This window comes from Xyrauchen texanus, chromosome 8, assembly GCF_025860055.1.
Source record: "Xyrauchen texanus isolate HMW12.3.18 chromosome 8, RBS_HiC_50CHRs, whole genome shotgun sequence".
Classification (NCBI taxonomy): domain Eukaryota; kingdom Metazoa; phylum Chordata; class Actinopteri; order Cypriniformes; family Catostomidae; genus Xyrauchen; species Xyrauchen texanus.
The window spans coordinates 556,820-628,908 of NC_068283.1; the positions used below are offsets into that span (position 1 = coordinate 556,820).

At 41.6% G+C, this 72,089-nt stretch overlaps 1 protein-coding gene across 1 annotated transcript; it reads right to left on the reverse strand.

The window, feature by feature from the left end:
• Positions 1-21,183: 21,183 nt before the first annotated feature.
• LOC127647472 (5-hydroxytryptamine receptor 3A-like) lies at positions 21,184-53,754 on the reverse strand. The gene is made up of 10 exons (XM_052131737.1): positions 53,693-53,754; positions 53,350-53,412; positions 51,020-51,192; positions 50,879-50,923; positions 50,203-50,306; positions 49,147-49,316; positions 48,654-48,778; positions 46,133-46,343; positions 32,486-32,650; positions 21,184-24,758 (listed from the first exon to the last, which is right to left on the reverse strand). The coding sequence occupies exons 2-10, from the start codon at positions 53,402-53,404 to the stop codon at positions 24,490-24,492; spliced, it is 1,317 nt and encodes a 438-aa protein (XP_051987697.1). The 5' UTR covers positions 53,405-53,412; positions 53,693-53,754; the 3' UTR covers positions 21,184-24,489.
• Between the last annotated feature and the right edge of the window lie 18,335 nt (positions 53,755-72,089).

Below are 72,089 nucleotides of genomic sequence, written 5' to 3' on the forward strand. Positions count from 1 at the left end.
GGCTGCTGCTAATTCTAACTACTTATACTGAGATCCACTTATCTCTTAAAAAGTCAACGATATATAGGAAAAAATGTGATCTACAAATTAATTTAATAATCGAATTAAATAACTAATGGATATCGCCCATTTGCTTGAAATGATGCTTGAATTATGCTGCATGTCACAACATTTTGGCGTATGGACAAAATCTATAGCTGAATAACATATCACAATTTACATGTCTAAAGCACATTTCTTACCTCTATTATTTCAAGACATGTGAACTGTATTAGACTTTTGTCTAGGAAGTCACCGGAGAAGTCGTCAGAATCTTTTAGATCTTGAAATAGATTGATCCAGAACTGTGCATGCTGCTTCCTCAAAAATCCCCACCAATGCTCTATCCGTTGGTTATGATTGCTTGAGCCATACAAATAGCAATTTCTCGAAAAGTCGTCCGTATGATCATGTCTCATGAACATCTGCATCTGTTCAATGTAACAGTTCTCTGTCCCTAAGTCTGAGCGAATTCGGGTGGCTGTCCCATTCCTTGATAACACCGCATCAATAAAGTATCCAGCGATGACCTTGGGATCACTACTTGTAGAGTATGCATGTAGCCATATCACCATTCGTGAAAACCCGTCGATTGCACCATTGATGCAGATCCCATATGGTTTGAGTTTATCATATGAATCAACATGCCATAAAAAGTTCGGGCCTGGATTATGATACAAACGTCGCCGAAGACGATTCCGGTGCCTCAGTTGCACTCCATGGGGATCCAGTATTTTCAACAATTGCCTGATTGTCTCTTGTGTCACCACGTAGCCAGCCTGAATGCATTTCAGATGCATCATCTTATATCCGTGAAGCATACCATATCGGTTCAACTGATCCTGGAGAAACACAGCAATGTCAAGCAGATCAGAATGTTCTTTTCGTCTGAACAGGCGCAAAGTCTTGAAGTGTCTGCGCAAAGTTGACGCACTAATAAAAATACCATTTATATTACTTAAAGACAGCAGTATCTCCCAATGTCTCAGACCCAAAGTAAAATAAAACCGGATTAAACTTGAAAGGCGGGACATGTTTACTTCCATGCAATCCTGCTAAAATAGAGCTCCTGGCAGGATTTTGAGGGATCTCATTAATTCAGAAAAACAGAACAAAATATTTTTTTTAATGAAAAATTATCTCATAATTCTGAGATAATTAACTCGTTAATTCAGAAAAACAAAGCAAAAACTTTTTTCCATGAAAAATTATCTCGTAATTCTGAGATAATTAACTCGTTAATTCAGAAAAACAGAGCAAAAACTTTTTTTTCCATGAAAAATTATCTCGTAATTCTGAGATAATTAAGTCGTTAATTCAGAAAAACAGAACAAAAACTTTTTTTCCATGAAAAATTATCTCGTAATTCTGAGATAAACAGAGTAGATTTTGTTTTCTCAAGTAAATGCAATACGCTTCCATAGACTGAGCTGTCATTATTATGAGAAAGTTTCTCATTATTACGAGATAGTAAGTCATTATTATGAGATATTAAGTCATTTTTACGAGATACTAAGTCATTATTATGAGATACTAAGCCATTATTATGAGAAAGTTTCTCATTATTATGAGATAGTAAGTCATTATTATGAGATATTAAGTCATTATTACGAGATACTAAGTCATTATTATGAGAAAGTTTCAAATTATTATGAGATAGTAAGTCATTATTATGAGAAAGTTTCTCATTATTATGAGATAGTAAGTCATTATTACGAGATACTAAGTCATTATTATGAGATACTAAGTCATTATTATGAGAAAGTTTCTCATTATTATGAGATAGTAAGTCATTATTACGAGATACTAAGTCATTATTATGAGAAAGTTTCTCATTATTACGAGATACTAAGTCATTATTACGAGATATTAAGTCATTATTATGAGATACTAAGTCATTATTATGAGAAACTAAGTCATTATTATGAGATACTAAGTCATTATTATGAGAAACTAAGTCATTATTATGAGAATGTTTCTCATTATTATGAGATAGTAAGTCATTATTACGAGATACTAAGTCATTATTATGAGATACTAAGTCATTATTATGAGAAACTAAGTCATTATTATGAGATACTAAGTCATTATTATGAGAAAGTAAGTCATTATTATGAGATATTAAGTCATTATTATGAGATATTAAGTCATTATTATGAGATAGTAAGTCATTATTATGAGAAAGTTTCTCATTATTACGAGATACTAAGTCATTATTATGAGATACAAAGTCATTATTATGAGAAAGTTTCTCATTATTATGAGATACTAAGTCATTATTATGAGATACTAAGTCATTATTATGAGATACTAAGTCATTATTATGAGAAAGTTTCTCATTATTATGAGATAGTAAGTCATTATTATGAGATACTAAGTCATTATTATGAGAAAGTTTCTCATTATTATGAGATAGTAAGTCATTATTACGAGATACTAAGTCATTATTATGAGATACTAAGTCATTATTATGAGAAAGTTTCTCATTATTACGAGATACTAAGTCATTATTACGAGATACTAAGTCATTATTACGAGAAACTAAGTCATTATTACGAGAAACTAAGTCATTATTATGAGATACTAAGTCATTATTCTGAGAAATTAAGTCATTATTATGAGATATTAAGTAATTATTATGAGAAATTTTCTCATTATTACGAGATACTAAGTCATTATTATGAGATACGAAGTCATTATTATGAGAAAGTTTCTCATTATTATGAGATACTAAGTCATTATTACGAGATACTAAGTCATTATTATGAGAAAGTTTCTCATTATTATGAGATACTAAGTCATTATTATGAGAAAGTTTCTCATTATTATGAGATAGTAAGTCATTACTACAAGATACTAAGTCATTATTATGAGAAAGTTTCTCATTATTATGAGATAGTAAGTCATTATTACGAGATACTAAGTCATTATTATGAGATACTAAGTCATTATTATGAGAAAGTTTCTCATTATTACGAGATACTAAGTCATTATTACGAGATACTAAGTCATTATTACGAGAAACTAAGTCATTATTACGAGAAACTAAGTCATTATTATGAGATACTAAGTCATTATTATGAGAAAGTAAGTCATTATTATGAGATTTTAAGTAATTATTATGGGAAAGTTTCTCATTATTACGAGATACTAAGTCATTATTATGAGATACGAAGTCATTATTATGAGAAAGTTTCTCATTATTATGAGATACTAAGTCATTATTACGAGATACTAAGTCATTATTATGAGAAAGTTTCTCATTATTATGAGATACTAAGTCATTATTATGAGAAAGTTTCTCATTATTATGAGATAGTAAGTCATTACTACGAGATACTAAGTCATTATTATGAGATACTAAGTCATTATTATGAGATACAAAGTCATTATTATGAGATATTAAGTCATTATTATGAGAAAGTTTCTCATTATTACGAGATACTAAGTCATTATTATGAGATACGAAGTCATTATTATGAGAAAGTTTCTCATTATTATGAGATACTAAGTCATTATTACGAGATACTAAGTCATTATTATGAGAAAGTTTCTCATTATTATGAGATACTAAGTCATTATTATGAGAAAGTTTCTCATTATTATGAGATAGTAAGTCATTACTACGAGATACTAAGTCATTACTACGAGATACTAAGTCGTTATTACGAGATACTAAGTCATTATTATGAGATACTAAGTCATTATTATGAGAAAGTTTCTCAGTATTACGAGATACTAAGTCATTATTACGAGATACAAAGTCATTATTATGAGATACAAAGTCATTATTATGAGAAACTAAGTCATTATTATGAGAAAGTTTCTCATTATTACGAGATAGTAAGTCATTATTACGAGATACAAAGTCATTATTATGAGATACAAAGTCATTATCATGAGATACAAAGTCATTATTATGAGAAACTAAGTCATTATTATGAGATACTAAGTCATTATTATGAGAAACTAAGTCATTATTATGAGAAAGTTTCTCATTATTACGATATACTGTCATTATTATCAGAAAGTTTCTCATTATTACGAGATACTAAGTCATTATTATGAGATACTAAGTCATTATTATGAGAAAGTTTCTCATTATTACGATATACTAAGTCATTATGAGATACTAAGTCATTATTATGAGAAACTAAGTCATTATTATGAGAAACTAAGTCATTATTATGAGTTATTAAGTCATTATTATGAGAAAGTTTCTCATTATTATGAGTTACTAAGTCATTATTATGAGATATTAAGTCATTATTACGAGATACTTAGTCATTATTATGAGAAACTAAGTCATTATTATGAGATACTAAGTCATTACACTGCAAAAAATGATTTTCTAGACAAGTATTTTTGTCTTGTATTCCTGTCAAATTATCTAAACTTTCTTAAAACACGATTTATTTACTTGTCAAGCAAAATGGGATAAGATATTAAGTCTTGTTTTAAGATAAATCTAACTAAATTTAGTGAACTTTAGACTCAAAACAAGAAAAAAAATCTGCCAATGGGATAAGCAAAATAAACTTGTTTTCCTTTTAAATTAAGTTTATTTTGCTTACCACATTGGCAGATTTTTTTTCTTGTTTTGAGTCTAAAGTTCACTAAATTTAGTCAGATTTATCTTACAACAAGACTTAATATCTTATCCCATTTTGCTTGACAAGTACATAAATCGTGTTTTAAGAAAGTTTAGATAATTTAACAGGAATACAAGACAAAAATACTTGTCAAGAAAATCATTTTTTGCAGTGTATTATGAGAAACTAAGTCATTATTATGAGAAAGTGTCTCATTATTACGATATACTAAGTCATTATTATGAGAAAGTTTCGCATTATTACGAGATACTAAGTCATTATTATGAGATACTAAGTCATTATTATGAGAACGTTTCTCATTATTATGAGTTACTAAGTCATTATTATGAGATATTAAGTCATTATTATGAGATACTAAGTCATTATTATGAGATACTAAGTCATTATTATGAGAAAGTTTCTCATTATTATGAGTTACTAAGTCATTATTATGAGATACTAAGTCATTATTATGAGATACTAAGTCATTATTATGAGAAACTAAGTCATTATTATGAGATACTAAATAATTATTATGAGATATTAAGTCATTATTATGAGATACTAAGTCATCATTATGAGGAACTAAGTCATTATTATGAGATACTAAGTCATTATTATGAGATATTAAGTCATTATTATGAGATACTAAGTCATTATTATGAGAAAGTTTCTCATTATTATGAGTTACTAAGTCATTATTATGAGATACTAAGTCATTATTATGAGATACTAAGTCATTATTACGAGATACTAAGTCATTATTATGAGAAACTAAGTCATTATTATGAGATACTGTCATTATTATGAGAAAGTTTCTCATTATGAGTTACTAAGTCATTATTATGAGAAAGTTTCTCATTATGAGTTACTAAGTCATTATTATGAGATATTAAGTCATTATTACAAGATACTAAGTCATTATTATGAGAAACTAAGTCATTATTATGAGATACTAAGTCATTATTATGAGAAACTAAGTCATTATTATGAGAAACTAAGTCATTATTATGAGATACTAAGTCATTATTATGAGTTACTAAGTCATTATTATGAGATATTAAGTCATTATTATGAGAAAGTTTCTCATTATTACGATATACTAAGTCATTATTATGAGAAAGTTTCTCATTATTACGAGATACTAAGTCATTATTATCAGATACTAAGTCATTATTATGAGATACTAAGTCATTATTATGAGATACTATGTCATTATTATGAGATATTAAGTCATTATTATGAGATACTAAGTCATTATTATGAGAAACTAAGTCATTATTATGAGATACTACGTCATTATTATGAGATATTAAGTCATTATTATGAGATACTAAGTCATTATTATGAGAAAGTTTCTCATTATTACGAGATACTAAGTCATTATTATGAGATACTAAGTCATTATTATGAGAAAGTTTCTCATTATTACGATATACTATGTCATTATTATCAGATACTAAGTCATTATTATGAGAACGTTTCTCATTATTATGAGATAGTAAGTCATTATTACGAGATACTAAGTCATTATTATGAGAAACTAAGTCATTATTATGAGTTACTATGTCATTATTATGAGATACTAAGTCATTATTATGAGTTACTATGTCATTATTATGAGATATTAAGTCATTATTACGAGATACTAAGTCATTATTATGAGAAACTAAGTCATTATTATGAGATACTAAGTCATTATTATGAGATACTAAGTCATTATTACGAGATACTAAGTCATTATTATGAGAAACTAAGTCATTATTATGAGATACTGTCATTATTATGAGAAAGTTTCTCATTATGAGTTACTAAGTCATTATTATGAGATATTAAGTCATTATTACAAGATACTAAGTCATTATTATGAGAAACTAAGTCATTATTATGAGATACTAAGTCATTATTATGAGAAACTAAGTCATTATTACGAGATACTAAGTCATTATTATGAGAAACTAAGTCATTATTATGAGATACTAAGTCATTATTATGAGTTACTAAGTCATTATTATGAGATATTAAGTCATTATTATGAGAAAGTTTCTCATTATTACGAGATACTAAGTCATTATTATCAGATACTAAGTCATTATTATGAGATACTAAGTCACTATTATGAGATATTAAGTCATTATTATGAGATACTATGTCATTATTATGAGATATTAAGTCATTATTATGAGATACTAAGTCATTATTATGAGAAACTAAGTCATTATTATGAGATACTACGTCATTATTATGAGATATTAAGTCATTATTATGAGATACTAAGTCATTATTATGAGAAAGTTTCTCATTATTACGAGATACTAAGTCATTATTATGAGATACTAAGTCATTATTATGAGAAAGTTTCTCATTATTACGATATACTATGTCATTATTATCAGATACTAAGTCATTATTATGAGAAAGTTTCTCATTATTATGAGATAGTAAGTCATTATTACGAGATACTAAGTCATTATTATGAGAAACTAAGTCATTATTATGAGTTACTATGTCATTATTATGAGATACTAAGTCATTATTATGAGTTACTATGTCATTATTATGAGATATTAAGTCATTATTACGAGATACTAAGTCATTATTATGAGAAACTAAGTCATTATTATGAGATACTAAGTCATTATTATGAGAAAGTTTCTCATTATTACGATATACTAAGTCATTATTATGAGAAAGTTTCTCATTATTACGAGATACTAAGTCATTATCAGATACTAAGTCATTATTATGAGATACTAAGTCATTATTATGAGAAACTAAGTCATTATTACGAGATACTAAGTCATTATTATGAGATACTAAGTCATTATTATGAGAAACTAAGTCATTATTATGAGTTATTAAGGCATTATTATGAGATACTAAGTCATTATTATGAGAAAGTTTCTCATTATTATGAGTTACTAAGTCATTATTATGAGATATTAAGTCATTATTACGAGATACTAAGTCATTATTATGAGAAACTAAGTCATTATTATGAGATACTAAGTCATTATTATGAGAAACTAAGTCATTATTATGAGAAAGGTTCTCATTATTACGATATACTAAGTCATTATTATGAGAAAGTTTCTCATTATTACGAGATACTAAGTCATTATTATGAGATACTAAGTCATTATTATGAGAAAGTTTCTCATTATTACAAGATACTAAGTCATTATTATGAGAAAGTTTCTCATTATTATGAGTTACTAAGTCATTATTATGAGATACTAAGTCATTATTATGAGATACTAAGTCATTATTATGAGAAACTAAGTCATTATTATGAGATACTAAGTCATTATTATGAGAAAGTTTCTCATTATTACGAGATACTAAGTCATTATTATGAGATACTAAGTCATTATTATGAGATACTAAGTCATTATTATGAGAAACTAAGTCATTATTACGAGATACTAAGTCATTATTATGAGATACTAAGTCATTATTATGAGAAACTAAGTCATTATTATGAGAAACTAAGTCATTATTATGAGTTATTAAGGCATTATTATGAGATACTAAGTCATTATTATGAGAAAGTTTCTCATTATTATGAGTTACTAAGTCATTATTATGAGATATTAAGTCATTATTACGAGATACTAAGTCATTATTATGAGAAACTAAGTCATTATTATGAGATACTAAGTCATTATTATGAGAAACTAAGTCATTATTATGAGAAAGTTTCTCATTATTACGATATACTAAGTCATTATTATGAGAAAGTTTCTCATTATTACGAGATACTAAGTCATTATTATGAGATACTAAGTCATTATTATGAGAAAGTTTCTCATTATTACAAGATACTAAGTCATTATTATGAGAAAGTTTCTCATTATTATGAGTTACTAAGTCATTATTATGAGATACTAAGTCATTATTATGAGAAACTAAGTCATTATTATGAGAAACTAAGTCATTATTATGAGATACTAAGTCATTATTATGAGATACTAATTCATCATTATGAGATACTAAGTCATTATTATGAGTTACTAAGTCATTATTATGAGTTACTAAGTCATTATTATGAGATACTAAGTCATTATTACGAGATACTAAGTCATTATTATGAGAAACGTCTCGGTTTATGACTATAACCCTTGTTCCCTGAGAAGGGAACGAGACACTGCGTCGTTTAAAACGACTCTTTGGGGAACGCTCCTTAGCGTGCGCCTCTTAAGTATGAATGAAACTATTCCAATCTTGATTGGTGTTGCGTCATGACGTAACATGTGACGGCATAACCGGATGCATAAAAGTGACGCCGGCACACACACACATTAGCCTAGCGATGAAGCAAGCCGCTCTCAGGCCTTGAGGGGCGTCGCAGTGTCTCGTTCCCTTCTCACGGAACAAGGGTTATAGTCATAACCCGAGACGTTCCCTTCCGAGGGAACTCGCACTCCGTCGTTGAAAACGACTCTTTGGGAACGAATGCCCACTAGGCCACGCACCGAAAAAAGGCCTGCCCTAGGGTGAAACTGAACTCAGGCACTCAGCTAGGACGAGAGCACACGTGCACCAGGCGTACTAGGGAGGTGCAGACTATAAAACCTGATGAAAGTGTGCGGGGTAGCCCAACCGGCTGCCTCACAGATCTCCTGGAGGGGTACTCCCGATAAGAGAGCCCTAGAGGACGCCATGCCTCTAGTTGAATGAGCCCTTACGTCCAAAGGTGAAGGCAAATTGCGCACCTTGTAGGCCGAGATAATAGCCTGAACAATCCAATTACTAATGGTTTGTTTCGAGGCAGGGAGCCCCTTCCTAGGTGACTCAAAACACACTAACAGTTGGTCCGACCTCCTCCAGGAAGAGGACCTCTCGAGGTAAATGCTCAAAGCTCTGACAGGGCAGAGCAAATGGAGCCTCTCTTCAAGTCAAGTCAAGTCAAGTGGTTTTTATTGTCGTTTCAACCATATACAGTTAGTACAGTACACAGCAAAACGAGACAACGTTCCTCCAGGTCCATGGTGCTACATAAAAACAACAAAGGACCAACATAGGACCACATGAGACTACACAACGAAATAAAATACCTATATAAACTACCTATATATACCTATATAAAGTGCACGTGCAAACATGTGCAAAAAGTACAGGACAGTACACCAAATTACTGACAATGAACAGGACAATAGACAGTGCAGCACTGACCAGTACTCAGTAGTGCAAAAAGATGACAGTTTCTAAAAATTTAAACATAACATACTATGAGATAGTGTTCTATGCACATAGCAGTTATTGAGGTAGCAGACAGTTATAAAGTGACAGTAATTAAAGTGCAACTCAGGACACGTGTGTGTCAAACCAGTCTCTGAGTATTGAGGAGTCTGATGGCTTGGGGAAGAAGCTGTTACACAGTCTGGCCGCGAGGGCCGAATGCTTCGGTACCTCTTGCCAGGCGGGAGGAGGGTAAAGAGTTTGTGTGAGGGGTGTGTGGGGTCGACCACAATGCTGGTTGCTTCTATGGATACAGTGTTTTTGTAAATGTCTTTGATGGAGGGAAGAGAGACCCCAATGATCTTCTCAGCTGTCCTCACTATCCTCTGCAGGGCTTTGCAGTCCGAAGCGGTGCAAGTCCCAAACCAGGCAGTGATGCAGCTGCTCAGGATGCTCTCAATAGTCCCTCTATAGAATGTAGTGAGGATGGGGGTTGGGAGATGTGCTTTCCTCAGCCTTCGAAGAAAGTAGAGGCGCTGCTGGGCTTTCTTGGTGATAGAGCTGGTGTTGAGGGACCAGGTGAGGTTCTCCGCCAAGTGAACACCAAGGAATTTGGTGCTTTTGACGATCTCCACAGAGGAGCCGTCGATATTCAGCGGAGTGTGTTCACTCTGTGCTCTCCTAAAGTCAACAACCATCTCCTTTGTTTTGTCGACATTCAGGGACAGGTTGTTGGCTCTACACCAGTTCGTCAGCCGCTGCACCTCCTCTCTGTATGCTGACTCGTTGTTCTTGCTGATGAGACCCACCACGGTCGTGTCATCGGCGAACTTGATGATGTGATTCGAGCTGTGCATTGCTGCACAGTCGTGAGTCAGCAGAGTGAACAGCAGTGGACTGAGCACACAGCCCTGGGGGGCCCCAGTGCTCAGTGTGGTGGTGGTGGAGATGCTGTTCCCGATCCGGACTGACTGAGGTCTCCCAGTCAGGCAGTCCAGGATCCAGTTGCAGAGGGAGGTGTCCAGGCCCAGCAGGTTCAGCTTTCCAATCAGGTGCTGGGGAATGATTGTGTTGAATGCTGAGCTGAAATCTATGAACAGCATTCGAACGTATGAGTCCTTATTGTCTAGGTGGGTGAGGGCCAGATGGAGGGTTGTGGTGATGGCATCGTCCGTTGAGCGGTTTGAGCGATCACGCAAACTGCAGTGGGTCTAGTGAGGGGGCAGCTGGGTCTTAATCTGCCTCATGACGAGCCTCTCGAAGCACTTCATGATGATGGGTGTAAGTGCGACGGGACGGTAGTCGTTGAGGCAGGACACTGAAGACTTCTTTGGCATGGGGATGATGGTGGTGGCCTTGAAGCACGTTGGAACAATGGGCTGCTCAGAGAGATGTTGAAGATGTCGGTAAGAACATCTGCTAGCTGGTCTGCACATCCTCTGAGCACTCTGCCAGGAATGTTGTCTGGTCCAGCAGCCTTCCGTGGGTTGACTCTACGTAGAGTTTTCCTCACATCTGCCGTGGTAAGACAGAGCACCTGGTCGTTGGGAGGAGGGGTGGACTTCCTCGCCATCATGTCGTTCTGCACTTCAAACCGAGCGTAGAATTCGTTCAGCGCATCTGGAAGGGAGGCATCTTTGTCACAGGCAACTGATGTTGTCCTGTAGTTGGTGATGGCCTGGATGCCCTGCCACATGCGCCGCGTGTCACCGCTGTCCTGGAAGTGACTGTGGATTCTCTGGGCGTGTGCGCGCTTTGCCTCTCTGATTGCCCGTGAGAGTTTGGCCCTAGGCTGCCTTATCGCCTGCTCTGAAGGCGGAGTCTCGGGACTCTTCTTCTGCCGACACATGAGGTGGAGGATGAAATGCCTGCAGGACCGTAGACCGTGCCGTGTTAGACGGCACCTTAGGCACATAGCCAGGTCTCGGGTGCAAAATGGCTTTAACTCCGCCAGGGGCAAACTCCAAGCAAGCTGGCGTCACTGCCAGGGCTTGAAGATCACCCACCCTCTTTAGAGAGGTAATAGCTAAGAGAAAAGCCATCTTGAATGTCAGGTCCTTGGGTGAAGCCGACTGAAGGGGTTCGAAGGGGGCCAGGGATAACCCTTCGAGAACCACCGCCAGGTCCCAGGCAGGAACCCTGGACCTGGTTGCCGGTCTCATCCTCCATGTACCACGGAGAAAACGAATGCCCAGCTGGTGCCTCCCCAGAGGCCCATCACTCAGTGGTGCATGGAACGCCGAAATGGCAGCCACGTACACCTTAAGTGTGGAAGGGAGAGACCACGAGAGAAACGATCTTGAAGAAACTCCAGAACTGAAGCCACCGGGCAGTTAACTGGATCTAATTCATGTTCTCTACACCAAGTGGAGAACACATTCCACTTGAGGCCATATAATCTCCTAGTAGACGGAGCCCTAGAGTTAAGTATGGTTTCAACCACCCCCGCTGATAGACCAGCATTTAGGTACTGAACCCCCTCAGGGGCCAGACCCACAGTTTCCACAGCTCTGGACAAGGGTGGAAGACTGTGCCCCCTGCCTGAGACAACAGATCCCTCCTTAGAGGAATCTGCCATGGCGGAGCTATCAGGAGTGAAATTATGTCTGAGAACCATACTCGGGCCAGCCACATCGGGGCAACCAGAAGAAGACTGATGCCCTCTTGGCGGACCCTTTCCAGGACTCCGGGAGCAGAGCGATCGGGGAAATGCGTACAGGCTGAAGCCTCGGCCAAGCCTGTACCATGGCGTCCAACCCCAGTGGGGCTGGATGTGAGAGGGAGAACCAAAGTGGACAGTGGGACGTCTCTCGAGACGCGAATAGATCCACTTCCGATGGTCCAAATTTTTCCCACATCAACTTCACCACCTCTGGATGAAGTCTCCATTCCCGGGCCTCAGCCCCTGCCTCGACAGGATGTCTGCTCCCTGATTCTGAACCCCGGAATATATATTGCTCTGATAGACAGTATTTTCCCTTGGGACCAAAGAATTATCTGATGCGCCAGTCTGCACAGAGGGCTGATCTGAGTCCTCCTTGTCGGTTCAGATAAGCTACCACTGATGTATTGTCCGAGCGTACTAGGACATGGTAACCTTTGATGTCTGGAAGGAAGCTCCTCAGAGCCCTGAACACAGCCAACATCTCTAGACAGTTTATGTGCCAAGAATGATGATGGTCCTGCCACAGACCCCTGGCAAAGCGGCCGTCCATGACCGCGCCCCAGCCAGTGAGGGAGGCGTCTGTCGAAGCGGTTTTCGGCGACATGACGCTCCCAACACTGGCCCTTGGGACAGGAACCAAGGTTTCTTCCATATTAGCAGAGAACGAAGGCACCTGCGCGTTACACTGATTATACGAAATGGATTCCCCTTGGGGGAAAACCCCTTGGTTTTCAGCCACCACTGGAGGGGCCTCATGTGTAGAAGGCCCAAAGGTACAATGTTGGATGCCGCTGCCATGAGGCCCAGCAGTCTTTGAAATTGCTTTACAGTGATGGCCTGGCCTAGCTTTAACCTGGCCACCATCACCATAAGGGACTCGATACGTGCAGGAGACATGCGTGCCTGCATCGTAACCGAGTTCCACACAACGCCCAGAAACGTTGTGCACTGGGATGGTTGTAACACTCTTTTTTGTGTTGAGTCTCAACCCCAAACTTCGAATGTGGCCAAGAATGACATCTCGATGCCGAACCGCCATTTCTCGAGACTGGGCCAGAATGAGCCAGTCGTCGATATAATTCAGTATACGGATGCCCTGAAGTCTCAGTGGAGCAAGAGCTGCATCCATACATTTGGTGAATGTGCGGGGAGATAGTGCTAGGCCGAGCGGAAGAACCCGATATTGGTAAGCTTCACCCCGAGCGAACCTCAGGAACCTCCTGTGACATGGAAGGATGGATACATGAAAATAGGCGTCTTTTAGATCTATACGTGACAAACCAGTCCTCGGATCTGATCTGACTCACGATGACAGGAATAGTAAGCATTTTGAACCTGAACCTCCTCAGAGACCGGTTCAAAACTCTGAGATGTAAAATCGGCCTCAACCCCCATCCTTTTTGGAACTATAAAGTACCGGCTGTAAAACCGGACTCCCTGTCTGAATGAGGAACACGTTCTATGGCCTCCTTCAGCAGCAGAGATTGCACTTCTTGTTCCATCACCTGAGCCTGCCCCGGAACCACTGTAGTCTGCACCACCCCAGAGAATTTGGGGGGGCGGTGCCCGAACTGCAGTCTGTACCCTGATTTTATTATATGCAGGACCCATGCAGATATGTTGGGAAGATGATTCCATGCCTCTACAAAATCTACTAAGGGAACCAGCCTCTCAAGGCTGGTCTCGGGTGTTTTTCGCGCACTGTTTTCGACCTCCTGAATCGGGATACCGGCAGGATTTGGTCGATACAGTTCTTGTGACCACAATTGATGTGTGTTTTTAATCTTTTGACGCGAACGGCACGGTGTGCGTTCGCTGGAAATTGGTGTGGCCCGAAGCGTCAGAGACGGCGGGAAACCGACACCGATTTCCTGAGGGCTCCTGCTCGAGAACAACCTCGGTTGCTCTGCAGCGGGGGCAGCCCTCCGAGGTTCTACCACCCGGTTAGGACCTCTTCCCGAAGCCCTCCTAGCCTTAAGGACGTCCCTCAGGTCGGCCCCTGGCTGGAGGGCTTCGCTGGGAGCGCTTCCTCTGTTGCCAAGCTCCTGGAGGAGGGGCTCTAGAGGAAACGCTCTCCTTTTGCTCTGCTGCGGTGCGAGGAGCTGACTGAAGGCTGGGGCTGATCTGTTTGCCCCACCCTACTTGATTTAGACTTGGATTTACGGGGAGAAACTGCTTGAACGCCGCAGATTGTTTCCTCGCCTCCTGAAACCTGTCGACGACCGATGTAACGGCGTCGCCGAACAGGCCAGAGGGCGAGAGCGGGGCATCAAGCAAAAAAGCTCTGTCTTTTTCTTTTATTCCCGACAAATTTAGCCACAGATGCCTCTCCATGGTCACCAGCTGCCATAGAGCGGCCAATAGCGCGGCCCGTCTCTTTAGTTTCCCAGAGAGACAGATCTGCGGCTCTCGCCAACTCAGCGATATCTTCGGAGTTGGCCCCTCCCCTCGTCTAAATCTTTAAGGAGATCGGCCTGGTACGCCTGCAAAATCGCCATTGAGTGCAGGCATGAACCAGCCCGACCTGCCACCATGTAAGCCCTGCTTATTAATGCAGATGTATCTCTGCAGGGCTTACTAGGCAGCGCCGGGGTTTTAAGGGAAGATGCCGACTCAGGAGAGAGGTAACCGGCTAAAGCCTCCTCCACACCAGGCATCTTCCCATAGCCCATATCCCGTGCCCCTAAAACATAGCTGTAATCGACCACACTGGGGGTGGAGACACGGGACGAATGTGGTTTATCCCACATTCTCGAGATCTCTTTGTGGAGATCGGGAAAAAACGGCAAACCCCGGCGCTGGGGTTGTGATGTGTGCTGCAGGAAACGCTCGTCTAATTTGCTTCCGACGTGCGTTCCCTGCTCATTTTGTGGCCAGCTAATGTTAAGTCTGGCCACAGCACGCGTCACAACCTGAACCAGCTCCTCATAAGCCTGGCCGAAACCCAGCGTGCTTGGCTCACGGTCGTCCACATCAATGCTGAGCATTTCCACTTCCTCGGAAGCAGAGAGCTCGAGCATTGGGACCTGATCATGGGCAGAAGAAGCGCGACGCGGCTTCTGCACCACTCACAGTAGGCTCGGGATCCTCAAACGAAGAATGAGAAAGTGCCGGAGCAGTCTCATTCTCATCTGCAAGATCCGCTGCGAACCCCACGATCTCAATCGCCGGCTGCCTCAACAGACGCGGGACCAGAACCGTGGGGAACGCGAGCCTGACCGTGCTCATCAAAGCACGCCAACCGGAGCGCAGCACTCTCAGGGGTAGTGCTTCACAGCTTTCACAGGCAGATCCCTCGAGAGCTGCCTGTGCGTGCTAGCGCTCCCAAACAGTTCACACACAAATCGTGCATGTCCCTACCCGTAATAAAACGAGGGCAGGGGTGCACGCACTTCTTGAACTGTTTGGTGGCCATAATTCTTTTAAATAGGACAAACAACACCAAATAAGACAAACAATATACATAGAGCGCTTGCTGAAGAGCGAAAGCTAATGTGTGTGTGTGCCGGCGTCACTTTTATGCATCCGGTTATGCCGTCACATGTTACGTCATGAAGCAACACCAATCAAGATTGGAATAGTTTCATTCATACTTCAGAGGCGCACGCTAAGGAGCGTTCCCCAAAGAGTCGTTTTCAACGACGCAGTGCGAGTTCCCTCGGAAGGGAACTAAGTCATTATTATGAGTTATTAAGTCATTATTATGAGATACTAAGTCATTATTATGAGAAAGTTTCTCATTATTATGAGTTACTAAGTCATTATTATGAGATACTAAGTCATTATTATGAGAAAGTAAGTCATTATTATGAGATACTAAGTCATTATTATGATAAACTAAGTCATTATTATGAGAAACTAAGTCATTATTATGAGATCCTAAGTCATTATTATGAGAAACTAAGTCATTATTATGAGAAACTAAGTCATTATTATGAGATATTAAGTCATTATTACGAGATACTAAGTCATTATTATGAGAAAGTAAGTCATTATTATGAGAAACTAAGTCATTATTACGAGATCCTAAGTCATTATTATGAGAAAGTTTCTCATTAAATTGAGATACTATCTCATAATAATGGCTTAATATCTCATTATATTGACTTACAAATAAAAAAAAATATTTAACTGTGGCGGAAACCGGCTTCCATAATAAATAGCTGTATTCAGAAAATGTTTTTTTGTTTTGCTATTCTCCAAAATCCTTTCAATTGTTTAATTGCGGATTTATGTGGATGCTGTTCTGTGCTATTTATACCCAATGCCGGAATAACCTTTTGTGTAATCAAATGAGGGGGTAGCTTTTCCAGAACCTAGGTCAAATTTATAAAATTTGCCCCTGGAAAACTATCTACTTGAACATTATCATGTGACAAGGGTGGAGTTATAGGATCCACAATCATCGGTAAGGATTGCTTTCCTTACTGTTAATACCCAGTCAACATATTTTGTATTTGTATTGCAATTAATAGCAGGGGCTTGAAGTGATTATAACCTTCCCTACTTTCTACAGGATTCTACTTGTATCTGTGCATCATCCTGTTGTTTATGAAATTTAGCCAACTTATATGTCTTTCCATCTTGAAAGGCTATCCTCTTTTACAACAGGTGAGATCAAAGGTTGGACCTGTCAAAAGTGAGGAACATCTGATCTATAGGATCTGTATTTCTTTGATGGGGGAAATGGTTCTAAGTCTCTCTTTTTATATGTAGAATTTTAATGAAATTGTCAGCAACGTGTTATCCTACTTGAATAAACTTTCAAACTGTACCATGACAAATTGTTCTGTATGGTCTTGAAATTTATTTTTAAACCTGTTTCTGGCCCATTTTAGTGCTCTTTCCCATTCTTACTGTTCTAGCTTATCCATTTTGTTTTTCAGTTCTGTATTTACCTCTATGTTGTGTGATTTACTGTATATTAATGGCACAAACTACATGATATAAACCAGAAATTCATAAAGTTCAAGATGGCAGTGCTGTTAACGTATCTGTCTAATGACAATGTCAATGTATTCATATCTGTTGGCCAAATTATGAGTACATGAGCACTTTATAGGGCTGTGTCCTCTGTCTCCAGGAGCTGAGCACCATTCTAAGCAGGTTCATTGATGTCATTCATGCAGAACATTCAACATTCAATTGTGCATGTGCAAACTTTGTGCCACTCAGGTTTCAGTTGTGTGTGATGTTAATAAAGGGAACAATAGTGCAATTAATCCTGTTATAATAGCTGAATGGATGTTTCTCTGTAATAAAATACTCATTGGAAGGTTATGTTAATAAGCTTTCACCAGAAACATGTTCTATGTCAGCTTATAAGGATTAAAATGAATGTTTACATATTACAATATGGCTCTGCACTTGCCTTTTAAAAGGATAGATCACCCAAGAATGAAAATTCTCTAATTTACTGACCCTCATGTTGTTCCAAAAGCTCACTTTTCAAGCATTAACTTAATAAATTGTGCTCAGAACACATTCTTTAATTCACAAACTTTAACTATATACATCATTTTCTTTGTAGGGAAAATCTAGACTATTTAAGAAACATTAAGAACTGTAGACTGGCAGTTTTATTGTTTTAAAATGTCAAATGCTAAAAATATGATCCATATTTGTCCAGTGTGATCAGCAGTAAATTAATAAGATTAATAAATAAGTTAATTAATAAGGCTCATTAATTAAAAATAAAAATAAAAAATGAATCCAAATTTAAGTAGCACCTCAATCAAGAGGGCTTTTTCCTTTATAACATTACATTCATGAGTCATAACATTGCAAAGTATGGTTTGAAGTGAAAAAGTATATGAAAATTGGATGCTGTGGGCATGAACTTTCACAAGGACATGAACTACAATCCCATGAAGCATTGCGAATGATATAATTGAATTAAAAACGATGGAGAAATATAAAACTATTGATTTAAAGTTGTTGTTATAGGTTTAGAATCAATATAGTTCATGTTTATTATTTAAACTTGGAGCTCACAGTATGCCTGGCTTTAAATGTTTATAAGTTATTGATAAAAATGTATTAGACTATAGAAAAAAAAAATTATGGGATTGTTAATTCTGTAACCCAACTGTTGCGCTCTAAATCTCTTTAGTTTATTTCACTGCCATGTTCCATGATTTGCTATAACTAATCAAGCAGGTGGTATTAGTGGAAGGGACATTCTCATTTCATATCCAACAGACATGGACTGACAGTATCAAAACTTATAATTTCCATTTTATGGGTTTGTGAATGGTGCACTCAGTGGAGTGGAATAGAAAAAATCCATACTCCATGAACTGCTGGGCTCTGCTGCCTGATACAGAAGTATAAGAAAGGGAGTGAAGAAGGAAAACCTGCACTTACGGAACTCTAGAATATCCTCAGAAAGAGGCTAACACCCTTGTGCAGAGCAGAATGGCACAGGAGGCGTGGTTGGGAGAGAGCCAGGAAGAGAGCTACCTTTATAGCAAACCCCTTTGGATTTACCAAACAGCTGCTATGACAGAAGCATAGTGGTCACCTGACATGTCCCAAAGAGGGGATCGAACACTTTCTCCACAACACCTTCAGTGACCCAGCAAGGGAGGAAGAGCTGGGTCAGCACAGGGCACTTACTGAAACACCACCTCGCAAAGTACAATTTGATCAACAGGAACCCAGCTGGAAGGAGATCCAAGACGTTGTTAGAGCAGCACGAGATGACTCAGCTCCAGAGGCTTGTAGATTACCATACAAATTATTCAAGGGCTGTCCTGAGCCTCTTTAAAAGGCTTGTAGGCCTCTGCTAACCTGCTAGCTAATGTTATTGGGTTGAAATAGTTGTGCTGTTCAGCTGCGGGCCCACTTTTACCTACAATTGTGTAGAATTATGCAGATTGTTTGTAATTCTTACCATCATGAAAAGTGTTCAAATGTGGAGATGGATTTTATTTTTTTACGAACGGTAATTTTATGTTTGCAATCCATACATGGCTAACTTGCCATGTAATGTTATTGTGTTGGTAAGTGTTTACTATTCAGCTGTGGGCAAGCATTTACCTAAAACTGTGTAACAAAATGGTAGATCTCAAGAGTCTTATATAAAGCTGTAATGTTACGCCCCCTATCCATGGTAGTCCATGGCTAACTTGCTCACTAACCGGGAGTAAGCTTCTGTTCTCAGTTCATAGCTCGGGCGACAAATGTTTAGCTGCACCCATTCCATTAAAAAATGGCTAACATTGAAGCTTTGTTAGGTTCACAATAATCAACAGTGTACTTTTAAGAAAGATACAAAATTAAAACTTACCACTGTGAAACATCATGTCATGCTTGCGAAGGTGGTTTGGGTCGATCAACTTGTTCTACCAAACTTTCATTATCAGACTCACACTGGTACGGCAAAAACAGACGCCACTCTTACCATAGTTACAATTGTGTTTACAGCTGTTAAGGAAGCCTGAAACTCAGTTATGATAAGGGCGTTACATTTCTGATACACGCTCTACACGGTTGACCAGTCACAACAGAATAGGCCAGCTGACCAATCAGAGCAGACTGGGCTTTTCAGAAAGGGGACCTTTAAAGAGACAGGACTTAAATCAGAGCGTTTGAGCTAGAGGATGAAAATAAGTTTAACAGAAATGTACAGTATGAGAAAAATAATGTGGTTTTTGAACATTAAAGCATGTAAACCTATTCTAGTAGACCTCCAAAATAAAATCATGAACCTGTAAATTAGCATAATATGGGCTTTTTAAAGTCTTCGTTCTTCCTCTGGCATAACAGCATAAATATAATGCCAATATTAGTTATGTGTAATACAAGTCATGGTTTAAATTAGTACATTTATTAAAGGTTGGATGCCAATGTTTAAACTAAAAGATTTTGTATGAACTGTAAGATTAGTGACAAAGTCTTTGAAGTTCATACCGAATTGACTGCTTAAGTGGGCTTTGGAGCCAAAAAGATGAGAGCCGTAAGAACGACCACTTAGGCTACTGAAAGAGTCTCCAGATGGCTCCGGATAAAGAGGGGGGACCTGTTGACCAATGCTGTTGGGACTCAAGCTGGGGTCTGATCAACCCTTGCTCGGTCACCTGGGCAAGGGTGTCTGATGGCCTGAAACACTCTATAACCACACTCGGACACTGATTCTCTACTGTGTGTCCCAGTTCATCCAAGGTTATATCTATATATGTAAACTGTTAAATAGAAAAAAAAATAGTAATTATTATGAATAGTAAGAATTATGATTTAGCTTCTGTTTGTGCATTGATTAGAGTTAGAGTATATAATGTGTTGCCGATGTTATTAGACTAATAACTTCAGGGTTAGTATAAATCATAGATGTATGCCATATCGGCCTGCGAAACATGAGGGAAAACATTATTGATTGCACCTTTAAAATCTTTTAATATTGTATTTATGGCGTACAAAGTAGTATTGAAATCCTCTTGCTTTCTTTTTTGTAAATTTCAGCTTAATGTGTTTAAGATAGCTTAATTTAGATTTTAAGAAATTTAACATGAAATCTTTTATATAACATTAATGTATCCCATAGATACCAGCATGGAACCCTCGACTGCTCGTGGACTAAAACAAATGAAATTACAATAAATACCCATTAATTTCTATGGAGAAAATTAAGAGAAATATATCCATTAGATTTAGCTATTTTTAGCAAGAAAAACACTCCATTCACAGCAGTCTTTTTAGCTTCTTTTATTCATTTAGAACAATGTGCACTGACATATAGTTCACAATAGCATCAGGAACATACTGTATATTATGAAAGTAAATAGGATCTGTTTTGATTTCATGTTAACTTTAATTGTACCAGTAGTAAGTTATGGGGACACAAATGACATCAAAATAATATCTTTTGTTGTTGTTAAAATTCATATTTTGTGTATTCATTACTGTTACTATCTCAATATCGCAGATTACTACAAATAAAATCTCCATAACATGCAGAAAGTGTGTAGATTTAATAAGTGAAAATCAACTAATTCAATCAAAACATCAACATGAGCTATATATTTAATTTTGTATGGATATCTAAGCAAAGTATAACCACATAGCCAATGAGTATTTTGTACAACATGTTCTGTAGGTATTCATGCACTTAAGACATTATATTGATATTTTTATAAATAAATCTGTATTTAATATACAGTTGAAGTCAGAAGTTTACCTACACTTTGTTAGTATTTGGTAGCATTGCCTTTAAATTGTTTAACTTGGGTCAAATATTTTGGGTAGCCTTCCACAAGCTTCTCACAATAAGTTGCTGGAATTTTGGTCCATTCCTCCAGACAGAACTGGTGTAACTGAGCAGGGGCGGGTTTACGATGTCTGAGTCTACAAGCAACTGATCAACACCGGGCACCATTTTGCTTAAAAAAATGATTTTATATCATAATTTGAAATTCATCCTATCAGCTGTTGTAGCCAAGTACATTCAAAATGTTTACGGAAACATAAAAATCTAGTTAAAGTTAATTAATGCATGTTTTACAGTCTTCCACAATACAGAGATAAAAAAAAATATAAAACAAATTTAGGAACAGGGTGTGTAAAACCTACTACAATCACTAACATTTTGGAATTCAGTTTTTATTTATTATTATTAACAGCCAACAATAATTTATTGTTGTGCAGTTTGTCATTATAACATGATACAGTATTATTATTACTATTAACAATCTGGAATAATGTTAAAGAATGTAACATTCACCTCTTTGAACCTGACCTTGTTCAGAACATTAAATCTTTGTTAAAAACAATCTAGATGCAGTGCAACGAATGAAACATAAATTTTTTGAGTGAAACAGTGTTTTTAAGACCTGAAGTTTTTTTTTACTTTTTCTGTGTCCAAATAAATGCCGGTCCTGTGAGACACTGAAGAAATAGTGAGACGCAGTGCAGCAGGCATAGACGTTCATCCAGCATGTGTTTACATAGGAAAACAATAGTATAATAGTACAATTCAGTATAAACAGCCTCTAACTCATCCATTCGCATGTATCTGTGAGTGCGAGTGCATGAGCGAAACAAGTTCGGAAGGCCTAAATACATTTTTCATAAATTACAAACCCGAACTAAAAGTCCTACTTGAAAAACTGACATAATCTGGTGGACTTCTAGTTAACAAGTCATTTATGTGGAGCTTTCCTACTGGGGCAGGGGCTCCCGATGTCCAGGGCCCCATGCAATTGCGTGGTGGTTAAAACTGCTACTGTTACTGAGACAGATTTGTATGCCTCCTTGCTGGTACATGCTTTTTGTTTCTTTGTCAGGTCTTTGTGATGTTCATTCCAATACCTTCACTTTGTTGTTCTTATTCCATTTTGCCACAATTTTGAATGCATGCTTGGGGTCATTGTCCATTTGGAAGACCCATTTGCAACCAAGCTTTAACTTCCTGGCTGATGTATTGAGATGTTACTTCATGATACCATCTATTTTGTGAAGTGCACCAGTCCCTCCTGCAGCTAAGCACCCCCACATCAGGATGCTGCCACCGCCATGCTTCATGGTTGGGATGGTGTTCTTCGGCTTTCAAGCCTCACCCTTTTTCCTCCAAACATAATGATGGTCATTATAGCCAAACAATAAAATGTTTATTTCATTAGACCAGAGGACATTTCTCCAAAAAGTAAGATCTTTGTCCCCATGTGCACTTGCAAACTGTAGTTTGGCTTTTTTATGGCGGTTAGGAGCAGTAGCTTCTTCCTTACTAAGCATCCTTTGAGGTTATGTTGATATAGGACTTGTCTACCTGTTTCCTCCAGCATCTTCACAAGGTCCTTTGTTGTTGTTCTGGGATAGATTTGACTTTTAGCACCAAAATACGTTCATCTCTAGGAGACAGGATGCAAATCCTTTCAGAGCAGTGTGATGGCTGTGCGGTCCCATTGTGTTTATACTTGCCTACAATTGTTTGTACAGATGGACGTGGTACCTTCAGCCATGAACCAGACTTGTATAGGTCGACAATTTGTATATGAGATTTTGGCTGATTTCTTTTGATTTTCCTATAATGTCAAGCAAAGAGGCACTGAGTTTGAAGTTACGCATACCTTAAAATACATCCACAGGTACACCTCCTATCAGAAGCTAATTGGCTAAAGGATTGACATAATTTTCTGGAATCTTCCAAGCTGCTTAAAGGCACAGTTAAGTGTATGTAAACTTCTGACCCACTGGAATTGTGATATAGTCAATTAAAAATGAATTTTCCTAGTTTCAGATGCAGTACTGGATTCATGGTCACACCAAAAAAAAATCTATTGCCCTCTTGTGGTCTGAGGTAGACCGTCAGAGCAACACATGAGCGCACGTATTGTATGTACAATGGGACCACGTGTTGGCCAATCGCTCACGTTTGCATACCAACACACTATGTTTCGGCCTGTACTCTTATCATGCACTAAGTAGATGTCCTAAACAATTTGCCAAAACTATAGTTTACTATAGTGGTTAAAAAAATAGTTTTAATGACTTCAACCTAAGTGTATGTAAACTTCTGACTTCAACTGTATGAACAATACCCCTTATACATTATTCAGATTATTACCTTAAACAATTTGCTATAATCTACAGGTTATAATCACACACACACACACACACACACACACACACACACACACACACACACACACACACACATGTTGTGTTTCCATGTTTTATGGGGACTTTCCATAGACATAATGGTTTTTATACTGTACAAACTTTATATTCTATCCCCTAAACCTAACCCTACCCCTAAACCTAACCCTCACAGAAAACTTTCTGCATTTTTACATTTTCAAAAAACATAATTTAGTATGATTTATAAGCTGTTTTCCTCATGGGGACCGACAAAATGTCCCCACAAGGTCAAAAATTTCGGGTTTTACTATCCTTATGGGGACATTTGGTCCCCACAAAGTGATAAATACACGCTCACACACACACACACACACACACACACACCGGCTGAGAAGATCAATTGAAAAAGGGAAGAGAAGGATAGTATGTTGGATATTAGTCATAGTAGTATGAGTAGTCATAGGAGTAATCTGTAACCTTAGACTCATCCCAAAAGTCTAGATTATTAACTTTACAGATGTCTGTTCGTGTGATACCAATGATAATTATGGCATAAATTATGTAAACGCTTACAAAAAAGCCAAAGCAGAATTTGTCCATGAGGTACGCGAAAGCCATGTTCCTCTCCTTCTCATCGTCTCCTTTACCCATATCCTCCAAAACATTGACTATTTTCTGGAGTAAAGAAATCTCTGAACCAGTATCTGTTAATACACACCATATCACAATTATTATTGCAATGATAATTGAAATCAGTCGAAGGTGAAGACTGTAATGTGTCACTGGCGTCACCAAACAGAATTCCGCAAATAATTAGGGGTGAATTCATTAAACAGTTGTTGGACTTGGAGCACATGGTTATTCAGCACAAAAATCTGCATCTCATTCATTATCCACTAACCTAAAATTTGATGAAACCGCTGCGCAGCCTGATACATCAAAGAACATTCTTCACAAAACACAGCGGTGAATTTAACAACATGCTTCAAAGGATATAACATCACTGATCTGTGAGTTTAAAAATGCTCAGTGGTACATTCATATCTTTTCATGTGCATTCATGCAAAATGCTTTAAATGCTTTTATCCTCCTTACTTCAAGGTTAAAAACAATGTGACTCATTTGTTTAGTGAATTTGTGAAACACTGAACCTGCATAAAGCAAAGTCACCAGAATTGCAAACAAAATCAGATTTTCCTTGTTTTTTGTGCTCTCTGACAATTTTGCTTATATTTAAAAAATTTGTATGCTTATGCTGTATTGTTTCCAAGTTCTGCGCTTGGTTTTCCAAAACTTTGAGTTGAGATTCATGTAAATCAGGGGGTGTTTTGCGTTCCCACTGATCCACTAGTTCTTGATCGACAGCTCCTCCTCTAGCCAATCATTCGAAGAGGGGAGGTGATGTCACTCAAATGCGACGGCTGCTGCTCAATCGTACGATTGGATAACGTGCGATGAAGATGGATAACCGTCAGCTGACAAATCCTGGACAATCACAGATAAATTAATATAACTATATAATTTATGGTTGATAGATACGCTGCTTGTGTCTATTTTTAGGACTTTAACTTAGGTGTAATGAAGACTGGAATTCTGTCATTTGTTGCCTCTTCTGTGAGCAATGAATTGATGGATCGCTTTCTTTCAGGGGGAAAAGACCCTGCGGAGACCACACCTGCCCAGAGAGGGGGAGGAAAGAGTGGTGACATACACCACATGGGCTTTTAGGTCACGCGGGTAGATCCCGCCTCTTCGGAGGGAGGAGTTGCTACAGACACGGCGACTGGGGGGCAGTGGGAACTGCCCAAGGGAGACGCGGGTTCGCTCGTAAGGGGACCGTACCGTGGAAAATACAGACGGGGGAAAGTCCACATAGGAACCCTGACCTGTGGAGCACCTATTCCAGTACAGGGTAGATCAGATTACCCGCAGTGGATTGGGTCGGTGAATTCCTCCACTGAATTGCGGACCCAGAGGGCTAGGGAGGAGTCATCCAGGGAGCCGAGTGATTGGGATCACCTGGGAGAAAAAGCGCACAGTTTTACCTCAACAGAGGGAAAGGGTGCTAGGTGCAAGCGATCCACCCAGTCAGTCCGAGAAAACACGAGACGAAACTGACTCTACCCAGAGATTATAAAATCTGGAAAAGGTATTAGGTGTTGCCCAACCTGCTGTTCTGCATATGTCTGCCAGGGAGGTGCCTCTGGCCAGTGCCCATGAGGACGCAACACTCCTTGTTGAGTGTGCTCAGACCCACAAGGGGGGAGGGGGCATGGCCTGTATCCGATAGGCTAATGAAATGGCGTCCACCACCCAGTGGGAGAGCTTCTGTTTGGAGACAGCATTCCCTTTCCGCTGTCCACCAAAGCAGACAAACAGCTGCTCAGAATGTCTAAAGCTCTGCGTGCGCTCCAAATAGGTGCGCAAAGCACGTACCGGACACAGCAATGAAGGGGCTGGGTCTGCCTCCTCCCAGCGCAGTGCTCACAGGTTCACTACCTGGTCTCTGAAGGGCGTGGTAGGAACCTTGGGCACGTAGCCCGGCCGTGGTCTTAGGATCACCCAAGCCTGGGTGGGCCAATAGGGAGCAACTAGAGTGACTTGTTCCTCGTCCTCCCTGACCTTGCACAGCATCTGTGCAAGAAGGCTCACTGGGGGAAATACGTACTTGCGCAGCCCCGTGGGCCAGCTGTGTGCCAGTGCATCTGCCCTGAGGGGAGCCTCTGTTCGGGCATACCAGAGTGGGCAGTGGGAGGTCTCTTGGGAGGCGAACAGGTCTACCTGAGCCTTGCCAAACCGTTCCCATCACACGGTGCGTGCTGCGGTGTCATGCTCGTCTCGGGACTCGAGTCTGGAGCCAGTGCTGAAGCGGTCTCATATGCATCAACCGGAGGATGCCATATGCCCCAGGAGCCTCTGGAAAGATTTTAAAGGGACTGCAGTGCCTGGCCTGAAGGTGGCAAGGCATTCCAGCACTGACTGCGCACACTCGTTGGTGAGGCGTTCTGACATTGAGACTGAGTCTAACTCCATGCTGAGAAAAGAGATGCTCTGAACTGGGGCGAGCTTGCTCTTTTCCCAGTTGACCTGAAGCCCTAAGCGGCTGAGGTGCCTGAGCACCTGGTCCCTGTGGGCGCGTAGTAACTCTCGGGAGTGGGCCAGGATGAGCCAGTCATCGAGGTAGTTGAGTATGCGGATGCCGGCTTCTCGGAGCGGGGCAAGGGCTGCCTCTGCGACCTTCATAAAGACGCGAGGGGACAGGGACATGCCGAAGGGGAGGACCTTGTACTGATACGCCTGGCCGTCGAACGTGAACCGTAGAAAGGGTCGATGTTGAGGCAATATTGAGACGTGGAAGAACGCATCCTTCAGGTTGTAAGGCTGACATCAAGATGTCGTAAAAGTCAAGGAACTCTGCGAGAACAAGTCATAAAATGTCTCACACAGAAGAAAACTTTCACCTGAGTCAACACATCCTACTGAGCAAGGACAATAAAACACAAATCTCACATCTGACCTCAATCTCACCTCTGGCCAATTTAGGCCTATTCTCCTAAAACTCACAAACATCTGCCCCCCTCTACTCCTCCTTCCCCTTCAGCTCAGAATCACTTCAAACTCACCTAAGATCCACATGCATCAAAATATCATGACTGATGTATACAAATAATGTGACTAGGCATATCATTTAAAATGTCTCAGTGTGACTGGTATATGGTCTCTTTCTATTGGTAACAAAGTTATAAGGTCTTTGCCAAATTCTATATAATTCTGGAGGTCTGTCCCCATTCTGTATGCCTGTATGTTAATGAGGTATGTCACCAGGACTTCCAAACCTAACCACTCCCAAAATTCCCTTTGATCATGGTTTGGGTATTTAAGGAGATGTGACACATTGTTCATGGTTCTCTGTAGTCAGACGATCCCACACAGTTTACTGTGTGTAGTTTATATCAGGTAATGGCAATTTGAATTTCTTAGGTTTTGATGAAATGTCTAAATTTGACTTATCACTGTCTAATTGGAATTGATTAATTTATTAAGTTACCTGGTCGATAAATTGTTACATTTGAGTTTATTCTGATTTACTCTGAAACTATTGTCTTTACATTTACATTTACATTTATGCATTTGGCAGACACTTTTATCCAAAGTGACTTACAGTGCAATTATTACAGGGACAATCCCCCCGGAACAACCTGGAGTTAAGTGCCTTGCTCAAGGGCACAATGGTGGTGGCAGTGGGGTTTGAACCAGCAACCCTCTGATTAACAGCCCTGTGCTTTAGCCACTACGCCACCACCACTTCTTTAGTAGATTACGTTAAGTCCTTGTTTCCGCAAATCTTCGACCAGGTTAGCAGTGGACTAAAGCTGGTTTTGAGTGGAGCATGGGGCACACCGACTGAGACTTTAGAGCTCCCACTAACTAATAGGCATTATTTCTAGTGTACTTAGTGTGTACAGGCTCCATAGGGAATTTCCGTTTAGTGTCGGCCAAGCCTAAAGAGGGTGAAGTCTAAACCTCTGGTTATTGTAACATTTTCTAGCTAAGTGTACATAGGAAACTATGGCATGATCATATAAAACTACTTTAACTTGGGTATGTTGGTCTATCTTTGTAAATTTAGTGGTCATGACCTCTGGGTAGAAATGTTACTCTAATTAAGTGTTTACTATCTAAGGGGACTAAACAAAGTACTTGCAGATAAAAGGGCAAGCAGGAGCAGCCATCTAAATAGTATTTAGTCAATTACTGTTTTAATGACCAAAACTGGCATATTTGTGACCATGAGATCCGCGTTCACGGCCGGCGCGAGACTCTCTAAGTGAAAGGAATACGAATGAACGAGCATAATATAAATTAGAGTTAAATATGATGATTCAATGTAAAATCTAATTTAATAATAATAACTAAGATTAGAACATTAATATATCCATAGAAACTTTTATATTTGGAGTCAGATAAAATAAACGAGGATCTTAAAATGAATAATATAGTTATGTAATTGGAATTAAATAACTTAAACTGAACGCACACGAAAAGACAGAACACGCAGGAGACCTTCAGCCACGCCATTGGATTCCGTCCTTGGGCCAGTTGGGTGGCTTCCCTATTCCTCCTTTACCTTATCCCCATCCCCCCTTACAAGGTCTAACGCTGTGAACCAATCTAGATGCCGGACGCAAGTAAAGATGTGTTTTTGCGTGAGCATTTTGAACGGGAGTTTGGGCAAAGCCCGGTTGAAAACTCGCAAGTCCAAGATCGGTCGTAAGCCGCCGCCTTTCTTGGGTACGATGAAGTAAGGGCTGTAGAAACCCTTCTTCATCTCGGTTGGAGGGACAGGCTCTATTGCGTCTATGAGTAAGAGGGTCGCGATTTCCGCACGCAGGGATTTGGCATGTTCGCGGTGTACTGCGGTAAAGCGGACGCCCCCGAAGGGGGGGGCCTGGCATACTGAATAGCGTAACCGAGTCGGATGGTCCTGGCCAGCCAGCGTGACGGGTTGGGACGTGTAAGCCACGCATCCAAGCTCTGTGCTAGGGGCACTAACGGAATGATTATTTTGTACATACCCGGCGGGGCTTCGCAGCGGGGTGGAGCAGGTAGTATGGCGCACAACCGGCAGGGGGTGGGTTAGTGACTGAGGAGGAGGTCCGGTGGAGGTGTCCTCTAGACTCGCCAGAACCGGCCGGCCAGAGGGAACAGTTGTGGGGCTGAAGGCAGGGGGTCCGCATCCAGCATGCCGGGACTGTTGAGGTGTGGCGGCAGAGTGCCGTGAGAACAGCATTTGCAGCCCAGGTAACCCAGAGACAAAGGAAATAGCTCTTTTATTGAGAATGTGGGTACGGGATGCGGCAAATGAAATAAATTCAAACAAGGATTCTCCTCCCGGCCCTCCTCCGGGGGATGGAGTGGTCTGCTTATCAGCTCCGGAGCGAATGTCTCTGTCTCTGGGTCGATCATCTTAGGAGCGCCTGGGAGCCTTCCGGGTCCTCGAGAGGGTCCGTGAGACAGGGGCGTGCGCTTCCTGTGGGGCGCTCGACGCAGGGGCTGAGAGGCCGAACTGGGAGACAGGGGCGTCGAGGAAGCATGTCTTGTCCGTCTCGTGCATTTCAACCAAGTTCAGCCACAGATGACATTCCTGAACCAAAAGTGTGGCCATCGCCTGCCAGAGTGACCGCGCTGTGGCCTTCGTGGCCGAACTGGGAGACAGGGGCATCGAGGAAGCATGTCTTGTCCGTCTCGTGCATTTCAACCAAGTTTAGCCACAGATGACATTCCTGAACCAAAAGTGTGGCCATCGCCTGCCAGAGTGACCGTGCTGTGGCCTTCGGATCCCAGAGGGCAAGTCCTTGGAGGGGAGCACAGGGTGAACCTGCCAGGTGGCAGCGTTCTCGGGGCATAGGTGGATCGCAACCGCCCTATCCACCTCGGGAATCGCAGTGTACCTGTGGGCCACTCCGCCATCGAGGGTAGTGAGAGCTGATGAGTGAGGGGCTTTGTGACGAGTGGAGAGGGATTCTCTCCATGCAGTCATCAGCTCATCATGCACCTCTGGGAAGAAAGGGTTGGGGGGGGCGTGGCTGTGAGCGGCGAGCAGACCCAAGGAACCAATCATCCAGCCGCGATGGCTGTGGGGAGGACGGAGGGTTCCAGTCCAGCCCCACGCTGGCGGCGGCCCAGGCAAGCATGTCGGACATCTGGGCCATGGCCTCAGCCTGGGCATACTGGCCCGAAGGCGGCATCCCAGACAAGTCCTCCAGAGGATAGCAGGCTGGCTGTGTGGGGAGCCGCTGTTGCCTCGAGCCCGGACGGAAGTCAACGAGTGTGCCGGGGGGCGGGTGGTTCGTGGGGACGTACCCGGTGAAACCGAGCCTGCTGCCATCCCAAGATCGCCCATATGTCCTCCATCTATCCCGTGGGGAGGAGCGACACGGGGGGCGGCTGGGGTGGCGTTCCTTCTGTTGAAGGAAAGCCGCGACCGCAATGTTGCCATGGTCATGTTCTCGCAGTGAGAACATGAACCATCCACAAACGCTGCCTCGGTGTGATCGCAGCCCAGACACACGAGACAGTGCCTGTGGCCGTCTGAAGCGGAGAGCACTCTACCGCATCCAGGAACTACACGGGCAGAAAGGCGTCTTTATAAAGACTTGTCCTGAAAAGGACGTTCAACGCCACTGTGTATTGCTCTTTTTAGAGGAAAATACTCTTTTAGAGAAAATCACTCTTTTAATAAACACTCTTTTAGTTTGTGCTGTCGAAGCGCCCAGAGGCAAACTGCACTGCCTTGCAGAGAAGGAGAAAATCGCTGAAGTGCGCCATAGATCCAACAGCAGATCGCTCAGAGGTAAGAGGAACAGGTGTGTGTGACTCGCAGCACGCTGCATACAAGAAAATTTCGGAATGAACTCGACGTATTTCCCCACCTTTATACCCGTATGTCCGGGGGCAGGACATGCAAATTCTGTCTGCCAACTTCTCATTGGCCTTTTTTCATAGATCAGAGTTATATTCGGCTCTCAAGAGAGACCCCTAGTGTCGCTTCTTCGACACAACGAAGTTGTGAGCGACAGACAGGGAACAGTAATATAACCAAGAAAAACATGATTTTATTTTCAATTCTGATGAATTTGCTTTAAGGTCCATTTTTTTTGCAGCAGCAGCAGCATATTTTAAATGTGTTGATATATTTTTGATTCATGCTTGTTATTTTTTGATCTGCGCTAATTATTTTGATCTGTGCTTTTTATTTATTTTTGCACTTATTATTTGTTTTTAAAAGCAAAACTTTTGACGGGATTTTGATCCAATATACAGTATATGCAACATTCTGACTATGTTTGGCTCTACATAAAGTTGTGATTCAGCATTCGAACTGTGGACTGCAAGACAGACTGCATTTGCCAATGATTATCTGCATGCAAGCCAGTGTGCAAATTCACAATATTTGCAGGACAAGGAAAGAAAGGCTTTAAAAACTGGATACCACTGGCTATTTTAATATTAACAGACAAAGTGTATTAAGTGTGTTTTTGTTTTCTGAATCGCATAATTTCTTTAGTGAATCATGTGCTATAAAAAGCAGAAAACACATGCAAATATAAAGAACTGCAAATGTTTCAAACCATACATGCGACAACGATTTTTCACATGCACAGTAAGGGGATTTAAGCATTTTCATACATTTCAGTGTGGATGAGCAACTTTTGGAAAACACTTGAAAACAGCAGTATGGGTGGTGATCGTTTCAAAAACGAAAATGCTGTTTTGAAATATATCCAGATTAATGTAGACATAGCCACAGTGTTACACTTTTCACCTTTAATGTTTTAACTTTTTTGTTTTTTTCAATACATAATCGTAACACTTTACATCAGTATAATACAATGTAAGACAGCCACTTTTGTTTGCAGTAATCACTTACCTTTCTCTTGATCCAAGCTCTCATTTTGAGTTTTGGTGCTGTTGGAAGGATGAACCTTTGAGCAACTGCATGGCAAAATACTGGCATCTACTGACAGACGTGTGAGCACTATAGAGATCAGCATACTCAGCACCAAACACACCAGACAGAAGCTAAAGTGATAATCTATGGAGCAAAATACAGAGCAAAATATATGGTGCGTGATGATTTTGTCTGTTAAATCAGTGCTAGTATTTATTAAATTATGCTGTTAAAAGAGCTAAATAATTTCTGTAGATAGCCTATTTAATATAATTTTCTCATAAAAACAGGCTCAGTGTTCCACACCCTTTTTGACCAAATTTACATGACTTTTACAGGATTCAGATTTGTACAAATAACTTTGTTGGCAATATGTTTTTTGCTAGTTTTACACTTGCTCAACATCTGCCAAGGCCTTCTTTGCCCACAGACTTTCACCATGCAAAGGTAAATCTGACTGCGCTTATAGTTCCCCTTCTGTCACTCACTCGACATTGTGTCGATGTAGTGACACTATGGGTCGCTCTTGAGAGCCCCAAACACCTCTATTCTTTTGAGAAAAGGCCAATGAGAATTAGCGAGTTACATTTGCATGTCACTCCCCCAGACATACGCGTATAAAAGGAGAAGGAATGCCCAATCTCATTCAGATTTTTTCTTCAGAGCCACGTGTTTGTACTATCAGTGAGCTGAATACTACTGCTGTTCCATTCACCTCTTAAGAAGCGAATGCTGTAGGATATACGGCACATTTCCAGTAGCTTTCCCTCCTTCTGCACAACGAGTGCAGATTTCACCCCTGGGCGCTTCGACAGTGCTAAAAGGGTGTATATTCCTGCTAAAGAGTAGATTTTCTCTATTAGAGCACACACATTGACATTGAACGTCTTTTTAAAAATGCATCTTTATTAAGATGCCTTTCCATCTTTGTGTGATTCCTGGAAGAGGTTGTTATCTCTTCAACCCCGATGGCAACGGGCACTGCCTCACGCATCTGGGCAGCAATCACACTGAGGCAGTGTTTGAGGATGGTTCGTGTTCTCATTGCGAGAATATGACCATGGCAACGTTGCAATCGTGGCTTTCCTTCTTCCAAAGCAGGAAGCAGGCTCTGCCGCCACTTATTCACACATCTTACTTACGCATCTAAGTTGGGATTTGGCGCCATGTGCAATGGGCACGCTGCCACTGGTTCCTGGACAGGACCGTGACTGGGTTTGCACATCAACTGCCTATGTTGCTTTCGGTACTGCTCACCCTGTGGAGGCTATTGTCATTGATCTGGGGCAAGTATGTGTGCTGTTCTGGTCAGACAACTTATTCATTAATGTACTTATACAACTCGTAACTCGCTCCAGTCAGCGGTGGCTGAGGTTGCTGCGGGCCACTCACATCCACCTGGCAGCCTCTACAGCAGACACGCTGTCGCGGCAGGTGACGATCAGTGGCAGCCTCTACAGCAGACACGCTGTCGCGGCAGGTGACGATCAGTGGAGAGTGGAGACTCCACCCCCAGGTGGTCTAGCTGATTTGGAGTTGATTTTGCAAAGCACTGGTAGACCTGTTTGTTTCCTGGGAATCCTCCCACTACCTGCTTTGGTATTCCCTGATGGGAGCCCCCTTGGGGACAGACACGCTGGCACACAGCTGACCCCAGGGGCTGCACAAATATGCGTTCCCTACTTCCACAGACTCTGTGCAAGGTCAGGGAAGACAAGGAACAAGTCACCCTCGTGGCCCCATATTGGCCCACCCAGACTTGGTTCTTGGACCTCATGCTCCTCACAAAAGCACATCCCTGGCAGATTCCCCTGAGGAAGGACCTTCTTTTTTTCAGGGATGGGGCACCATCTGGCACCCATTCCCAGACCTCTGGAACCTCCACGTCTGGCCTTTGGACAGGACGTGGAAGACCTAAGTGTCCTACCACCAGCTGTGGTAGACACGATCACTCAGGCCATAGCTCCATCTATGAAGCAGCTTTATGCCCTGAAGTGGCCCCCAGGAGAGGCTGGAGGGGCGGCTGTCCCCCTCCACCTTGAAGGTATATGTAGCCGCTATAGTGGCCCACCACAACGCAGAGGATGGTAAGTCCCTAGGAAAGCACGACCTGATCATCAGGTTCCTCACAGGCGCCCGGAGGCTGAATCCTTCCAGGCCACGCCTCTTCCCCTCATGAGATCTCACCAAGGTCCTCCTAGGCCTTCGAAAAGCCACCTTTGAGCCAATAGAGTCAGTCGAGCTGAAAGTCCTCTCCTTGAAGATGGCCCTCCTGATTGTGCTCACCTCTATCAAGAGGGTTGAGGACCTGCAAGATTTTATGTATGCCTGGAGTTCAGTCCAGCAGATTCTCACGTGATCCTGAGACCTCGGCCGGGCTATGTGCCCAAAGTTCCCACAACCCCCTTGAGGGATCAGGTGGTGAGCCTGCAAGCGCTGCCCCGGGAGGATGCAGACCAAACCCTGTCATTGCTGTGTCCAGTGCATGCTTTGCGCACCTACTTGAATCGCATGCAGAGCTTTAATGCTCTGAGCAGCTCTTTCTCTGCTTTGGCGGACAGCAGAAAGGGAACGCTGTCTCCAAATAGAGGCTTGCCCACTGGATCGTGGATGCCATCGCTCTGGCATACCAGGCCCAGGCCATGCTCGCCCCTTTGGGAATACGAGCACACTCTGGAGGGGGACAGCCGCCCCTCCAACCTCTCCTGGGGGCCACTTCAGGGCATAAAGCTGCCTCATAGATGGAGCTATGGCCTGAGTAATCGTGTCTACCACAGCTGGTGGTAGGACACTTAGGTCTTCCACGTCCTGTCCAAAGGCCAGACGTGGAGGTTCCAGAGGTCTGGGAATGGGTGCCAGATGGTGCCCCATCCCTGAAAAAAAGAAGGTCCTTCCTCAGGGGAATCTGCCAGGGAGGTGCTTTTGTGAGGAGCATGAGGTCCAAGAACCAAGTCTGGGTGGGCCAATATGGGGCCACGAGGGAGTAGGAGTAGGAGTCAGGCATCCTCGTGGCACTGGCCCATGGCACCTCTCTAGCAGACAGCTGCAGAGCAGTGGGCTGGGCAACACCCAATGCTGCAATCAGCTAATGTTACTCAATTTACACCATGCTATCGTTCAGGTAGAACTATTCTTTCGACCACTAAAGATAGCTTCACTAATAATCTTCCAGATCTATCTCATATACTCAATAAACCCCAAAGCCCAGAAGAACTTGATGAAATAACAAAAAATTTAAATGCAGTCTTCTCTAGCTCCCTTGATGTTGTTGCCCCACTTCGATTAAAGAAAATTAAAGAAATAAGCCCTGCACCATGGTACAATGATCACACTCATGCTCTCAAGAGAGCAGCTCGGAAAATGGAGCGCATGTGGAAAAATACAAAATTAGAAGTATTTCAGGGTGCATGGAAGGATAGTGTCTGTAGCTACAAACATGCACTCAAAGCTGCCAGGTCAGCATATTTTAGTAAACTCATAGAAAATAATCACAATAATCCTAGATGTTTATTCAGTACTGTGGCTAAATTGGTTAGGAATAAAGCCTCAACCGAACCAGATATTACGTCACAGCTCAAGAGTAATGACTTCATGAATTTCTTTACAGATAAAATTGAAATAATCAGAAATAAAATTGGAATTATGCAATCATCTGTCATAGCACCTCAGAAAACAGTGTCTAATAATTTTCCTCATGTGCAACTTCAATCCTTCGCTATCATAGGTCATGAAGAGCTAACAAAACTTATCGAAACATGAAAAGCCACAACTTGTTTGTTAGATCCTATACCAACTAAGCTCTTAAAAGAGGTATCTCCTGTAATATCAGAACCTCTTCTTAATATCATTAACTCCTCACTATGCTTAGGACATGTCCCAAGAAACTTTAAAATGGCAATTATCAAACCGCTTATTAAGAAGCCACAACTTGATCCTGGAGAACTTGCTAATTATAGACCGATTTCAAATCTCCCATTTATGTCAAAAATACTAGAAAATGTAATATCCTCCCAAATATGTTCATTTCTACAGAGAAAAAGTATATATGAAGAATTTCAATCAGGATTTAGGCCTCATCACAGTACAGAGACTGCACTTATCAGAGTTACAAATGACTTGCTCTTATCATCTGATCGTGGCTGCATTGCTCTTCTAGTGCTTTTAGATCTTAGTGCTGCATTCGACACGATAGATCACGACATTCTCTTGAATAGGCTGGAGAATTATGTTGGAATTTGTGGAGTTGCATTAGCATGGTTTAGGTCATATTTAGCAGATCGCTACCACTTTGTCTATGTAAATGAGGAATTGTCAAACCAAACAAAAGTAAAGTATGGAGTGCCACAGGGATCAGTTTTAGGGCCTCTGCTTTTCTCCATGTATATGCTTCCCCTGGGAGATATTATCAGGAATTGTGGAATAAGTTTCCACTGCTATGCTGACGATACACAACTTTATATTTCTTCAAAAACTGATGAGATTTCACAATTCTCAAAATTAGCAGAGTGTATCAATGAAATAAAAGATTGGATGGCCAGAAATTTCCTTCTACTCAGTTCTGACAAAACAGAGGTTCTAATTATTGGACCAAAAAACGTTTGGTTACGTATGTAACCTCCGTTCCCCGAGGGAGGGAACGACACGTTGTGTCGGAGAAGCGACACTAGGGGTCTCTCTTGAGCGCCGATATTCACCTCTGACCTGTTGAAAAGGGCCTATACCAGTACAGGGTAGCCATCAGGGTACCCGCAGTGGCTTGGGTCAGCGAGTTCCTCCGCTGAACCGCGGACCCGGAGGGCTGGGGAGGAATCGACCAGGGGCCCGACTCGGAGTGGGGTGCCCTGGGAAGAAGGCGCACTACTTTACCTTGACGTCAGGAAAAGGGGGATGGGTGCAAGCGATCCACCCGGCCGGTCAGTCTACGTGTTACCGAGTTCTACGGGCTCGGACCTGACAAAACACGAGACGCAACCGACTCAACGCGGAGGTTGTAAAACCTCGCGAAGGTGTTGGGTGTTGCCCAACCCGCGGCTCTACAGATGTCTGCTAGGGAGGTGCCCTTGGCCAGTGCCCACGAGGACGCAACACCCCTTGTTGAGTGAGCTCAGACCCGCAAGGGTAGGGGCACGGCCTGGGTGTGATAAGCCAGTGTGATGGCGTCGACAACCCAGTGGGCGAGCCTCTGTTTGGAGATGGCATTCCCTTTCTACCATCCCCCAAAGCAGACAAAGAGCTGCTCAGAGCGTCTGGTGCTCTGTGTGCGGTCCAGGTAAATGCGCAGGGTGCGCACTGGACACAGCAAGGGCTGGGTCTGCCTCCTCCCGGGGCAGCGCTTGCAGGTTCACTACCTGATCTCGGAATGGTGTGGTAGGAACCTTGGGCACATAGCCCGGTCGCGGTTTTAGGATCACAGACGTATCTGCCGACCGAACTCCAGGCAAGTGTCGCTGACAGAGAACGCTTGCAGGTCCCCGACCCTCTTGATGGAGGCGAGCGCGATCAGCAGGGCCGTCTTAAGAGAGAGGGCCCTGAGTCCAACTGATTCGAGCGGCTCGAAGGGAGGTCTCTGGAGTCCTGCCAAGACTACCGAGAGATCCCAGGAGGGAACTAGGCCTGGCCAGGAGGGATTCAACCTCCGGGCGCCTCTCAGGAACCTGAGGATCAGGTCATGCTTACCCAAAGACTTTCCGTCTACAGGATCGTGGTGGGCGGCGATAGCGGCAACATACACCTTGAGGGTGGACAGGGACAGCCTCCTGTCCAGCCTCTCCTGTAGGAACAGAAGCACTGACCTAATCGCGCATCTCTGTGGGTCTTCGGCTCGGGGAAGAACACCAATCTGCGAACAAGCGCCACTTTAGGGCGTAAAGGTGCCTGGTAGAGGGGGCTCTGGCTTGGTTGATTGTATTCACCACGGTCGCTGGTAAGCCGGCTAGCTCTTCCACGTCCCGTCCAGGGACCAGACGTGGAGGTTCCAGAGGTCTGGGCGCGGGTGCCAGAGCGTGCCCCGTCCCTGAGAGAGGAGGTCCTTTCTCAGGGGAATCCGCCAGGGAGGAGCTGTCGCGAGGAGCCTGAGTTCTGAGAACCAAGTCCGAGTGGGCCAGTAGGGGGCCACCAACATGACTTGCTCCTCGTCCTCCCTGACCTTGCACAGCACCGGTGCAAGAAGGCTCACTGGGGGAAATGCGTACTTGCGCAGCACCGAGGGCCAGCTGTGTGCCAGCGCGTCTGTCCTGAGGGGAGCCTCTGTTAGGGTGTACCACAGCGGGCAGTGGGAGGATTCCTGGGCAGCGAACAGGTCTACCTGGGCCTTGCCAAACCATTCCCAAATCAGCTGGACTGACTGGGGGTGAAGCCTCCACTCCCCGCCGGGCAGGCGTTGTCGTGACAGCGCGTCCGCTACGACGTTGAGCTTGCCGGGGATGTGAGTGGCACGCAGCGACTTGAGTGGCTGCTGGCTCCATAGAAGGAGACGGCGGGCGAGTTGTGACATGTGGCGGGAGCGTACGCCGCCTTGGCGATTTATTACGCCACCACCGTGGTGCTGTCCGATCTCATGAGGACATGTTTTTCCGGAACTAATGGGAGGAACTTCCTGAGAGCAAGAAGGACGGTCAACAACTCCAGACAATTGATGTGCCAACGCAGCCCGCTACACATGGCACCCCACCCGGACCGGGAGGCGTCGGTTGTGACCAGAACACGTCGGGACACCTGCTGCAGGGGCACTCCTGCCCGTAGAAAGCAAAGGTCTGTCCAGGGTCGGAGTGTTTTGAGGCAGGCGGGGGTGATCCTTTCCCGATGCGTGCCGTGGTGCCATGCTTGTCTCGGGACTCGAGTCTGGAGCCAGTGCTGGAGTGGTCTTATATGCATCAACCCCAATGGCGCGACCGCCGCGGAGGACGCCATATGCCCCAGGAGCCTCTGGAAAAGTTTTAAAGGGACCACTGTGCCTGGCTTGAAGGAAGCGAGGCAGTCCAGTACCGACTGAGCACGCTCGCTCGTGAGGCGTGCTGTCATTGAGACTGAGTCTAACTCCAACCCGAGAAAAGAGATGCTCTGAACCGGAGTGAGCTTGCTCTTTTCCCAGTTGACCTGAAGCCCCAAGCGGCTGAGATGCCGGAGCACCTGGTCTCTGTGTGTGCATAGTAACTCTCGAGAGTGTGCTAGGATGAGCCAGTCATCGAGGTAGTTGAGAATGCGGATGCCGGCTACTCGTAGCGGGGCAAGGGCCGCCCTCTGTGACTTTTGTGAAGACGCGAGGGGACAGAGACAGGCCGAAGGGGAGGACTTTGTACTGAAACGCCTGGCCGTCGAACGCAAACCGTAAGAAGGGTCGGCGTCGTGGCAGAATTGAGACGTGGAAGTACGCGTCCTTCAGGTCTACTGCTGCGAACCAATCTAGATGCTGAACGCCAGCCAGAATATTTCTCTGCGTGAGCATTTTGAACGGGAGTTTTAACAAGGCCCGATTGAAAACTCGCAAGTCCAGGATTGGTCGTAAGCCGCCGCCTTTCTTGGGTACAATGAAGTAAGGGCTGTAGAAACCCTTCCTCATTTCGGTTGGAGGGACGGGCTCTACCGCGCCCTTGGCTAAGAGGGTCGCGATTTCCGTGCGCAAGGAACTGGCATGATCGCCGTGTACTGCGGAAAAGCGGACGCCCCTGAAGGGGGGTGGCAGCCGGGCAAACTGAATTGCGTAACCGAGTCGAATTGTCCGGTGCAGCCAGCGTGATGCGTTGGGATGCGAAAGCCACGCTTCCCAGCTCTGCGCTAGGGGCACCAAAGGGACGAGTATTTTGGACGTACCCGGCGGGGCCTCGCAGCGGGGCGGAACAGGTAATGCAGCGTCGGGCGGCCGTTCGCGGCCTGAGGTGCTGAGAATAGACTCAAAGCACTTACCTTGCTCCGCGCCCGGCAGGGGTGGGTTCTTGACTGAGGAGGAGGTCTGATGTTGGCGTCCTCTGGACTCGTCTGAACCGGCCGGCCGGGGACAGTTGTGGGCAGGCGGAAGGCGGGATCGCCGCGTCCGGTGTACCGGGACTGTTGTGATCTGAAAGCACATTGCCGTGAAAACGGCATTTGCGGGCCAGGTGACCCAGAGGCAAAGGAAATAGCTCTTTTATTGAGAATGTGGGTACCACAGCTCCCGTCAGGGGGTGTGGCAAATGAAAAAACAAAGGATTCTCCTCCCGGCCCTCCACCGGGGGACGGAGCGGTCTTACCACCTCCAGAGCTAATGTCTTTGGCTCTGGGTCGGCTGTCTCACGAACGCTTGGGAGCCTTCCGGTTCCTGGAGGGGGTTCGTGAGACAGGAGCTGAGAGCTGGGCCCGGGTTGAGGCGGAGCAGGAGCTGGTTTCCTCGCAGGGGGACGCCCTCATTGGGCAGACGGGGCAGGGCCCGTAGCGGCAGGTCTGCGGCGGGGCATGATGTGCGAAATGGCCTCCGTCTGCTTCTTCACCGCGGAGAACTGTTGGGCGAAGTCCTCGACGGTGTCACCGAAAAGGCCAATCTGGGAGACAGGTGCGTCCAGGAAGCGGTTCTTGTCAGCCTCACGCATCTCGACCAGGTTGAGCCAAAGATGGCGTTCCTGGACCACTAGGGTGGCCATCGTCTGTCCGAGTGCCTGCGCTGTGGCCTTCGTCGCTCTCAGGGCGAGGTCGGTCGCTGAGCGCAGTTCCTGCAGCACATCAGGATCAGGTCCACCCCGTGCATGTTTCTGAGAGCTTTGGCCTGGTGGACTTGCAGGAGGGCCATCGCATGCAGGGCGGAGGCAGCGCGTCCAGCCGTAGTGCAGGCCTTCGCGTTGAGTGAGGATGTTGTCCTACAGGGCTTGGATGGGAGTACGGGGCGACCCCGCCAGGAGGTAGGGCTACCGGGGCATAGATGGTGCGCAACTGCCCTATCGACCTGGGGAATCGCGTCGTACCCATGGCGCTCTCCGCCGTCGAGGGAGGAGAGAGTGGAGCGGGTGGCACCTAGGCGAGCGTAGAGCGGGGCTCTCCACGTGAGCGTCAGCTCATCATGCACCTCCGGGAAGAAAGGGACCGGGGGATGCGAGACCATGAACGCGCGCTGCCCCAGGAACCAATCATCCAAGCGAGAAGGCTGTGGGGAGGATGGAGGGTTCCAATCCAACCCCACGCTCAAGGCGGCCCGGGCAAGCATGTCGGACATCTGAGCGTCGGCCTCAGCCTGGGCCTGCTGGCCCGAGCGGCAGACCAGGGGAGTCCTCGGCATCAGACACCGCACTCTCCGATGCAGCGGCGAGCTCATCAGCTTCGGACTCGGGAGGATAGACAGCCAGGCCGTGAGGCGAGCTGCTATCGCCCTGGCGTGGGCGGAGACAAGTGAGCGTGTCGGGAACGGGAGGTTCGAGGGGGTTACCCAGCGAAACTGCACCCGCTGCCGCCCCAAATCGCCCCCAGTGCCAACCGCACCGTCCTCAATCCCGTGGGAAGAAGGAGCAATGCGGGTGCAGCTGGGGTGGCTTGCTTTCTGTTGAAGGCAAGCCGCGACACTAACGTGGTCATGGTCATGTTCTCGCAGTGAGAACATGAACCATCCACAAACGCCGCCTCGGTGTGATCGCGGCCCAAACACACGAGACAGCGCCTGTGGCCGTCTGAAGCGGAGAGCACTCTACCGCATCCAGGAACGACACAGGGGCAGAAAGGCATCTTGAAAAAGACACGTCCTTAAAAGGACGTTCAACGCCGCTGTGTTTGCTCTTTTAGAGGAAATTACTCTTTTAGTAAAAACTCTTTTAATACACAGTTTGTGTATGTGTCTGCGCTGTCGAAGCGCTCAGGGGCAACAATGCAAGCCGTGCAATGAGAAGGAGAAAGCCGCTGTTGTGCGCCGTCAAGATCCAACAGCATGCAGATCGTCAGAGGAAAACAGGAACGTTTCAGTGGTGTGTAACTCGCAGCAAACTGCAGACAGACCATCTGCTCCGAAGAAATTTTCTGACTAAACTTCCGTATTTGCCCCGCTTAAATACCCGTATGTCCGGGGGCGGGGTATGCAAATACTGACTGCCAACTCCCATTGGCCCTTTTCAATAGGTCAGAGGTGAATATCGGCGCTCAAGAGAGACCCCTAGTGTCGCTTCTCCGACACAACGTGGAGAGAGCGACAGAAGGGGAACTCTAAAAATAAGCCACTAAAATATAATTTGACTCTAGATGGATGTACTGTTACATCATCTTCAACAGAGAAGAACTTAGGTGTTATATTTGATACCAATCTGTCCTTTGAAAATCAAATTACAAATGTTTGTAGAACAGCATTCTTCCACCTAAGAAATATTGCTAAATTAAGGCATATGCTCTCGGTTGCTGATGCCGAAAAGCTAATTAATGCGTTCATGACCTCAAGACTAGATTGTTGTTATGCATTACTGGGAGGATGTCCAGCAAGATCAATAAATAAACTTCAATTGGTTCAAAATGCAGCAGCCAGAGTGCTAACGAGAACCAAGAAATATGATCATATTAGCCCCATTTTATCATCGTTACATTGGCTACCTGTTAAATTCTGTATTAATTTTAAAATTCTGTTAACTACGTACAAAGCTTTGAATGGTCTAGCTCCGCAGTACTTAAGTGATCTTCTACCATGCTATATTCCAACACGTTCATTAAGATCGCAAAATTCTGGCCTGTTAATAGTTCCTAGAATATCAAAATCCACTAAAGGAGGAAGAACCTTTTCATATTTGGCACCTAAACTATGGAATAGTCTCCCAAACACTGTTAGAGATGCAGACACACTCTCTCAGTTTAAGTCTAGACTAAAGACTCATCTATTTAGCCAGGCATACACCTAATTTATCCTCCAATCCACAATTAGGCTGCTTTATTTGGGTCTGCCGGAACCAGAAACATTGATCATGATCTCTAACTCTGCAATAAATTGAATGGCATCTATGCTTACATCTTTTTATTTGTTTCCCTGTCTCAACCTCGGGACTCCTAACCTGAGGTCACCAGAACCGGCTGGATCCAGCATTAATAGACCATTCCTGCTTCATGTTGGACTCCACTGCTACATGTCGCAGAATGATGATGACTAAATGCAGCAGGTGTCAGCCAAACATCACTTCAGTCTATTATGATGGACTTTAGAGGATGAAATAATGCCAACTCCAACCTGCATCACTTCGGTCTGTTGATGGACTACGATCTTGAAATGGAATGCTTAGACTAACTATTGCCAAGAAAAGCTTCATCAGCCAATTAACAAGGACAATTGCATCTATGTGAACTTCTGCAATTAATCAAGATGAACTTCAAAAACTGTGATCATTAATCTTACAGTTCAAACACAATCGATGTTTAAACACTGACCCTTAACCCTTACTTAGTTTAATAATTTTAAACCATGATTTTACTTATACATAATTAATATTTACATTACATTCATAATGTTAGCCAGAGGGGAACTGGCCCCCACAGTGAGTCTGGTTTCTCCCAAGGTTATTTTTCTCCATTAATCTACATCTTATGGAGTTTTGTGTTCCTTGCCATAGTCGCCTACAGCTTGCTCACTGGGGTTATTAATACAATTATCATTTAATTATTCTTAAACCCTATTAAAAATCGTATTTTATCAAAATTACACAATGATAATTCATCGACATTATAGACATTACAATCTTATCGTCTGTTAATGCTGATATTCTGTACAGCTGCTTTGAAACGATGTGTGTTGTGAAAAGCGCTATACAAATAAAATTGACTTGACTTGACCCAATACTTTTGCGAGATTTTACAATCTCCGGGTTGAGCCAGTTTCATCCCGTGTTTTGTCAGGTACGAATAGGTAGAGTTTTGTAATACGGAACAACTGGCTGAGTGTATCGCTTGCGTATAGTGCCCTTCCCCTCCACTGAGGAAAAAGCTTGTGCTTTTACCCCCAGTCGAGTTCACAAAGTTTTGGACCATGATTGTCCTTCCTCCTTAGCCGTGTGGCTCGCAAATTCGGCAGAGGAGTTCACAGCCAGAACCACTACGGGTCCTAATATGCCCTGTACTTGGATAGTTGCTCCACAGGTGCCGATTACTCAGGTAACCCCCTGTAATGTATATTCCGCGGTACGGTCTACCTGTCGGCAGGTACGGTCTACCCCGCGTCTCCCTTGGGCTGAGCCCTCTCTGCCCCTGGCATTTGTAGAGCTCCTCCCCTTCGAGGCAGGACCTAACACATGCCCCTTCGGGCAGGATGTGGTCTCCACGGGTATAATAGCGTTAGATGGTCCCAGCCGGATCTAATACTCTGTGGAGAGAAAACATAGAGAGAAAAGGCTGTGGCTGGCATGGCCTGCTCCCATGCTAATTACGTTAATCCCCCCCAAGGATGTGAGGAACTACTTGATGTCATTTTGGGGCATTGGTGGAGGTTACATGCAGACTGATGCACTTGCTATTGTGCAGGCAGCAGCTTGCTTTCCCTGCATCAGCAGTTCACGTAACACAGTTCAGCTGTTGTGGTGTTTTTCTATAGGGACCCCTAGTGTCACTACATCATGACAGAAGGGGAAAGTCATAACCTCTGTTCCCTGATGGAGGGAATGAGACGTTGTGTCCCTCTTGTCACAAAGCTGTACTAGCCACTGAAATGACCAGACCTTGTCTCGGCTCCTCAGCACAAAACCTGAATGAGTGTGCAAATTCCACTCGCCAATTCTCATTGGCCTTTTCTCAAAAGAATAGAGGTGTTCGGGGCTCTCAAGAGCGACCCCCAGTGTCACTACATCTACACAACATCTCTTTCCCTCAATCATGGAACAGAGGCTAGGACAGTAACCAATATTTAGTGCTTATAAAGCGCTGAACACGAGATAATTCAATTTGCTTCAGCGGCCCGACATTCACTGAATGTTCAATGCAAAACACTGAATACATCACCTGCTAAATTAGCTAGTAAGAGTACAAAGTTAAACGCTGCTGCTGTGATCTACCCGTATTTGGCAGGTGGGCGATTGGTAATGTCAAGCCCTGATTACAATGGGTCACAATTTCAAAGATCCAATCAGAGATGAGGAGGTCAATTCTGATTGGCTGGCTTGATCACATTTCATATTGCTAATCACTACAGGACTGGCTGAAATTCTGGCAAATTACAATGCTGTGACGAGTGCATTCAGAGTGGGTTTGAGAGTGAGTTAGATATGGAGTTAAATAAATGTCAGAATTCTGTCCAAATGTGGACATTTGCACATTCAGATATTCGAAAATGTATTTTCATTTGTTCAAAATGACCTCTTTTTTTGCACAAAAATACACTGCTTTGCAACACTGGGTTCACACACGTGCAAAATACAATTTTCAGCACTCAAAATACAGTATATACTTGCGCACACCGAATTTTGGCACAAAAACAACGGCATAGAAGTCTCACTGTTTAAGCTAGTTAGAAAAACTTGGTGGGAACACCGGCATACATGCATCCTAAACACAAGATGTTGGTAACTGGCTATTCTAATCTTTTTGGAAGGGTGTTATGCTAGATTTGTTCCTTTAGGATAAATTCAAATACTTAAAGATTTTTCAATTAGGGACAGACTGCATAAACACATAAGTGGCAATGCTTTGTTCTATCATGTTGCCTTTTTCACTCACGGAGCAGAGGGCTGCAGTTGCCGCCGTTAGGCAGGTGGTCGTTTAAGATGAGGAGGAACATGGTAAAGCTAAGGACCAATGTGACCTTAAAAGAGTTGCGTTCTCCTCCTTCAAATGGCAGAGCGAAGCTCACCAGGTCGGCCAGCAATATCAGTCCACTGGGCAGAATCAGGGTCACAAAAGCACCGAAGGGGTTGATCGACAGTTTGACCTGTTCAGACATCAAAAGGAATTAAGTAATGTGAATAAAGAGAAACACCTGTTTTATAAACTAATTATTTATGCTTATAGTCCCTAATACATGAAAGCCTAGATATGCAATCATTTATGTTTTCAGAGATTAATGACTGTATTAGCATCCATTTCGGGTGATCCACTGTCAAGTGGATAGTGCTAGATACAGGTGTAATTACTGAAACCACAACGAGGTAGTAAAAAAAAACATGTGTGATCATGACATTTGTTGTGCAAATGCTAATTAATCCGGTTGCATGCCTAATTTTTTTTCTTTGACCCTCCCCTTGATATCCAAACACAAGTGGTCACAGGAGACGCATTTCAGAACCACAAGTTAAAGGATAGTTCACCCAAAAATAAAAATTCCCTCATCGTTACTCACCCTCATGCCATCCCAGAGGTGTATGACTTTCTTTCTTCTACAGAACATAAATTAAGATGTTAAGAAGATTATTTCAGCTCTGTAGGTCCATACAATGCAAATAAATGCTGATCAGGCCTTTGAAGCTCAAAAAACACTTAAAAGCAGCACAAAAGTAATCATACGATTTCAGTGGTTGAATCAATGTCAATTAGCAATCTAATTGATTTTGTGTGAGAACAGAACAAAATGTAACTCCTTTTTCACTATAAATCATGACATCAGCAGTCTCCTTGGCGATCATGATTTCAAGCTCGATTACACTTCTTAGCGGCATCTTGCGTTTTGCGCATGCTTCAAACACTAGGAAGCATAATTGAGCTTGAAATCATAATGGTGCCACGAGACTGCAATGGCAAGATGTATAGTGAAAAAGGAGTACATTTTTCAACTGTTCTCACTCAAACCCAATCACTTGATGACATCACAACTGTCAAGTTGGAACGTTCATATGATTCTGAGTATACAATATTTAATTAGTTTGCAGATGTGAACGGTTTTTACAAATTGGAATCTCGTAATAATGGAAATTCAGACATGATGTGAAAGCACCATTAAGTTGAGGGCTAAAACGGGCTTAAATTGAGACTTTGTAGAAGACTATGACTTTTAACAATGGTAACAAAATTCCTTTGTGTTGTTCATTGTTTGCATGCAATATTGAACACTTCATGCAATCAGCACTACATAGCGGAAGGGGCGGAGTTACCTGGCTACATTGCTGGTCTGACAAAACAACTGTAAATAATGAAGAATGTAGCAACTAGTGAAACGTCAGTGAAGACAGCACCTTACAAATATGAGTTGAATGATTTACCACTTTGTACATTATTTAAGATACAAGGATTGAACTGAGGTTGGCTTACATGCAAAAGTTAGTGGCAGCGTTTCAATATTTACCTCCGTCAGCTATTAAACAGCGAACGCTTCTATGGAGTAAAAACCATTAAGTGTTGCATTTGGCATGATTCTACACTTTTAAATTCATACACATCATGGCTGAGTGCATAATGTATATTGTAAGAGCATAGTGTATTGTGCAACAGCTAGTGTCTTACTTTTCCTGCGATGCGAATTACACTTTCTTAATAAAGACAGCTGTGAGCTTGTTTTGTGCAACAGGCTTTCTCTGGCGTCTTTAGTTAGTCAGACAATTGTTAAACATAGTCTTAAGTTAATGGTTGTTTATGCAACCGGTCCCAGATCACTTCAGATCGCTTCATTTTGTTAATTAGAATAAAACAAAGTTTAAAAATGTATTCTAATGAACAACGTTTGTGATTTTAATGTAAACAATCACAAGCAACACAAGGAATTTTGAATTCAAAGTCTTCTACAAAGCCGCAAAAGCACCATGCTGCATCGCGGCTAGGACACGGCACAGGTATCAAACACAGGGCACGTCGATGCGGTTCAGGTGGCAGACAACACACACAAACGTTACCAAGGTTTTTCCCTTCTTCGAGAATGAACAATGCTACAGTAAATAATCGATGTCCACAAATAATGATTTGGGTCGATTTTAATGGAAAATATGTGAGTTGTGCTCCGTGTCACAGCAGAAATTTGAACAGCCTCCGGAGTTGTAGCTGAGTGCCGCCGACAGACGCAAAGTGGCTGGAGTCTTATGGGTTCCTTTTATACTGCTTTTATGTGCTTTTTGGAGCTTCAAAGTTCTGGTCACCAATCAGTGTCATTGCATGGACCTACAAAGCTGAAATGTTCTTCTAAAAACATTCTGATACACATCTGAGATGGCATGAGGGTGAGAAATATCCCTTTAATAACAGGTGAAAACATGGCCACTGACAATCTCTCCAAACTACTCTAAATCAGAAGTTTAAAATTGAATCATTATTTTACCAGGAGATAACTGCGATCTGGTTGTGCCACATCTGAAACTTTGGTGACACTCATAGTCTGCCACTCTCCTCGAGATCCCCCAACCAAAGATACATTATCAGCGATCTGCAGTGTGAGTGCACAAGCTAGATCAATGCAAACAAGAGAGCATATAGACAAATGTTATTCAGATATCATTTCCACAGTCTCAATGTTATATTCAGAAAGAATTCTCGAGTTAACAACAAAATATCACAATTTGCTTTACAATTAAAGAGACAGTTGACTGAAAAATGACAATTCTGCCATCATTTACCTAATTTTGTGTTGTTCCAAACACTGTTATTTTAACATTCTTTAATGGAACACCAAAATTGACATTCTTGAATAATCTACACACTATCAAGTCATTTTGTATAGTTTTCATTTTTACATCATTTCAAAGCAGCTTACAGAAAATGCTGTAATGTCTCAAGAGTCCTCATTGAGCAGTTTCATTGCTTTTTAATCTTACCTTTCTGGCTCCATCCATTGATGGCAACAGGACATTCTCCATTCACAAAGGGGTAGTTGAAAAGGTTGATTTCACAGCTCACTGTGGTAAACAAGACAACTGAATGATCCACCGTGCCATCCCTCCTCACCTGCACATCATTAGTGTATGGCTCCATAGATGTGTCTATTCTGAGGAGAGGGGAGATAATATGGCATCTCAGCAGGGTCAGAAAGGGTAAAACAAATAAATAAAATAAAAATAAAGCCTTGGATATTTGTAACGTAGAAGCGAAAACGTCACTTTAGTGAATTCCTTTTTTTTTTTTTTTATTTCATGATATTCCGTTCTTGAATACTCTAGTTTGGTGCCTCTGCAGACACTATAGTAAGCTTTAGCTTTAATATTAGTCTTGTAAGACCAGGGAGGGATTATGACTTGCAAAGGCCCCGGGGGTTCGTTGTTCATGCCAAAAGGGTTTTCGGGTTTTCACCAAACTAGATTGCGCAACCTTAAAGCCCAGGGCCCCCACAAGCAGTCAAGGTTCCCCTGGTAGTCAAGGGCCCCTGGGCACTGCCGGTAATCCGTCCCTGTGTGAGATTGTGAAGAAAACAAACAAAACTCTAAAACTTGAAACAGTTTTTACTAAAGTAACGCTAGACTGTAAGATCTAATACATGGACTAACCAGTTATTTCAAATGTAATTTAGCAGAGCTGTTTATTGTGGTACAGCATGATATCTTGTGCATTATTTACAGCTGCGTTTGGATTTGATGTTTTGTATTTGATTTTGTAGGTAACAAATACAGTATAAGATTAGATTACTTTTTGATATATTTGGCCATCATGCAGGTTAAAATGCCCCTGAAAATGAACTGCATTTATTGCCCCTTAATTAAAAAAGCTCATTTCTGACCATGTATGTCAGCCAAACCAAAACTGATGTCAGATGGAACCAGATGGTATAGTCAGTCATTGTACATGCATGTCTCCAACATTATCATTAAAATGTGAAATGCTGCTCCAGTCAATGAACAGAATAAATCTGCGCTTCAGAAGTTTGGAGTTCAACTTACGCATTGTCCAAAACGATCCCAGGAATCCAGATTTTCTCAACCGGCACGACAATTGTTGGAAAGCGATAATTCCTTTGCCACCCAAGATCAGGATCCTTCCATTGCTATGGGAGAAAATCTTCTCTTTAGTTTTTGCTATTACTATTATGAGACATATTTTATATTATACCATGGAAATATTTTTATTTTACCATGATGATAATATGATTATTATATATTTACTATTTTCACAACAATTATACTATTATGAATCTGTCCAGCAGCATTTAGTAAAGGAACAGACTTGCATTACTAGATTATGATTTTACTGTATATTAAATAAAAGAATACGTTAACATAAACAATATTTCAAGTGGCAACAAGTAAACTTTATACAACATCAAAATATTATTAAATATCGTTGACTCAACCTGAACGCATTAGGTTACACCAACAAACAAATTTGAATGGTTAGATCAGATAGAAAGTTCCTTAAGCTCAGAATTGCATGTTTTACAGTGCATTACGCAGCTCTCTGGAATACTTGTGATTGATCAATCGCAGCATTTTGCCATAAAACATGTGTGTACAATGACTGCTAAACTACATCATTGACTGGTGTGCCAAGCAACTAATATCTGTGGAGATGTTGGTGACATTCTGTAATCATATTGAATTCAAAAATATATCAACTCACCATGTTAACCTTGATACGGCTGGTCATTTGCATGACCTTTGTATCCTAAATATGGCGAACAAAAGATGAGATAATTGTGTAAATATTTCTAATTTTTGAACACGAATAGAAGATGAAGAAGACAAAGACAGTGTCTCTTACAAAAGACAGTGTCTCATATTGTATCGAAGTGATGTTTACTACGATGGTGCAGTTATCACCCTGTGGCGCACTCAGTAGTCCTTTTTGAATCACAGCTTGTGCCAGACATCGCTGATCACAGCCTCTGTCGCCGATCTTTGACATTGTTGAATTTCCACTACCGGTAGTCAATTCTGTATGACCAGATGAACATGTTAAAAAGAAAGAAAGAAACAGATTTAGAAGCCATAACTGCAATGGAGAAAATATTAGTCAGTATCAAATGTTATAAGTTTGGATAGTAAGTGCCAATAGTGTTAGATGCTGTTTTCACCCCTAATTAACCCTTGTGCGTCAATAAAGAAAAGTTACTCAGAGGTCCTTAGAGGACAAAAACTGCCATCAAAATATTATATATTCATATTATTTTCCACTTTCAATTAACATCAGTCCTGATCATAATAACCAATTATTTATTCATTTTCAGGATTTTAACCCTTTAAATGCCAGTTGTTTAAATAATGGCACTGTTGTTTTTATAAAAAAAAACAAAAAAAAAACACATGTATTATTTTCCATATACTAAATGTTAAGTGGATTGTCACAGTCCGTGATATGTCAGTGATTAGCAACAACATTGATTTTAATGCATCATTATTTTTTGTGCAGTCAGATAAAAAATAAAAAATCTCACACTCAGTACCTTAGAGGACAAAATGTCTGCGTCAAAAAACTACTGTAAAAACATGATTTATTAATATTAATTTCCACGTTCACTGACTTTTTGAACCAACATCAGTCCTGATCATAACTACCATTTCACTACATTTATAACTACAGTTTGTTTACATAATGCCACTGTTTTATTTTTATACACACACACACACACACACACACACACACACACACATGTTGGTCTACCTATCATTATGAGGACTTTCCATAGACACAATGATTTTTATACTGTACAAACTATATATTATATCCCCTAAACCAAACCCTCACAGAAAACTTTCTGCATTTTTAAATTTTCAATAAAAACATTGTTTAGTATGTTTTTTAAGCTATTTAAATTATGGGGACACTACAAATGTCCTCATAAACCACATTTATACCCTAATACCCTTGTAATTATCAGTTTGTAACCTAAAACATTGTCCTCATAAAACACATAAACATGCCAACACACACACACACACACACACACAATCTCAATACACTCATACAACACATCCACACAATTTTAGCAGCATCTTTTATTCAATTGGCCTGCAGTGCTCTATAATACAGCAAACTGAAAATAGGAAAAAGGCATGTATTTTCTCCATAGGCTAAACATGAGAAACTCTGGTGGTAAATATTAATATTTTTAGTCAGGGCTCCAGAATGAAAGCATAATATCACATAATTCATGATTTTATGCTTTAATGGCACTGGGATCAAATATAGCAGTTTTAATGGGTTTCAGTGGGACATTCAAAGGTCCTGAGTGTAACTATTTTGTGTACACACTGTATTATAGATATATTGTAGGAACTGAGGTTGAAATATAAAAATTCCCCCAAAAATACACACCTTTGACCAAATTTGCATTAACACAGCCAAAATAATACAAGAAAAAATGAAAAAGACAAAAATGTCCCAAAGGTTGCACAAGGGTTCAAATATTAACACAGACTAAAGTGGAATCACTACAGCATGTTTATTATGTTTATTTAGAGTCCTACAGACACACTAACCTGACCGCTAAACCTAATCATAACCTTCTCGTACAAACATTAATAATTTACTACAGTAACTATAGTATCACAATAGTATTTTGTAGTAAAATCATAGTAACCATAAAATGAAACATGGTTACTATATTAACAACATCTTACTGTAGTTAAATCATGGTTAATTGCATTAAAATGATGGCTTCCCCACACAAAATATGTCTACTACAGTATTACTTTAGTAAAACAATGGTTAATTGTACCCATATCAAACCTTTCTCTCAACTCCCCACTTCCATTTCTGTGTTTCCCCCTGACTATTGAAGTGCAAATGCAGTTACATTTTTTACATTTAATTTTATTTGAATTGGAATTATTGTAACCAAATACTGTTTAAATTACACACTGGATGTTTTATTTTTTTAAATGAACACATTTCAGTTACATTAAAATTATTGAATTGAGTAAAAAACTTAATATTTTAAGGATTATTAATTTAATCATGTTTTTAAAATTGACATTTCAATTTAATGGAATTTTGCAATTAAATTGAAATGAGTAAATCTTAAAAAAAGGGCTAAAACACTTTGGAGTACAGTAAGAGGTGTAATTAGTTCAGCTAGAAAAATAGTTTACCAATCAAAGATGTGAAGATGAGCAGCAACAATGTGATCTTGTGTTTAAGATCCATTTTAGACCCTACAAAGATAAAAAAAGTTAACTCTAACATATGTAAATATGTCTACTGTGGGGTGCAAAAGTCTTTTCTCTTATATAATTTAATACAAATATTACATGTTTTTAGCACATACCAAAAACCTTTTACTCAAATTGTAATGCTTGTAAAAGTGTAAAAATGAAAATATTGATTAAATGATAAAAAAATAAGCATTCTCACTAGTGGAATTTAGCACTCGTCTGTACAGTTTATCCATTCACACATTAGTCATGCAAGTAATGCAACACTGATAAACTTTACCTTTACTCGCATGTGCTGAAAATAATCAAACTCTTCGGCGTACAAATTCCACAAACTTCAGATGAGGCTTTTTATAGTTTCGAAGAGAGAATCATTTGGCCCTTTTAAAGGCTTACATATTGAAATCCACATGAATGGTATTATGTAAAACAAACAAAATAGATTCAGCTCATAATTTAATCACCTAAGAGTAATACATTTGATCTCGTATTTTGTGTGGGCATGTCTTATTATGAGTTTTGTTAAGCTCAGGTCTCAGCAATCATTGTATTGTTATGAGTACAAAAACATCTCACAGCAGAACTTTAATCACTAACAGGTCTTTTATCCTTGGTTGAATAGAGGGTCATTATACACTGCTCACAAAGAACATGCAGAAGCTCGTTTATGAGAACAATCACTGCACATTAGCAAACACTTCCACCAAAGGTTTCATTAGTTTTGATGGTAAAGAGCGGCAACAGATTTATGAAAGGATGGCCTTACATGTCCTAATATGATACAGCTCCACCTGAAATTGTTTTCGTATCAGTCTGCCATATTAACGTGATGAAACTGGTTTTGAGTAATTACAAATAATAAATCCACAATAAATAACATGTCAGCATTAAAAAACCTCAGCTGTGACAGGGCATACAATTATTGTGTGAATATTTAAAACGTGATATCACAGACAACATTTACAAAAACAATGCTATATAGAAAAAAATTATAAAATAAAAACTTTATAAGACGCAACTGGCTGTCACATACAATTTGAGCTACACATAACACATTAGCTACACATGTTTATTTTTTTAGCCACTTTTTTTTTATTAGCCAGAGGGGATCTTGCTCCCCCAGCTGAGAATGGTTTCTATAATGTTTGGAGAGATGAGAGGCCAAGGATCTAAGTGCTTTTTTATCCCCTTTTCTCCCCAATTTGGAGAGAATGCCTAATTCCCACTACTTAGTACTTCTTAGTTGCCTCTGCTCCTGAGACAGTCAGTCTGCGCATCTTATCACACGGCTCGATGTGCTTGACACCATGGAGGCTCCCAGCATGTGGAGGCTCATGCTACTCTCCATGATCCACGCACATCTTACCACATGCCCCATTGAGAGCGAGAACCACTATTCGTGACCACAAGGAGGTTACCCCATGTGACTCTACTTTCCATAGCAACTGGGCCAAATTGGTTGCTTAGGAGACCTTGCTGGAGTCACTCAGCACACCCTGGATTCAAACTCGCAACTCTAGGGGTGGTAGTCAGCGTCAATACTCGCTGAGATACCCAGGCCCCATTAAATGCCGGCTTTTTAATGAAAACTCAAAATAAACATGAGAAGTATAAGAAAAAAGGAACTAGAAAAACAAGAGAACTAAAGAAACAACTACAGCAATCCAAGTATAAGAACTGACAAAGACAAAGAGAACATGAGGGCATATATATATATATATATATATATATATATATATATATATATATATATATATATATATATATATATACACACATAAATATGCACATAAATCATTAGGGAAAACAAGAGGTGGTGGAACATGCATTTACGTCAACAAAAGTTGGTATACAGATGTAACATCTTCTTCAGTGCTGTGCTGTCCTAATTCAGAAGTGCTCTTCATCAGCTGGAAGCCTTTCTACTCACCACAGTATTCTTCCTCATTCAGTCTAGTGAGTGTTTACACCCCACAACAAGCATGCATGAATGCAATGTTGCAAATGCTGGCTGATCACATCACAGACATGGAGCAACATCCGAACCCTCATTATTCTAGGAGATTTTTATAAATCTAAACTCACCCGTGAACTGCCAAAATACAAACAACACATTACATACCCCACCAGAGACAGAAATATACTGGACCACTGCTATGCCACTATAAAGGATGCATATCACTCTGTCCCACGTGCAGCTTTTGGACTCTCTGATTACTGCCTGACCTACAAGCAGAAACTAAAATTAGCTAAGCCTGTAATAAGGACTGTAAAAAGATGGACTAATGAAGCAGAGCTGGAACAAAAAGCCTGCTTTGACTGCACTGATTGGAGTGTTTTTGAAGCATTTTTATCATTCAATAATGATAAACCATGGCTGACAGGAAAAATCACACAGCTTCATCATGCCAAAGAGGCTGCTTACAGAAGTAGGGATAAAATATTGTACAACTAGGCTAGGAACACACTTAATAAGGAAAACAGTGTGGCTATAAGAAGCTACTCTGATAAGCTGAAAAAATTGTTTTCAGCTAACAATCCTGATTCTGTGTGGAAAGGCCTGAAATGCATCACCAAGTACAGGACACTTCCCCCTCACTCAGTAGAAAGTCAGCTAATGGCTGATCAGCTGAATGCGTTTTACTGCAGGTTTGAAAAGCCCAGTCTAACACCCCTCCCCTGCTCTAATCTTCAATTCACACACACACCAACACCTCATGAACACCTTCCTCCCCTCTCCTGCTATTCAATCTGCACTTATGGTTTGTGAGGAGGATGTGTGCCAGGTCTTTCAGAAACAAAAGACAAGGAAAGCTTCAGGCCCAGACAGTGTTTCACCTGCCTGTCTGAAAGTCTGAGCGGACCAACTGTCCCCCATCTTCACAAAGATCTTCAATAGATCACTAAAGCAGTGTGAAATTCCCTGTTGCTTCAAACACTCCACCAAAAATGACTTAATGACTACATGCCTGTCGCTCTCACATCTGTGGTCATGAAGTTGTAAGGCGAGGTGCCGATGTGTTTGCATTCAAAGGCAAAGAGCAAATGTATGATCTTTGAGAAAATCAACATATGAACTTTCTCACAAAGAGGCACCACACCCCACTGAGCAAAGATTGCAAATTCACACCTCATTGTTGCCCTTCCACATCTGTCCCATTCTCTCCCCTCTACTCCTCATCCGTTCCCCTTCAGCTCAGAATCACCTCAAACTCACCTAAGATCTGTATGTAACAAAAGACCATATCTAATGTATACAAATAATGTAACTAGTGTAACATGTTTGGTATCATTTAAAATGTCTCAGTACATCTGGTATAGTGTTCTTATTCCCAGGTTTGTAAAACTTAATGACAACAAAGTTATAAGGTCTTTTCCAAATACTGAATAATTCTGGAGGTCTATCCCCCTCCTTGAAGGTTTAACACCAGGAAGTCAAGAACCCATTCACCCCCAAATTCTCATTGTTCAAAGGATAATACCATTTGGTACACAATGTGTATTCTGTCTGGATATTTAAGGAAAGCTTGCCCAGAGCTCAGGGTGCTCTGTAGTCAGATGATCCCACACTTCAATGTGTGTAACTTTAATAATAGGAATCTGCATTCAGATTTACCATGCTTTGCAATTTCATGTAGTTTTCTCAACTGCCAGGTGTGTTCTTTGACTTGTTTCTGTAAATTATGTTTTAAATCCTACCTGGCAAATATATTGTTACTTTTTGATTTATTCTGTATTCCTCTGAAATCATTTATATCAATACTGGGTCTTTAAAATAGGAGAAACCAATCTGGAGGAACCAAGCAGGAGAATACCATTTTAAGAATCATTTATATCATAACTGAAGCTTTAATGTAGGAGTAAGCCACTTAAAGACTATCAGTTTGAATTTCATTAGATAAATAGAATAGAACTATCTTTAAAATAGGAGAAACCGCTCTGGAGGAACCGAGCAGGAGAATACCATTTTAAAAATCATTTATATCGTAACTGAAGCTTTAACCCTCTGGGGTCTGAAGGTATTTTGGGCCCTGGAGAAGTTTTGACATGCCTTGACATTTGTGCTTTTTTCAGTTGCTTGAAAAAATGGCTAAAGTCTGATAACACTGTATTCAGCACAAACTGGGCTACAATAATATGTGAGCAACATGTGTGTACAGGTTTGTATTTTTGAGAAAATAACGTTTATGTGTGGCTTCTGAAAAAACAAAAATTTTAAGTCATTGAAATAAGGCCATATAACACATTCTAAACATTTATCCACAAGCCTTTTGAGAACTGGATCTTGTATCCTAGAGTTTTTGTTACAAAATAATCATCCTGATCACTCATTCATACAAAACAATATAGTAATTTAACTTTTGTAAGACAAATTTAGTGTTGAAAGGTAATATGCGAGGAGGCGTGAACTATAATGAATATTTATGTGATTCACACCTGAGGATAAAAAAGACCCCTCCCCTGGGCCCATCAATGAGGAATGTGACAGAAAGAGAATGAATGTGAGGAGACTTAATGATCAAAATCAGTTGTCATTGAGTCTGTCCTGTGTACATCTATCTTGGTTCAGCCACCAAGTCAGACAGATGGAAACTACCATGTCCTCACAGTCAGGACTGGTGAGAGTATTATTAGTGCCCCCTGCCCACCATCCAAGACCTGTAGGTCTTCAGAGTGAGAAAACGTGCAGGTAGAACCACTCTGGACCGCACACACCCTGTCCACTCCCTCTTTGAACTGTTGCCCTCTGGCCAGTGCTGCAGAGCACCGAGCACCAGGACATCTAGTCACAAGAACAGTTTATACCCTCAGGCCATTTTCCACATGAACAATTTAACTGCCTCAGGATTCCACCATAATGCAATAACTTTACATACTCATACATACATTACCACTTGCACATGTACATACACCATTCTGTAATATGTCCTATTATTTGTATGCCTATATTTATACTCTTACCTTGTTTTATATTCTGTGACTCACTGTAATTTTCTGACTGCACTTGTTTCTCCTATCACCAAAAAATACCCATATATTTTACATAGCCCCCACAGGTTCACAGGGTGGCTCCTGATGCCAAAAAGCAGGAAAATGAAAGTGTCTAGAGAAGCAAAAGGCAGAACATCACGGGTGAGTTAATGAAGGAACAGGAAACGATGAGGGGTCAGAAGTGGACAGAGACCATGGAGAATCAGAAGTGGGCCAGATCATGGGGACTCAGGGGGCACCGTCAGGTGATCAGGCGACCAGGAGAACAGGGTCAAGGCACTAGGAGATTCAGGCAGGGTAAAGGCGGCCGGGGACTCAGAGAGTGAGGTCAAGGTGGCTGGGAACTCTGGCACGGACAAGGCGGCGGGAGCCTCTGAGAGTGGGACCACCAGAACCACCGAAGCTGGAACCACCGAGGTTTAGATTACCAGGACGACCGAGAGTGGGACCATGGAGGAAGGGAACAGAGGGGCCTCCATTGTCAAGATCTCTGCAACCACTGGAGAAGGGACTGGAGGGGCCTCCTTCATGGAGCTCTACGGGACCCCTGGAGGAGGGGGCTTCTTCCTCCTCTTAGAGCCAACCGTCTCTGTTGAGAGAGTGCTGGGTGCCACACAAGGGGTATTATCATACTCCATTATGTAGGAGGAAAATGTGAGCTTCCATGCATAATCAATATCGTCCACCAAAGAGAGCTCACATTTACCTCCTGGAAAACAGGACATTACAGGTTCTTTGAGCCTAAACCCTTATATGTCCTATAGCTCAACATCACCCCAGTTAACACAGTTTGCCAATGCACAAAAAATGTCAGTATATCCTTCAATAAAGTCCATGCCCTGCCGAAGAGACAGAAGTTGAAATGCCGCCATATCAATATTATCAGTCAGTTCTTCTGTAACATTTGCAGAGATTAGAGGCCAAGGATCTTATTGCAGGATTTTTTATGAAAACTTTAAAAAAACATGAGAAGTTTAAGAAACAAGGAACAAGAAACACAAGAGAACTATACAAACAACTACAGCCATCCAATAATAAGAACTGAGAAAGATTCAGAGAACATGAGATAAATGACACACAGCTAAAGAACAATCAAGGATGGAACCAGAAACAAAGACAAGACCCCAAAACAATATTTCAAACATAAAGTCCTATATATATTACAGTTTCTCCCAAGGTTTTTATGTTTGTTTTGTCCCTTGCCAGTAACCTTTGGCTAGCTCACTGGTGCCCTTAAGACAAGTCATTTTTAAAGCATGATTTTCAATCAAGTTTTCCATTGAATTGCTCAATAATGGTGACAAAGAATGTGATACACAAAAAAATCTAAAGAAGAATGTGAAAGTGAAAGAGGATATTTATAGTGAAAAAGGACATAAATATTGATCTATTTCTCAAACACACACCTATCATATCATCTCTGTTGCAAATGTAACCCGATCCTTCCAACGGGTGAACATCCGTAAAGCCACGGGTTCAGACGGCATTCCGAGTTACGTCATCAGAGCGTGCGCGAACCAACTGGCTGGTGTTTTTACGGGCATTTTCAACCTGTGCCTCTCCCTGTCTGTAGTCCCCACATGCTTCAAAACGTCCACCATTGTGCCTGTACAAAAGCAATCAAAAATCACTTGTTTAAATGACTGGCATCCTGTTGCTCTGACCCCCGTCATCAGCAAATGCTTTGAGAGGCTAATTAGAGATTGCATCTGCTCTGTGCTGCCCACCTCTCTGGACCCATTGCAGTTTGCCTACCGCAACAACCGCTCCACTGATGATGCCATTGCATCTACAATACACGCTCTCCCACCTGGAAAAAAGGAACACATATCTGAGAATGCTGTTTGTAGACTACAGCTCAGCATGCAACACCATAGTGCCCTCTAAGCTTGATGTGAAACTCCGGACTCTGGGCTTAAACAGCTCGCTGTGCAGCTGGATTCTGGACTTCCTGTCATGCAGACGTTAGGTGGTTAGAATGGGCAGCAACATCTCCTCAACCGCCCACAACCGCAAAGCCCTTCGAAGGGTGGTGCGAACTGCCAGACACATCATCGGAGGTGAGCTTCCCTCCCTCCAGGACATATATAAAAGGCGGTGTGTGAAAAAAGCTTGGAGGATCATCTGAGACTCCAGCCACCCAAGTCATGGGTTGCTCTCACTGCTACCATCAGGCAGGCGGTATCGCAGCATCAGGACCCGCACCAGCCAAATACATGACAGCTTCTTCCCCCAAGTAATCAGACTTTTGAACATTTGATCTCTCACGATCAATAATCAGCACTGCATTTTATTAATCTTATATTTCACACTGGACTGTCTCATTTTATTCTCCACAATACAAATACTGTATATAAATTTTTTATATACTCTTTATTTTAATTTTTTTTATTGTATGTGTATTCTATATTGTGTGTATTGTTTACTGTACATTGTATATTATTATTGTGTTGTGCAAGTATATGTACAATAGATATGTAAATTGTGTAAATATGTTGTTTATTGTAAATTGGTTTATGTCTCATCACTGTCATGACTGCTATGTTGCTCGGAACTGCACACAAGACTTTCACCTACTGTTGCACTTGTGTACATGGTAGTGTGACAATAAAGTGATTTGATTTTTATTTGAGCTGATCCCACAAAAGCTCAATGGGTTTAAGATACATAACACTCTTTTTCAATTATCTGTGTTTCTGTATCGCTTCAGAAGACATTGATTATGTCATATGTCACAACTCGCCCGCCATCTCCTCCTTTGGAGTCAGCTGTGACTCAGGTATGACTGCGCGCCACTCACATCCCTGGCAACCGCAACACGACGGCGGACGCGCTGTTGCGGCAGGTTTCGCCCAGCGGAGAGTGGAGGCTCCACCCGCAGGTGGTCCAGCTGATTTGGGATCAATTCGGCAAGGCACAGCTAGATCTCTTTGCCTCCTAAGACAACTCCCACTGCCTGCTCCGGTACTCCCTGACAGGAGCTCCTCTCGGGTCAGGAGCTGGCACACAGCTAGCCCTGGGGGCCGTGCAAGTACGCATTTCCGCTGTGCAAGATCAGGGAGCACGAGGAACTGGTCATCCTTGTGGCCCATTATTGGCCCACCTGGGCCTTGCTCTCAGATCTCATGCTCCTCGCAACAGCACCTCCTTGGAAAATTCCCCTGAGGAAGGACCGTTCTCAGGGACGGGGCACCCTCTGGCACCTGTGCTCAGACCTCTGGAACCTCCACGTCTGGCCCGTAGACACGATCAACCAAGCCAGAGCTCCCTCCACCAGGCAACTTTACGCCCTAAAGTGGCACATGTTCGCAGAGGTGCGCAGTTCAGTCAGTGCTTTCATTCCTGCAGGAGAGGCTGGAGGGTAGGCTGTCCCCCTCCACCTTGAAGGTGTATGCAGCTGCTATCGCAGCCCACCACGACGCAGCAAGGTAAGCACGACTTGATTATCAGGTTCCTGAAAGGTGCCCGGAGACTGAACCCTCCCCAGCCTAGCCTATTCCCCTCGTAGGATCTCTCAATGGTCCTCTCGGGCCTTCAGAGACCCCCCCTTCGAACCACTTGATTAATTTGAGCTCAAGGCCCTCTCCCTGGAGACGGCCCTCCTGATCACATTTGCCTCCATCAAGAGGGTGGGGACCTACAAGCGTTCTCTGTCAGGGACACCTGCCTGGAGTTCGGTCCGGCACATTCTCACAATATCCTGAGGCTGCGACCGGGCTAAGTGCCCAAGGTTCCTACAACCCCCTTCAGGGACCAGGTCATGAACCTGCAAGCGTTGCCCTGGGAGGAGGCAGACCCAGCCCTTTCATTGCTGTGTCCGTATACGTGTATACGTGCTTTGCGTATCTATTTGGACCACATGCAGAGATTTAGATGTTCTGAAAGGCAAGGCTGTCTCCAAACAGAGGTTAGCTCACTGTGTCGTTGACGCTATTTCCTAAGCTTATAACACCCATGCCGTGCCGCCCCCTTGCGGGTTCAAGCACACTCTGCAAGAAGTGTGGCATCCTCGTGGGCACTGGACCATTGCACCTCCTTAGCAGACATCTGCAGAGCAGTGGGCTGGGCAACACCCAATACCTTTGCCAGATTTTGCAATCTCAGGTTTGAGTTTGTCTCGTCCCGTGTTTTGTCAGGTCCGAGCCGGTAGAACTCGGTAACGCGGCACAGCTGACCGGTGTTCTGCTTGCACACAGCGCCCTTCACCACACACAGTGCGCCTTCTATCCCAGGTTAGCCGCTAAGCGTCCCTCCCTGGATGTTCTCCTCCCTAGCCTTCTGGCCTGCGAAATCAGCCGAGCAATTCACGTGCAGACCCACTATAAGTCAAAGGTGCTCTATACTGGGGTTGGGCTCCACGGGCTTAGTTTCCTTCTCGGGCAAACTCTCCGTGATGTATTTCCCTTGGGCAGCCCTGTTGCCCCAGTTGCCGTGCTTGTAGAGTCCCCCCTCAATAGGCTGGACCTATCACCATGCCATTTCCCACGTACGGCTTCACAAACCTCGTGGTGTATTTGCCACATGTTACCTCCCCCTAGACTGGGCAGGATGTGGCCTCCACAAGATCTTTAGCCCCAGCCACTTCACGTCCTATGTGAGAGACATAGTGAGAGAAAAGGCGCAGCTGCCGGGCTTGCTCTCATGCTAGTCATGTAGCACCTGCTCCCCCTATATATATATATATATATATATATATATATATATATATATATATATATATATATATATGAAATAATCATAAAAATATTATTAATGAAAGCACAAATATATATTGTGACACTTTTACATGTTATACATCACAAACTACCCTATACACTTTTGGTTATTAAGCAATTAGATTTGTATTATTATTATTATTATTGTATTTATTATATTTTAACTAAGCATAAGAGAAAGGTTGAGGAACACTGTGAGAAATATATATTTGCTCTCAGTTTCATGCCTACTTATTCATTATGGGCCTCAGTTGTCACTAGTCTTTACTGACACGTAGCACTTGTTTTTCTGTTCCTCCTGCTCTCCTTATCTGAAGCTTAAGTATTTTTTAAGCTCGTCCTTTAGTACAAACTGGTATAAACTGTTATTCTAATAGCACTGGTATTATAAGAGCACTGTTTAGACTGGCACACGGATAGAGATGTCTGTAATCCTTGACGCACTGGTATAAATATGTTTGATTGTCAATAAACCTTTAAAGACACTTTGATATCAATATTGTGTCAGAGTCTCTTCCCTTGCAAGTGTGATGGTTGTAACCACAACAGTATTTACGGTAGTCCTGTTGGGTAGGGTGAGTATGGTAGTTTTTGGTCCCGTGTCCTCTTTATGAATGGAGTAGCATTAGTCAAGTCAAGTCAATTTTATTTGTATAGCGCCTTTCACAACACACATCGTTTCAAAGCAGCTTTACAGAAGATCAGCATAAACAGACGATAAAACTGTAATGTCTATAATGTCGATGAATCATCATTGTGTAATTTAGATAAAATACGATTCTTAATCATGTTTAAAAATAATTAAATGATAATTGTATTAATAACACCAGTGAGCAAGCTGTAGGTGACTGTGGCAAGGAACACAAAACTCCATAAGATGTGGATTAATAGAGAAAAATAACCTTGAGAGAAACCAGACTTACTGTGGGGGCCAATTCCCCTCTGGCTAACATTATGAATGTAAATATTACTTATGTATAGTTAAAATCATGGTTTAAAATTATTAAACTAAGTAAGTGTTAAGGGTCAGTGATTAAACATCGATTGTGTTTGAACTGTAAGATTAATGACCAATGTCTTTGAAGTCCATCTTGATTAATTGCAGAAGTTCACATAGATGCAATTGTCCTTGTTAATTGGCTGATGAAGGCTTTTGTTGGCAATAGTTAGTCTATGCATTCCATTTCAAGATCGTAGTCCATCAATAGACATTACAAAAGGTGATGCAGGTTGGAGTTGGCATCAGTTCATCCTCTGAAGTCCATCAAAATAGACTGAAGTGATGTTTGGCTGGCACCGGCTGCATTTAGTCATCATCATTCAGTGACACGTAGCAGTGGAGTCCAACATGAAGCAGGAATGGTGCTGGATCCAGCCGGTTCTGGTGACCTCAGGATAGGAGTCCCGAGGTTGAGACAGGAAAACAAATAAAAAGATGTAAGCATGGATGCCATTACATTTATTGCAGAGTTAGAGATCATGCTCAATGTTTCTGGTTTCTGGTTCCGGCAGACCCAACTAAAGCAGCCTAATTGTGGGTTGGAGGATAAATTAGGTGTATGCCTGGCTAAATAGATGAGTCTTTAGTCTAGACTTAAACTGAGAGAGTGTGTCTGAATCTCGAACAGTGTTAGGGAGACTATTCCATAGTTTAGGAGCCAAATATGAAAAGGATCTACCTCCTTTTGTGGATTTTGATATTCTAGGAACTATTAACAGGCCAGAATTTTGCGATCTTAATGAACGTGATGAAATATAGCGTGACAGAAGATCACTTAAGTACTGCGGAGCTAGACCATTCAAAGCTTTGTACGTAGTTAACAGAATTTTAAAATCAATACGGAATTTAACAGGTAGCCAATGTAACGATGATAAAATGGGGCTAATATGATCATATTTCTTGGTTCTCGTTAGCACTCTGGCTGCTGCATCTTGAACCAATTGAAGTTTATTTATTGATCTTGCTGGACGTCCTCCCAGTAATGCATTACAATAATCTAGTCTTGAGATTATTATTATCATTAGCTCAGTAGTAATGGTGGCGTGCACCTTGAATAGACAACGTCAGATGGGTGGCTGCGATTTCTTTGTTTGTTTGAGGTAAATCAGACTGTAATTGGCTGTGTTTGATGTAATGTTTTTAAATGTGTTATATTTAGTATAATTATGTGCATCAAAATATTTTGTGCAGACGGTAACAATGGTTTGTGCATAGGTTGGAAAACAGTTGTTGTAAGCTGTTGCCAGGTACGTGATATACAGTTGAAGTCCATGTTTGTGATGTTTTATGTTTATTGTGTTAGGTGTTTTTATACTGTGGTGTAATTGAAGGTATTGAAATGTGTTATGTAAGTTATTTGGTAAATGTTTTGTTTTTGGATGTTATAGCATAATAAGGGTGCTTTTCTGGCTCTGTTTTAGGAGCTGGCCTATGTCACTGTTTTGAATTATTATTTAAGTGTGAGTTAAAGTATTACACGTCTGCACGTGATCTAAGTGGGGGTGTTGAACCCTTCTGGTGTCAACTTGCTATCATATAAGCCTATTTCTTTTATGGTTTTGGAGTTTTGTTTCGAGTTGTTAATAAATTATGATTAAAAGGACAACCGGGTTGGAGAATCTTAATGTGTATCATAGCTAGGCTTTACAGTTTGGCATCTACTAACAGGATTATTATTATGTATATAATTTTTTTGGTAGCGGGTTGGTACAGGGTAGGGTAGGGTGAGGATTCAAAACAGTGACATTGGCTGAAGAGTTGAATGTGGTGGAGTAAAAGACAAGGAACTTCAGCAGAACTACTGGGGATATAAAAGCTGTTGTGGTATGACTGACTTCTAAATGATGGAGCAAGCACTTGCTGCGTTACAAGAAAGACTGGACAGGGAAAAAGCTGCGATGGATGAACTTAAACTACAGAATGAAGTATTGACTGCTCAGTTACAACAAGGAGCAACATCAGATTCTTTGGGAACTTCACACTCTCCTTCAGATGCGGGCCTGGCTCATTCAGCTGCCTCTTCGGCCTCCACAAGTAAAGTTACAACATCTGTTGAAGTGATTTATGCACCTAAAGATAAAAAGATGTTAATGGTTTCTGGTGACCGAGGTACTATCTCCTATCTCCTGAGTTATCGGCAATATAGAGAAAGAGAACAGGCAGCGTTTCTCTATGATTATTTGGAGGGGGAGCTAAACAAGAGATAAGATGTAGTACATCTGATGTATGCAGGAGTCGTGCATTGATTCTAGAAGTTTTAAAGGAAGCGTATGGCCATCCTTATTCTCTGACTGCTTCTCAAAAGCGTTTTTTTATACAGAAAAGAGAAGGTGGGTGAGGGGTTGCGGGACTTTTCTCATTCATTGTTATCCCTGGCAGGGGACATAAATCGTTGTAATGGAGGAGTGGAGCTGTGTGGAGAACAAACAATAAGAAATCAATTTGCAGAGAATGTAAGAGATCCTTCACTTTGCAGAGAATTAAAACGATTAATTAATTCAAATATCAAATTCTCAGCCTTGCGGAGAGAAGCTATGCTGTTTTGGGAAGAAGATAATGTGCCTGATAGAGCTCCCTACACTTTAGCACCAGAAGGTGCAGCAGTTGAATGTTCTGGCATTACTACTACACATAACCCTGTTGACATTGAATCTCTCCTTCTTGTGCTTAGAGAGGCTATGAATAAACAGGAGGAGAAATTAGAGGGTCTTGCACAACAGGTAGCACGACTGCAAGTTTCTGAAGGGAGATGGGGGTGCAGGCCAAGACAGGAGCCCAGATTTGATTCAACAGGAAGACCTATTTTGCCGATTATGGATGTGTATATGGGGGGAGTATATGTTCCATCTATGATAGATACAGGCTCTATAGTCACTATTATAACAGAGAGTTTTTTAAGGAACATTTTGAGTGTAAAGGGGAGGATGTCTTAAAAGAATGTGGGTGGCTGACTTTAAAGGTAGAAAATGGCCTTTCTATACCATTTTTGGGTTATTTAGAACTCTATGTTAAAATTATGGGTGAGGTCTTAACACAGCGTGGTGTTCTGGTGGTGAAGTATCCAACAGATCCTGTAACAAAATTGAAGAGGAAAACAGTTCCAGGGTTGGTGGGCATGAACATAATAAAAGATTGTAAGGAAATTTTGTCTGGTCCTTTTAATGTAATGCCATCAAGACAATGTGCTCAAGTGTATCAGGGTTTTGCAAAAGTGCTTGCCACCTCACCTGTATTGGTACCTGCAGGTTCTATGTGTTTGGTCCATGCTACGGGGTTTCGGAGCACTTATGAATCAGATTATATTGCTTTGGTAGAGGGGTTAGATGTGGATGAAGGGATTTTACCTGGGGGCCCTTATTGTGTCTCCAGGTTTGGTAAGGGTTCAAGTTGGGCAGCTAGCTGTTCCTATTGTAAATGCTGGTGCTTTACATATCAGCTTGGCACCTCATACATGGCTGGTATGCTTGCATGTAGCTGAGGTAGCAGGAGGTTTAAAATTTATTTTCAAAACATAGGCCCTGGGGAGGTTCAGATCTCATGTTCAGAAGAGGCTCTTGTTTGTAGTCATGAGGCTGGATCTACTTTTTCATATGATTTTCAGTTTGAATGTCCCTTTTTGGGAAGTCAACAGATAGCTCAGGTTAAAGCATTACTAAATGATTATGCTGATGTGTTTGCTTTCAGTGATAATGATTTAGGGTGCACTGCAATTATACAGCATGAGATACCAGTCACTGATGATGTTCCAGTGCATCAGTGTTATCGCCGTCTCCCTCCAAGCCAATATGAAAAGGTGAAGGATCATATTAGACAGCTTTTGGAGCAGGATATTATTAGTGAGAGCTGTAGCCCTTATCCCAAGGTTTTTGACCTTGGACCTCGCTAGTGGATATAATCAAGTAGAGGTTGCTGAGAAAGACAGACAAAAGACTGCTTTTTGTACTCCATTTGGTCTGTATTAGTTTAATTGAATGTCTTTTGAGCTTTGCAACGCCCCCGGAACATTTCAGCGACTTATGGAAAGGATTCTAGGTGATCAACATTTTCAGTCTTTGCTGTTATATTTAGATGACGTGGTTGTGTTCTCGTCATCTTTTGAACAACATCTTAGGCATCTTAAGTTAGTTCTCTCATGTTTTCGGGTGGTGGCCCATTGGCTACATCCAGCTCCAGTAACATAACTTAAATCTTTTTGGGGTTTTGCAGGATATTATAGGCGATTTGTGGAAAATTTTTCTCAGTTGGCAGCACCCCTGCATGCCCTGGCAGCATTGGCTACACCAAAGGCAGGTAAAGCAAAGACTGCTAGAGTGCCCCTTTCTGAATTGTGGGGTTCTGAGTGTGAATCTGCTTTCCAGGTATTAAAAGAGAAGTTGGTACTTGGATATGCAGACTTTACAAAGCCTTTTTATTTAGAAATTGATGCTAGCCATCATGGCTTAGGAGCAATTGTTTCCCAAGAGGGACAATGCAACGCAACGATTGCATATGCATGTCATGGGTTGAGGCCATCTGAGCGAAACATGGAGAATTATAATGCTATGAAATTAGAGCAGTTGGCACTGAAATGGGCAGTCACAGATACGTTTTGTGACTATTTGGTAGGTCACAAATGTATTGTGTTTACAGATAATAACTCTTTGAGCCATCTGCAGACTGCCAAGTTTGGAGCCGTTGAGCAGAGATGGGTTTCAAAGCTGGCCAGATTTGATTTTGAAATTCATTATAGGCCAGGGCTTCAAAATGTGGGTGCAGATGCGTTGTCACGGAAGACCCAGTTAGTAGCTAAACCTGTATTTGGGGGAAGCATTTTTAATCAGATTCAAGAGAAGGATCATACAATGGTGAATAAGCAGACAACCACATGTAGCTTCCTGGTGTTCTCACCTGAGGTGTGGGCAGCCCAACAACAAGCCGACCCCATTATTGCAAGGTTTCTTGTGTATTGGAGTCAACAAGTTAAACCTGGTAGATTGGCGAGGGCTAAAGAGGATGGTAAGACCTTGGAACTCCTGCGGCAGTGGGAGAAGATGATAGAGGAGGAGGGAGTTTTGTATCGCCAATTTGTGGATACTAGACAAGGCCAAATTAAACAGGTGCTCCTACCTCAGAGTTTGAAGGAGGAAGTCCTTCGTGTTGTAAGGCTCACAGTTTAGGAGCGGGTTTGGTTATTAGCAATAATTAATAATTATCATAGATAACTATCAATTATTAAAATCAATAGAACATTGATTAGAATCTAATGTTAGCTTTTTTAAATCCTATAAATCAACAATCATCAAATTTAACAGAATATTAATTATTATCAAAGATATCACATCATTTGCTAGGAGTTACCCAGCAAATGATGTGATGATGTACAGCTGCTAGTCTTCCCTCTAGAACTACGCTGCGCTTCCATTTATGGGTTAAGGAGGTTTTCTGTTTTCTTTCTTATACCTTTTGTACTGTGTTGGGTTACCACTTGATGTCCAATGAACAATCTTTGTCCTGAAGCAAGACCAGTTAAGAAAAAAAATATTCTTTTGAACTAATAATATAAAAAAATAAAGTAATTGTTTACATTAAGTTTTAAAGTTGACCAGAAATGTGCATGGTAGTTAAGAGATGTAAATCCAGGTAGAAGCAAATTTGTGAGGTAAGGGTTGAGACACACACACACGTGCACTGCAGAGCCTGTGAGGGGGTGACCTGCTCCATGTAAAATGAAACAGCTTTTATTAAGTTTCTCTGATATGAGTCTTTTCTATTGTGTGTACATCATTTTCAACATATTTCAAAAAAATTATATTCATGTCTTTGTTAAAAAAAATTATTTGTTAACAAAAACTTTAAATTGCAAGGACAACAGTTACTTCTGTCTTTACGAGTATGAGCGTGTTGTTTTAATATAGTCTTCTAGACCAGGGGTTTTCAAACTTTTTGATACCAAGGACACCCAAATATGTTAATTCCCATTGTGAGGGACCCTCATGCTAAAATATAAAGGCAGCTGTACATTTTCCTTGTATAAAGACCCATTGATCCTGTGTGATAGAATTAGTAAGCGTGGGATAATAAACACAGGAAGTTGATCACCAAATTATATAATGTTTATATTATCATTGTACTAAAGCCAAAATAAATTATTAAAACAGTCATATTCTGTACATTTTTACTTTTTTTTAGTTTGTTTTTCTACTCAAAATTAATGTTGGATGTGGGATCAGCCACAACATGAAAACCACCTTTTTGTGATATACTGTCAATGGACAATGGCAATTATACAAAAATGCAATATTAAACACAATATTATGTTAACGGGCTGCAGGATGCAAGCACAGTCAGACAGCAAAAGAGCAATGTCACAAAAAAGGACATATCCTCTGGTGCAGAGAAAAGGAAAAAGAAGAAAACAGAGGGAAGTAAAAAACAGCAAGATAAGGTATGTTAAGTAGCTAGGGTAAGTTACGAGCTAACATTAGCTGGCTAGTTAGTTAACATAGCCTATGTAGCATATCTGATTTTTTAGGAAAGTTTGATTAAACATCCGTAAATAGCCTTGACATCTTAATATATTATAGTACAACATATTACTTTGCTAGATTTAGATTTAAGTTTTTGTCTTCTGTGTAAAAATAACTTTCCTGATATATATTTTTTTTTATAAAAAATAAGCTTCTGTTCCATAAACTTGGTACTGATAACAACTTAACATTATTTACATTAGTCTACCATTTTGGGGTCTTTGCTGTTATATTCCAATAGCATTATGCCTCAGTTAGCTAGTTATAGATTAAGAGTTGTTGTTTTAGGTGTACAGATGGCTTGATGCTGTGTATAATAATTTGTGTTGAGAAAATAACATTCTGTTCAGTCAAATATGTACTTTTATGAAACTTCCCTAGGAGCACTATTGAAATAATTTGGAGGTGGGGCACAACCAACGCCACCTGCCGCAACTGCCAGTGATACAGCTGATGATGATTTTTCAACAATCCCAGATCAATATATTTATATGGTAAACCATGCCTTTTGTGAGATCTTTTTTTGTTTTTGACAGATAGTTAAATTACCTTCTAATATGACATCTAACATGACTAGCTTTTATTATTATTATTATTATTATTATTATTATTATTTTCATCTTTCATCAGGTCCATCCTCTGCAGGTGAGGAGCACTTCCCAGCACGTACATCCACTTACCCTACTGTTCTTAGGTCTGTTTCAACCTCAGCGGATGTGGCAAGTTAATAGCACAGCAGCCTTTGTATTTGCTCAGTTTACTGTAGAATATCCTTTTTGTTTAGATTAATATTTCTAATTATAATTATTAATGTAATTTCCTTATAGGTCCTTCTACTTCAGTGGCCATTGGGATCGATGTCCCATCTACCCCCTTAGCAATTTCCAGCCTACACCATGGATCAGCAGCTCCTCCAGTTGACCCAGATGAGTGGTCATCTATCCTGTCTTGACTCAGAAAGGACTGATCTGGTAAGCAGAGGGCCACTGCCTATAAAGGATACTTCACATTCCCTGAAAAACCTGATGGCAGAAGCTTCCACTTCCTCAACAGAAAATTAATTAATGGGGAAAAAAATGTAAGTGGAACTGGCTCACTTATTTGAAAAGAAATGATGCAGTCTACTGCTTCTGCTGCAGATTGTTCTCTAGGAAGTTCACAAAACTGGTAACAGAGGGACAACAGGATTGGGTAAATAAAGGTGTGCTACTGTTACAATTAAAAACTGTAGAATGGTAAAATCATGCCAGGCAGACATTGGTATGTTGTAAGCAACACAGCTACAACTAATACAATTGATAAGGGGTGTGTTAGATTTATAGTGTGCGAATAATCAAGCATTGACAATATTCAATCATATTGGTGCACCAAGGGGCCCCCAAATCAAATTCTGCTTAGGGCCCCATAAAGGCTTGGGCCGGCCCTGCCTCTATGGATCAGACTTTTTGGTCCAGCACATCTCAT

Excerpts from the sequence above, each read along its gene's own strand:
- LOC127647472 (XM_052131737.1), bottom strand. The coding sequence starts at position 53,404 with ATGGATCTTAAACACAAGATCACATTGTTGCTGCTCATCTTCACATCT. Across the intron at positions 51,193-53,349 it reads CATCTTCACATCTTTGATTG|AATTGACTACCGGTAGTGGA; the intron begins GTAAACTATTTT and ends CTGGTCATACAG. Across the intron at positions 46,344-48,653 it reads CAGATCGCAGTTATCTCCTG|GTCAAACTGTCGATCAACCC; the intron begins GTAAAATAATGA and ends ATGTCTGAACAG.